The sequence below is a fragment of the Pseudophryne corroboree genome, chromosome 8 (genome assembly GCF_028390025.1).
Source record: "Pseudophryne corroboree isolate aPseCor3 chromosome 8, aPseCor3.hap2, whole genome shotgun sequence".
Lineage (NCBI taxonomy): Eukaryota > Metazoa > Chordata > Amphibia > Anura > Myobatrachidae > Pseudophryne > Pseudophryne corroboree.
In genome coordinates, this window is record NC_086451.1 from 161946290 (window position 1) to 162014622 (window position 68333).

Genomic DNA, 68333 nt, shown 5'->3' on the forward strand with positions numbered 1-68333 from the left:
GAAACACTAGACTAATTGGAGGTGCGCCCTAAAGCAAATGACAATGTTAGGATTAGGGGGTTCGGAAAGACCTCTAGTGTATACACTACTATATACATTTTAAGGTAGGAAGGTACAAATTACATATTCACATTGCATCTATGGGCTGGATTCAAATGTCCCTTTCCTCCCTCAATCGTGCCCGTCAGCAGCTATTCTAATGTTGCTGCCAACGGGTGCGACATGTTTATTTCAGCTCGCTACCCCCAGGGGAAACAAGCTGAAATGTGTGCAAAGAGACCCATTTGGGCAACCAAACGGTGTCTTTTCACGATCGCGCCCATTACTTTATTCAGGTTTAGGTGCTTTGTGCACCTAAACCAGAGTGTAATGGGCGCAATAATTGAGGGCATTTGAATTTCCCTTATATGTGTGTGTGTGATATACACACAGACACACATACTGTATTTCTTTATATAATGGACACCTCAGTTTCTATTCATTCATGTCCTGCCCCCTACTCTGTCAGACCCCTTCCCCTCTACTTTTCTGACCCCAAACGCCACTCATTCTTGTTGAGTGCTGGTGGGCCCATTCAGAATTTTGCTATGGGGCCCACAAAGGTCTAGTTACGCCACTGGGCAGGGTTATAGAGGAGGCGGTGCAAGGCATCCCGGGAACAGTCAAAGCTTTAGCCTGTTGGTGCCTTGGATCAACATCCAACTCTACACCCCGATGTTAGTGTAGTGCCTTTTGGGGTTAAGGTTTTACAGAAAGTTACAGGTTTTTTTAATTTAGTAAAATATGCCCCATTTTAAAGATAGGGCATTTAAATTTGTTGCACCTGTGCAGTACATAGCAGCCTGCAGGGCATGTACAGTGGCTTCATTTGGGTGCACATACATTGCCGGCTCCTGGTCGCAAACTGAAATTATTGTGTGTAAGTGGAATTAGCGGTGTTTATGTCATACAGGGGGGTGGGGGAGGTTTGTGGTTGGCGGGGGGCACGCTGTGCGATTATTATCCTGCATCTATACATACATGCGCTAAAACCTGGACATACACTGATGTACCCACACCTAATATCCATACATACACGCCCTGACACCTGGACATACACCAACATTCCCACACCTGCATCTATACATACACATGCTGACACCTGGACATACACCAACATTCAAGCACCTGCATCTATATATACACGCGCTGACAAATGGACATACACCGACGTACCCACACTTGCATCTATACATACATGCACTGACATCTGGACATACAAGCACCTGCATCTATACATACACGCGCTGACACCTGAACCTACACTGACGTTCCCACACCTGCATCTATACATACACATTCTGACACCTGGACATACACAGACGTACCCACACCTGCATCTATACATACACGCGTTGACACCTGGACGTACACTGACGTACACACACCTACATCTATATATGCATGGATGCAAATGTGGGTACGACTGTATACGTCCAGTTGTTAGCATGTGTATGTATAGATGTTAGGTGTGGGTACATCAGTGTATGTCCAGGTGTCAGCACATGTATGTATAGATTCACATGTGGGTACGTTGGTGTACGTTTAGGGGTCAGCGTGTTTATGTATAGATGTTGGTGTGTGTATGTCAGTGTACGTACAGATATAGGTGTGTGTATGTATGTATGTATGTATGTATGTATATGTATAGAGGAAGGTGTGATACATACATATAACACATACATGATAGATACATACATATATCACACACACGATAGATAGATAGATAGATAGATAGATAGATAGAACACATACATACAAGATAGATACATACATACATATATGATAGATACATATATACACACACATACGATAGATAGATAGATAGATAGATAGATAGATAGATAGATAGATACATATATATATATATATATATATCACAAACATATATGATTCATACATATATCACACACACATACATGATACATACATGAGAAAGACCTGGGAAGGTGATGAGGCCCGGGCCCCCTGCTGATGTTGCGTTGAGGAAGGCAGTGTTCCAGGGCGGATGCCAGTCGGGGAGAGCGCCGCGCAGCCCGGGAAAAATACTGCTGAGGAGCTACATCTGGAAGAGCCCCAGGGAGGGAGAGTGTCACATGCCCCATCCTGCGCGGCACACTCTGCAGGCCTGCACATGGGAAGGGAGGTCTCTGGCCACACATACTCACCCTGCTGCTGAAGCCCCGCTGCTGTCCCCATCAGCGCTCTCCAGCGGGGAGCGGGGCCACGATGAACCTCAACCTGTGAGAACTATCTTCATGATCAAGAGATCTCATATGCAAGATAAGTATGTGTTGGGAAAGGGCTGGGGAGGGCGGCTGCTCGGGCACACCCTCGTCAAGTTAAGGAGATTTAACTGAGGAAGCACAAGGGAACTCTCGTCTGGGGACAACAACTGCAGGGAGACCACATCTTTTCAGATGAACATGGGAGGGCGGAAGGCTGCCTAATACTGAAGCACCCTCAGACATTAAACCATATGCAACAACTATTGCAAGCATTCCTGGGGGAAGGTCTGCAGCAGACGGATTTGCATTCAGTGATGTCATCCAAGCAGTGGGCCAAAGTTGGCTGGAACCCTCATCTGTATATGAAAAGAGAAAAGGGGCATGCGGGGCATGGCGGTCTTTTGCGGCGCTTGGATAACCCCAAGTTTGCATTAAACACCCCCACCCTCCTTCGGTGTGGGGCTCATGTTGGCCATGCCCAAGCCCCTGAAGCATTCAAGCTGATTTCTTGCAGCAGCTGGGCTCTACAAGACAAGTAAAAGGGTGTGGGCCCTGCAGCACCACCGGTAGTTTGCATACACACATATATAGGACAGCATCTCTTATATGCCCCAGGGTCAATAAAATAGTATCCTTGTCTAGGCTATCCATCCCCTCAGATAAGGCATTTGTCCATGCCGCTACAGCACTACACACCCAGGTCGACGCAATTGCCGGTCTGAGTAAGGTACCTGAATGTGTATAAATGGACTTCAGGGTAATCTCCTGTTTGCGGTCAGCACACTCTTTGAGGGTAGCCGTATCCTGGGATGGGAGGGCTACCTTCTTGGATAAGCGTGTTAATGCTTTGTCCACCCTAGGGGAGGATTCCCATCGTAACCTATCCGTTGATGGGAAAGGATACGCCATAAGAATCCTTTTGGAAATCTGCAGTCTTTTATCTGGAGATTTCCAAGCTTTTTTACATAACTCGTTCAGCTCGTGTGAGGGGGGAAAGGTTACCTCAGGCTTCTTTCCCTTGTACATATGTACCCTCTTGTCAGCGACAGGGGGTTACTCTGTGATGTGCAAAACATCTTTTATTGCCATAATCATAAATCGAATGGATTTTGCCAATTTTGGCTGTAACTTTGCATCATCGTAATCGACACTGGAGTCAGAATCCGTGTCGGTATCTGTGTCAACAAACTGGGATAGTGGGCGCTTATGAGACCCTGACAGTCCCTGCAACATAGGATCAGGCATGGGTTGAGACCCTGACTGTCCCAAAGCTTCTGCCTTGTCTAATCTTTTGTGCAATGAGTTTACACTAGCATTTAAAACATTCCACATATCCATCCAATCAGCTGTCGGCAGAGAAACCACATTCATTTGCTCCCGCTCCTCTCTAATATAGCCTTCTTCCTCAGACATGTCGACACACGTGTACCGACACACCACACACACAGGGAATGCTTTTTCTGAAGACAGTTTCCCCACAAGGCCCTTTGGAGAGACAGAGAGGGAGTATGCCAGCACACACCCCAGCGCTATATAACCCAGGAATAAAACAGTAACTTAATGTTTGCCCAGTAGTGCTGCTGTATGTAATTTGCGAATTATGTGCCCCCCCCCTCTTTTCAACCCTCTTGTCTAACGTGGTATAAGCAGGGTAGAGTCCGGGGAGCTTCCTCTCAGCGGTGCTGTGGAGAAAAAAAGGCGCTGGTGAGTGCTAAGGGAGAAGCCCCGCCCCCTCGGAGGCGGGCTTCTGTCCCGCTTAAACTGTAAAATTGGTGGGGGCTCATACATTTATACAGTGCCCAGCTGTATATATGTTATATTTTTGCGAAAGAGGTTTATATTGCTGCCCAGGGCGCCCCCCCTGCGCCCTGCACCCTTACAGTGACCGGAGTATGTGAGGTGTATGGGAGCAAAGGCACACAGTGCTGTGCGTTACCTCAGTGAAGATCATGAAGTCTTCTGCAGCCTCTGAAGTCTTCTTTTCTTCTCATACTCACCCGGCTTCTATCTTCCGGCTCTGCGAGGGGGACGGCGGCGCGGCTCTGGGACGGACGGCGAGGGTGAGATCCTGCGTACCAATCCCTCTGAAGCTAATGGTGTCCAGTAGCCTAAGAAGCAGGACCTTGCAACTCAGAGAGTAGGGCTGCTTCTCTCCCCTCAGTCCCTCGATGAGGGAGTCTGTTGCCAGCAGTGCTCCCTGAAAATTAAAAACCTAACAAAATACTTTCTGTCAGAAAGCTCAGGAGAGCTCCTGAAAAGCACCCAGTCTCCACTGGGCACAGTATCAAACTGAGGTCTGGAGGAGGGGCATAGAGGGAGGAGCCAGTGCACACCCAGAACTAAAGTCTTTCTTAAAGTGCCCATGTCTCCTGCGGAGCCCGTCTATCCCCATGGTCCTTACGGAGTCCCCAGCATCCTCTAGGACGTTAGAGAAAATAGGATTTTAATACCTACTGGTAAATCCTTTTCTCTTATTCCGTAGAGGATGCTGGGCACCCGTCCCAGTGCGTACTGTGTCTGCAGTTATTAAATGGCCCTTAACTCCAGAACATTTATGTGGAGACAACTTTCCTGACTTGACCATCTTCCTTGGATGTTTTCCCCCTGTGTGACTGCTCCCCAGCCTCGGAGGGTTGCATCCGTGGTCCCTAGGATCCCGTCCTGGATCCCAAACCATCGCCCCTCTAGGTGGTGAGAACTGTGCAGCCACCAATGGAGTGAGATTCTGGTCTTGGAAGACAGGATTATCCTCCGGTGCATGTGTAGGTGGGATCCGGACCACTTGTCCAACAGGTCCCACTGGAACACTCTGGCATGGAGCCTGCCAAACTGAATGGCCTCGTAGGCCGCAACCATCTTCCCCAGCAACCGAATGCATTGATGGATTAACACTCTTGCTGGTTTCAGAATTTGTTTGACCAGACTCTGGATCTCCAGAGCCATTCCACTAGAAGAAAACCTCTTCTGTGTCCAGTATCACTCCCAAAAACAACAACCGCGTCATTAGGACCAACTGCGATTTTGGCAAGTTTAGGAGCCAACCATGTTGTTAAAGAACTGTCAGGGAGAGTAGATGTTTTGCACCAACTGGTACCGGGATCGCGTCCTTTATCAGGAGATCATCCAAGTACGGGATAATTGTGACTCCTTGCTTGCGAAGGAGAACCATCATTTCCGCCATCACCCTGGTGAAAATCCTCGGAGCCGTGGACAGACCAAACGGCAACGTCTGAAATTGGTAATGACAATCCTGAATTGCAAACCTCAGGTAGCTTGATGCAGTGGCTAAATGGGAACATGTAAGTAGGCATCCTTTATGTCTACCAAAACCATGAAATCTCCTTTATCCCCCGGACTGGAGATCACTACCCTGAGAGATTCCATCTTGAAATTGAATTTCTTTAGGTAGAAATTAAGGGATTTCAGATTTAAGATTGGTCTGACTGAGCTGTCCGGCTTCGGGACCACGAAGAGGCTTGAATAAAAACCTTCTCCCTGCTGACTAAGGCTGATTTGAACAATTGGTGAGGGGGAACTTCTTGAAACCCCAGTTTGTACCCTTGGGACACTATTTGTAAAACCCACGAGTCCAGGTCCGAATGAATCCAGAACTGACTGAAGAGTTTTAGACGTGCCCCCCAGTGGCGGAACTAGCGAGCAGTGGGCCCATGTGCGACAAAATGGCTTGGGCCCCCCCCCCCATCCCATCCCATCCAAGTCCACCCCCTCACCCCTGGAGAGGATCTGGTGAGGGGGGCCTGCTCAGGGAAGTGGATACCTAGCAACAGTGCCGTAACTAGACATTTTAGCAGTGTGTGCAAGAAACGGCATTGGAGCCCCACCCCTGCATGCAAAACAGGGGCAGTGCGCGCCGTAGGCGCGCGCAAAAAAACATAGTGGCGTGGCTTCGTGGTTAAGGGGTGTGGCCACAAAATAATACCAATTCATAAAACGGTGCACAGTAGTCTCCATTATTCAAATTACGCCGCACAGTAGCACCACTACACCAGGTAGAGACCCTTTTACACCTTACGGCGGACAGATTCCTCTTTTTACACATTACAGCAGACAGCGTCCTCTTTTTACACATTACAGCAGACAGCGTCCCCTTTTTACACATTACGGCAGACAGCATCCCCCTTTTTTACACAACGGCAGACAGCGTGCCCTTGTTACACATAGCGGCAGACAGCGTACATTTTTTTCACATAACGGCAGACAGCCTGCCCTTGTTAAACATAGCGGCAGACAGCGTACACTTTTTACACATAACGGCAGACAGCCTGCCCTTGTTAAACATAGCTGCAGACAGCGTACACTTTTTTCACATAACAGCAGTCAGCCTGCCCTTGTTATACATAATGGCAGACATCGTACACTTTTTACACATTACAGCAGACAGCTTGCCCTTGTTACACATTACAGCAGACAGCTTGCCCTTGTTACACATTATGGCAGACAGCGTGCCCTTGTTACACATTACAGCAGACAGCATCCCCCTTGTTACACATTACGGCAGGCAGATTCCCCCTTGTTACACATTGCGGCAAGCAGATTCCCCCTTTTTACACATTGCGGCAAGCAGCTTCCTCCTTTTTACACATTGCGGCAGGCAGATTCCCCCTTTTTACACATTGCGGCAGGCAGTCCCCCTTTTTACACATAGCTGCAGGCAGATTCCCCCTTTTTACACATAGCGGCAGGCAGATTCCCCCTTTTTACACATTGCGGCAGGCAGTCCCCCTTTTTACACATAGCTGCAGGCAGATTCCCCCTTTTAACACATAGCTGCAGGCAGATTCCCCCCTTTTACACATAGCTGCAGGCAGATTCCCCCTTTTTACACAAAAAGCGGCAGGCAGATTCCCCCTTTTTACACATAGCGGCAGGCAGATTCCCCCTTTTTACACATAGCGGCAGGCAGATTCCCCCTTTTTACACATAGCGGCAGGCAGTCCCAACAAAGAAAGAAAGAGACGAAAGAAAGAAAGAAAGAAAGAAAGAAAGAAAGAAAGAAAGAAAGAAAGAAAGAAAGAAAGAAGAATTATACTTACCCTCTCCGCTGGCTCAGGCTCCTCGTGCAGCTTGACGATTCCCGGGCAGTAGAGAAGGAGGAGAAGGGAGGTGGAGGAGGGAGCCGCAGCAGCGCTGTGTTATTGGTGGAGGCGCTGCTGCTGCTGCCCCTCTGCTTCACTATAGGCTGTTCTCGGAAGACAGCCTATAGTGAAGCAGAGGGGCAGCAGCAGCAGCGCCTCCACCAGTAACAAAGCGCTGCTGCGGCTCCTTCCTTCACCTCCCTCCTCCTCCTCCTCCCCCCCGTGCCGCTGCTCCTCTCATCTCCAAGCGACCCTCCTCCCTCTTCGTGTGTTACAGAGGCGGCAGCGTGTCTGGTGCTGCGGCTGCTGCCCGTAGTGCCCTGGCCTGATCTGTTCGTTACGACGGGCGGGCGGCGGGAGTCGCAGGACGCAGACCCGACGGGAGCGCTGGTGTGCGGCTGCGGCATGATACAATGAGTCATTGTGACTCATTGTAATGCCGGCGGCTGTGGGCCCTTGAGTGCGGCGGGGCCCCAGTGCAATGCACTGCCTGCCCTGCCAGTAGTTCCGCCCCTGGTGCCCCCCACTGGTGTGGGCTCCTGCAAGAGAGCCCCAGCGTCATGCAGTGGATTTGGCAGAAGCAGAGGACTCTGCTCCTGCGATCTTGAAGAGGCTTCTTGGAGTCAGCATCAGCATTCCCTTGGTGAATCCACAATGCCCTCCTCTCCGAGACTGCCATGAAATTGGCCCGTGAGCACTTGTGCCCGGTGTAGGATTTTTAAATATGTGTAGTTTACTGTATGCAAGGGTTTAAAACCTTTTAGGAACTGAGATCTAAGGTGTATTACATGTAGTTTAAAAAAAACAAAAAAGGTTTATTTTATGGCAGTAGTTTCCAAACTGGGGTTCTTGCACTGGTAGCATAGTTTGGTGGTCCAGGACCAATTAAAATTATTTATACTTTATTAAATTGGCAAAACCATTCCCTCACAACATAACTGAACCTGAGAATGACATGCTATAAACACAATTTACTTAATTTTATATTTTTTTCTGAATTTCTCAATAAAAAAAACTTTGGCCTAGGGGTGCCGTGAAACAAATTTTGATACTATTTATTTATATAGTGCTCTTTCTCCAACAGGACTCAAGGCGCTTGAGATATGGCTTCTGGAACTGAACACAGGATTCTAAATGTGGCTGTACCAAGGACCTATACAGTGGCATTACAGGTTGAGTATCCCTTATCCAAAATGCTTGGGACCAGAGGAATTTTGGATATCGGATTTTTCTGTATTTTGGAATAATTGCATACCATAACGAGATATTATGGTGATGGGACCTAAATCTAAGCACAGAATGCATTTATGTTTCATATATACCATATACACACAGCCTGAAGGTCATTTTAGCCAATATTTTTTATAACTTTGTGCATTAAACAAAGTGTGTGTACATTCACAGAATTCATTTATGTGTCATATACACCTTATACACACAGTCTGAAGTTCATTTAATACAATATTTTTAATAACTTTGAGTATTAAACAAAGTTTGTGTACACTGAGCCATCAAAAAACAAAGGTTTCACTATCTCAGTCTCACTCAAAAAAGTCCGTATTTCGGAATATTCCGTATTTCGGAATATTTGGATATGGGATACTCAACCTGTATTACTTTTTTCTGCTACTGGTTCTTTACCTATGCAAACAAGCATCTGACTTGCCTTTCCTATTGCTTTGTTACATTGCTCACCTGAAATAGTAATACTTAGATAGCTTTCCTCTTGCCATTATAATGCCCTTAATATTATAGTTAGCCTTTGTATTTTTGAGACGTGTATGATTTTGCATTTTTTGGCATTAAATGTTGCCATGTTCTTGACCATTCCTCTAGTGCAGGGGCGGAACTGCCAGAGACAACGGAGTCAGTTGCCGCCGGGCTCCAGCCCTAAAGGGGCTTCCTCCATTGCCCTCCGGCTGTTACGTGCCCTTCCTACTAAATAGACAAAGGCGCTACCAGCAGGGTCTCGCAGTTTGTACATTCCATGCCGTAACACCCTTCTTTCCACCTTTTTAAAGACCCAGCCCAGCAGCCTCGCCGCTGCCACCACCGCTAGCTGCAGCACTGCCAGCGGTGGGGTGCCCCTGCTTCTTCTCACACCACAGATAGCTGGGCAGCACTGCAACTGCCTGCCTGATTGCTCCGCCCCCTTCCGGCTCCCAAGCACCTCTGCTGCCCAGTGATCCAGGAGCCTGCTGCTAGGAAGAAGTGGCCGAGCTTCAGCAAGCGAGTCTGGACACTGGCGGAGGAAGCCATGATAACCAGATAATGGGGAGTGGAGAGCCAGTTCCAAGGTAATACTTTATACAGCTGGTTGAGATCCTGGTCGGTGGATATGGATTCCAAGAAAACCCTGGAGGTGCTTCCTTTCAAGGGAGACACTCTCTTTGGAGAAGACCTCAATAAGATTGTAGCTGATCTGGCTACTGCTAAAACAGCTTGCCTACCTAGTATGACTCCTACCACGCAGAAGGCTAAAAGTACTTTCCCTTGGCCCTTTCATCCTCAAGGTAAAGCGTACCCAAGGTCAGGCATACCCAAAGCAAGCTCATGCTTCCAGACCTGACAAGCCCAGACTGAAGCAAGCCTGGGCTGCCCATCAGCCTGCTTCCAAAACGGACAAGCCTGCCGCATGACGGTGCAGGCCTCCCTCTGGGGGATCCCAGGGTGGGGGGCCCGACTTCTAGGTTTGGCATAATTCTAAGCTAGAGAATTCTGTTTGGAGCTCACCTTGTACTTTGTGAAGAAATAATCAGCATTGTGGCTGAGCAGATACATGTAGTGTGTGGCTGCAAACTGCATGGATCTGCTGCGTTGTAATGCTGATACTTTTTTTTTCAAAGTACCAATAGCTTCATATAATGTTCACAATTTTTATGCAGGATCAAATAGCTCAATAGGTAGGGTGTTTGATTAGAATTCAACAGGTTATAGGTTTGAATCCTGGGTATGGTAGTTATAGGTTTGAATCCTGGGTATGGTATAGTTGTTCTGACTGCCGGCATCCTATCACCTGGGATATCATACTAAATAAATGGAGTTGATCAATTTTTTTTTATTTTTTTTTTAAACTAGGGACAATTTCCAGATACTTTTCTTTATAACTGAGATTGCCCCCTGGAACTTCACATCAGTTGACAACTATGCATGAGTGGGCAGTGCTTGCTCTGGATGTGCCGTCATAAAAGAAAGCACAACTGACAGTTATCCTGGGCGTACACTACACAATTATCTGTCAGGCTATCTATCCAGTCTGGATGGATGGAATGAAAATCTGGTAATGTATAGAAGCAAATGTCAATTAACCATTTGCTCCCAAACACTAGAAAAGTGGTCAAAAATGGTCATTACACAAATTGGTTAAACCCAAAATTTAACCAATTTGTTTGAGGGACCATTTTTGTCCATTTTCTAGTGTTTGAGAGTAAATCGTTGATGGTCATTTGCTCACATAGATAACCGGATTTCTATTCCAACCAGCCAGTGTTGGAGATATGGTCTGCCAGATTACATAATGCATACCAGAGCCATAACTAGACTTTTTGGTGCCCTGTGACAGATAATTATATGCCCCCCCCCCTCCCCATTTTTGCAATATGGACAAAAGGCGCATGCCTTGTGGGGAAGGGGCATAACAAGATTGGTCTCAGAGAAAGCACATGAGATATGAAGATATATCTAGTATACTTGACACTCAATGGTTTGTGGTATTGCCGGGGTGCCCTCCTTAAATGCATATACAGTCACACATGGCGTGTTTGTGCAAATGGCATATCAGCAGTCAGCACTAACTGGTGACATGCCATTTGTACAAGTAAGCCATGTGTGACTAATATATAAACATACTTTATTAAATAACACCTCAAACTATCATACCCAGGATTCAAACCTATAACCTGTTGAATTCTAATCAAATACCCTACCCATTGAGCTACTTGATCCTGCATCTATTCTAACCTCCAAAAACAGATTCAGTTGCATTTTCCAGCGTGTTTTGTTTGCGCCTTTGCAAATGTCTTACATCGACAAACTTATTTAGTACTATTTTGCAAATAGGGTTACATTGTCGCAACATTGTGTTCCCTAATTGCTTGATTTTTTTAAATGCAACAATTGATAAAGACACCTGATAATTGCTCTGTGGAGTCTTATTTTGTGTCTACTTCTTATCTACATTTAATTCCCTACCTCTAATCAAGGCATTTTTAAATGCTGGGGGCTGCCAGGACGTGCGGCCTACCTAGACTTTAGATCTGAATTTGAAAGTACTTGTGAACTAACTTAATTTCCTACTTCTAAATTCATTCCTAAATTCACTACTTACATTAATCCTGTAGTTGGGCATTTTGAGCCTTCAATTGTGGGCATTGTTTTGTGTCCAGACCAGCAGCTGGTGGTGTGCATTTGCTGGAAAGGCATCGAAGACCTCCGATATGCTGCATCTCCTGATGTGTGTCTCCCTCAAGTGGCTGTCAGCAAATGCATGCTAGACACCCCATTCCAAGCTGATTGTGACATCACGGAACATGCATCATAGAACAGGCATGCTAGAATATGGGTCTTCAACCTGCGACCCTCCAGCTGCTGTGGAACTACATATACCAGCATGCCCTGCCTCAGTTTTAGCATACCTTAATAGCAAAACTGTGGCAGGGCATGCTGGGATGTGTAGTTTCACAGCAGCTGGAGGGCCACAGGATGAAGACCCATGTGCTAGAGCCAAGCCGCAGGTACATTGAATGCTAGCAAGCTGAATGTTTAAATCATTTTTGTTCCGCAGCATTCCAATGCGGAAGATTCCATGGAACCAGAGATTATTCCATTGAGATGGACATGCTGCCTGGATGACTGCACTGTGCAAATTAAATCACGGAGCCAGTTGGCTTGTGGGTGGCTCTGGTGACTGGGGGGTTGGGTGGGCGGTGTGTCGGAGGTGGAGCACATGCAAATGAATGTGTATCATCCAGCTAGTGAGAGTGAAAACTCATGCAGGAGTGTGCCTGCTTGTCAGTGGGTTATGCACCTTGCCAGGCGTCAAATCTACATGGAGCAGCTGGAGGGGACAAGAGCAGGTTTGCAAAATATAGATAGAAGAGCATATATGCTGGCGCATTCTCCATGATTGTGTCAGCTTATGTTTTGGTGCACTGCACTTTCCTTCACTAAGTTTTAGCCATTTTGGTTAAACGCAAGTGTAGTTGCTTCTCGCACTTTTGGCTGTGATCTTGTATCGTGGTTGAAGAGTCTGCTGGAGGGATTGTTTTCTTCATTGGCGAGAGACTGAAGATATTCCAGGATGGAAGGCTTGGGAACACTATCCGTTTTTCAGTTGTGGAAGAGTTGAAAGACCGGATTGGACTACATTCTATAGTAAAGGATATCTTTGTATTTATTAATCCTCCCTTTATATGTGTCTGTCTTTCAATAAAGCTTCGGGCTTGTGATTCCCTCACCCTCTTACACTCCACACACATAGCCTTATTAACTGTTGTATTATTGTATAGTTTAAATGTATAGTGCAGTTCATGATTTATAGTGTAGGCTGGCCTGTGCTGTAGTTCTTGAACTGTACTATACCGACAGCATTTGTATTGTGTTTTATCTGTGCTGCAACACAGTACTTATGTGTGTAATGTTTATGTATGTTTTTTTGCTTCTTTATGTCAATAAAGACTGCTTTTTCAATCCAATATCTGAAAACAATCAATGTTTATCTTTGATGGCAATAGAAGTGGTATGATATTTGCTGCTTTTGAAAGGCAATATCTGATATGTCCCCTATCTGGGAACCATATATTAAATGGCTTTTCAGAAAAGGAAGATGGTAGAAGAGCTTTCAGTTCTTGTTGGACCGATGCACATTTCCTATTCTAGCCTCCAAAAACAGATTCAGTTGCATTTTCCAGCGTGTTTTAAATGTGCCTTTGCAAATGTCTTACATCGACAAACTTATTTAGTACTATTTTGCAAATAGGGTTACATTGTTGCAACATTGTGTTCCCTAATTGCTTGATTTTTTAAATGCAACAATTGATAAAGACACCTGATAACTGCTCTGTGGAGTCTTATTTTGCGTCTACTTCTTATCTCCATTTAATTCCCTACCTCTAATCAAGGCATTTTTAAATGCTGGGGGCTGCCAGGACGTGAGGCCTACCTAGACTTTAGATCTGAATTTGAATGTACTTGTGAACTAACTTAATTTCCTACTTCTAAATTCATTCCTAAATTCACTACTTACATGAATCCTGTAGTTGGGCATTTTGGGACTTCGATTGTGGGCATTGTTTTGTGTCCAGACCAGCAGCAGGTGGTGTGCATTTGCTGGAAAGGCATCGAAGACCTCCGATATGCTGCATCTCCTGATGTGTGTCTCTCTCAAGTGGCTGTCAGCAAATGCCTGCTAGATACCCCATTCCAAGCTGATTGTGACATCACGGAACATGCATCATAGAACAGGCATGCTAGAACATGGGTCTTCAACCTGCGACCCTCCAGCTACTGTGGAACTACACATCCCAGCATGCCCTGCCTCAGTTTTAGCATACCTTAATAGCAAAACTGTGGCAGGGCATGCTGGGATGTGTAGTTTCACAGCAGCTGGAGGGCCACAGGATGAAGACCCATGTGCTAGAGCCAAGCCGCAGGTACATTGAATGCTAGCAAGCTGAATGTTTAAATCCTTTTTGTTCCGCAGCATTCCAATGCAGAAGATTCCATGGAACCAGAGATTATTCCATTGAGAAGGACATGCTGCCTGGATGACTGCACTGTGCAAATTAAGTCACGGAGCCAGTTGGCTTGTGGGTGGCTCTGGTCACTGGGTGGTTGGGTGGGTCGTGTGTCGGAGGTGGAGCACATGCAAATGATTGTGTATCATCCAGCTAGTGAGAGAGAAAACTCATGCAGGAGTGTGCCTGCTTGTCAGTAGGTTATGCACCTTTCCAGACGTCAAATCTACATGGAGCAGCTGGAGAGGACAAGAGCAGGTTTGCAAAATATAGACAGAAGAGCTCTCCAGCCTAGTTTGCTGTCTATTTCCACTTCTCTTTTCTTGAGCCGCTCCCTTCTATGCCCTTGCGCACTATCCTGACTTCTCCCGTCTGCTTACTTTGTGCCTTCCAATGCACAATGCAAACTACAGGTAGTGCTGCAGGGCCCACACCCTTTTACTTGCCTTACAGAGCAGCTCTGGAGCTGTTACAGTGCCCAGCTGCTGCAAGAAATCAGCTTGAATGCTTCAGGGGCTGGGGCATAGCCAACATGAGCCCCACACCGAAGGAGGGTGGAGGTGTTTAATGCGAACTAGAGGTCATCCAAGCGCCGCAAAAGGCCGCCATGCCCTGCACGCCCCTTTTCTCTTTTCATATGCAGACGAGGGTTAAAGCCAACTTTGACCCACTGCTTGGATGGCATTACCATATGCAAATCAATCTGCTGCAGGCCTTCCCCCAGGAATGCTTGCACTAGTTGTTGCATTTGGTTTGTTGTTTGGGGGTGCTTCAGTATTAGGCAGCCTTCTGCCCTCCCATGTTCATCTGAAAATATGTGTTCTCCCTGCAGTTGTTGTCCCCAGATGAGAGTTCCCTTGTGCTGCCTCAGTTGAATCTCCTTTACTTGACAGAGATGTGCCTGAGCAGCGGCCCTCTCCAGCCCTATCCCAAATCATACTTATCGTGCATAGGAGATACCATGGTCATGAAGATTGTTATCCCAGGGTGAGGTTCATTCATTGCATTCTGGGTATGCTGACCCCTGTGATTTCCCCAAATGTGGGAAACTTGACTGCATTATTTGTAGTAGTGGGGGACTGTGTTTGTGCTTTCCTCTGGTCAGCTCTGGTAGAAGTCAGATTTCTTTGTCTCATTTCTTCCTCTAGCCTTGTTCTTCTTTCGAGAGTTCCCTTGTGCTGCCTCAGTTGGATCTCCTTCACTTGACAGGGGGGTGCCCGAGCAGCGACCCTCCCCAGCTCTAGCCCAACTCCTACTTACCTGCCAGGTGAGATACTATGATCATGTAGGTGCTTCTCCCAGGGCAAGGCTCACCCATTGCACTCTGGGTGTGCTGCTCCTGCGATTTCCCCAAATGTGGGACACTTGACTGCATAATTTGTGTTTCCCCTGGTCGGCTCTCGTATAATTCAGATCTCTTTGTCTCAGGTCTCTCTCCAGCCTAGTTTGCTGTCTGTTTCCACTTCTCTTTTCTTGAGCCGCTCCCTTCTATGCCCTTGCGCACTATTCTGACCTCTCCTGTCTGCTTACTTTGTGCCTTCCAACGCACAATGCAAACTACAGGTAGTGCTGCAGGGCCCACACCCTTTTACATGCTTTACAGAGCAGCTCTGGAGCTGTTACAGTGCCCAGCTGCTGCAAGAAATCAGCTTGAATGCTTCAGGGGCTGGGGCATAGCCAACATGAGCCCCACACCGAAGGAGGGTGGAGATGTTTAATGCGAATTAGGGGTCATCCAAGCGCCGCAAAAGGCCGCCATGCCCTGCACATCCCTTTTTTCTTTTCATATGCAGACGAGGGTTGAAGCCAACTTTGACCCACTGCTTGGATGACATCACCATATGCAAATCCATCTGCTGCAGGCCTTCCCCAGGAATGCTTGCACTAGTTGTTGCATTTGGTTTGTTGTTTGGGGGTGCTTCAGTATTAGGCAGCCTTCTGCCCTCCCATGTTCATCTGAAAATATGTGTTCTCCCTGCAGTTGTTGTCCCCAGATGAGAGTTCCCTTGTGCTGCCTCAGTTGAATCGCCTTTACTTGACAGAGATGTGCCTGAGCAGCGGCCCTCCCCAGCCCTATCCCAAATCATACTTATTTTGCATAGGAGATACCATGGTCATGAAGATTGTTCTCCCAGGGTGAGGTTCATTCATTGCATTCTGGGTATGCTGACCCCTGTGATTTCCCCAAATGTTGGAAACTCGACTGCATTATTTGTGGTAGTGGGGGACTGTGTTTGTGCTTTCCTCTGGTCAGCTCTGGTAAAAGACAGATTTCTTTGTCTCAGATCTTCCTCTAGCCTTGTTCTTCTTTCGAGAGTTCCCTTGTGCTGCCTCAGTTGGATCTCCTTCACTTGACAGGGGGGTGCCCGAGCAGCGACCCTCCCCAGCTCTAGCCCAACTCCTACTTACCTGCCAGGTGAGATACTATGATCATGTAGGTGCTTCTCCCAGGGCAAGGCTCACCCATCGCACTCTGGGTGTGCTGCCCCTGTGATTTCCCCAAATGCGGGAAACTTGACTGCATAATTTGTGTTTCCCCTGGTCGGCTCTCGTATAATTCAGATGTCTTTGTCTCAGGTCTCTCTCCAGCCTAGTTTGCTGTCTGTTTCCACTTCTCTTTTCTTGAGCCGCTCCCTTCTATGCCCTTGCGCACTATCCTGACTTCTCCCGTCTGCTTACTTTTTGCCTTCCAACGCACAATGCGAACTACAGGTAGTGCTGCAGGGCCCACACCCTTTTACTTGCCTTACAGAGCAGCTCTGGAGCTGTTACAGTGCCCAGCTGCTGCAAGAAATCAGCTTGAATGCTTCAGGGGCTGGGGCATAGCCAACATGAGCCCCACACCGAAGGAGGGTGGAGGTGTTTAATGCGAACTAGGGGTCATCCAAGCGCCGCAAAAGGCCGCCATGCCCTGCATGCCAATTTTCTCTTTTCATATGCAGACGAGGGTTGAAGCCAACTTTGACCCACTGCTTGGATGACATCACCATATGCAAATCCATCTGCTGCAGGCCTTCCCCCAGGAATGCTTGCACTAGTTGTTGCATTTGGTTTGTTGTTTGGGGGTGCTTCAGTATTAGGCAGCCGTCTGCCCTCCCATGTTCATCTGAAAATATGTGTACCTCCTGCAGTTGTTGTCCCCAGATGAGAGTTCCCTTGTGCTGCCTCAGTTGAATCTCCTTTACTTGACAGAGATGTGCCTGAGCAGCGGCCCTCCCCAGCCCTATCCCAAATCATACTTATTTTGCATAGGAGATACCATGGTCATGAAGATTGTTCTCCCAGGGTGAGGTTCATTCATTGCATTCTGGGTATGCTGACCCCTGTTATTTCCCCAAATGTGGTAAACTTGACTGCATTATTTGTGGTAGTGGGGGACTGTGTTTGTGCTTTCCTCTGGTCAGCTCTGGTAAAAGTCAGATTTCTTTGTCTCAGATCTTCCTCTAGCCTTGTTCTTCTTTCGAGAGTTCCCTTGTGCTGCCTCAGTTGGATCTCCTTCACTTGACAGGGGGGTGCCCGAGCAGCGACCCTCCCCAGCTCTAGCCCAACTCCTTCTTACCTGCTAGGTAAGATACTATGATCATGAAGGTGCTTCTCCCAGGGCAAGGCTCACCAATTGCACTCTGGGTGTGCTGCTCCTGCGATTTCCCCAAATGTGGGAAACTTGACTGCATAATTTGTGTTTCCCCTGGTCGGCTCTCGTATAATTCAGATCTCTTTGTCTCATGTCTCTCTCCAGCCTAGTTTGCTGTCTGTTTACACTTCTCTTTTCTTGAGCCACTCCCTTCTATGCCCTTGCGCACTATCTTGACTTCTCCCGTCTGCTTACTTTGTGCCTTCCAACGCACAATGCGAACTACAGGTAGTGCTGCAGGGCCCACACCCTTTTAGTTTCCTTACAGAGCAGCTCTGGAGCTATTACAGTGCCCAGCTGCTGCAAGTAATCAGCTTGAATGCTTCAGGGGCTGGGGCATAGCCAACATGAGCCCCACACCGAAGTAGGGTGGAGGTGTTTAATGCGAACTAGGGGTCATCCAAGCGCCGCAAAAGGCCGCCATGCCCTGCACGCCCCTTTTCTCTTTTCATATGCAGACGAGGGTTGAAGCCAACTTTGACCCACTGCTTGGATGACATCACCATATGCAAATCCATCTGCTGCAGGCCTTCCCCCAGGAATGCTTGTACTAGTTGTTGCATTTGGTTTGTTGTTTGGGGGTGCTTCAGTATTAGGCAGCCTTCTGCCCTCCCATGTTCATCTGAAAATATGTGTTCTCCCTGCAGTTGTTGTCCCCAGATGAGAGTTCCCTTGTGCTGCCTCAGTTGAATCTCCTTTACTTGACAAGGGAGGCATTTTGGATTTTTTCTTTGGGTACCCTTACACCTGATGGTCTGAATGAGAGCATCGAACTGAACAACATTGGCAGTCTCTGAAGATTTTATCTATTGATTTACCTAATATATTATTTATTGAATATCCATTTATTGTATGTTTAATAAATAAACAAAATTATTAGAAGTAGCTATTTTGGAAACAGCTTTCCTCTTAGGATGAAACTGTATAATCCTGTTGTGTGTATACCTTTAAAGTTCCTTAGTAAAATCCACTAGTAATGATGAACATCAGATTTCTTCCTCCATCCTCTTTTTACACTTTCTCTTGGTTCTATATATATATTTTTTTTTCTATTTTTATTTTTTTCCCCTCCTTCTCCCAAAAGGCCACCCTCCCTCCCCCCCCCTCCCTGTTTTAAATTTTAAAATCTTTAAATATTTAAATCTTCGAATCCTTAAATTGTCTGTTTAATATTTATTTTTTCTTCAATTCTTTTTGTTGTTTAAACAGCAATGTAATTATTCCAGGGGTTAAAATAATGAAATATAGAAATAATATTAACAAAAATTAAAGGTAAAAATGAATTGATAGAATGATCCCATTAAAAGTAAATAAATAATATGGATGTTAAGCTGAGCAGGTTGGATTCGAACATGGGACTAGTTGCATAGAGTGCAGGTGATGTTTCCCCTGCGCCACAAGAACTGCTTTAGTAGTGGCATGGATTTATGTTACCCTAAAAGGTTTTATATAAGTAAATGGGGATCCTTAGTGCTGAGTCTCTGAATTATGTATATGTGATTATAGATATGAGGTATTGATTGAAAGATTATAGGTTAATCTGTATATAGATTATATATTTTCTGTTATTTTTTAAACCACCTTGTTGCTTATTTTATTATTATTTTTAATCACCATGTTGCTTATTTTTATATTATGAAATGCCTTTATATGTGCAATTGCAATTAGAAAGTTGTTCCATATGTGAGTCATTACATGTATGCATCCAATTAGTACATGTATGTATCCTATCAACTAATTAGTAATACTATTGGTCCGGTGCATTTTAAAAAGAGCCTGCTAGGCTGCTGATGTATCCTCTGACGAAACCGCTCTTGGATAACAGCGGAGAAACGCGTAAGGAAGGTGATTACCGGACACTCTGATTGCTGAGATATAAGCCCGTTCATGAACGAGCTACATCACGGCGGACGTCTGATGTAAAGACAGCGGTGAAGGGGAAAAAGCAATTTGAGACCGAGCAAAAGGAGGTCTCTACCCCACGGCAGGGAGAAATATCCCGACCGCGAGTGCCAATAAGATCCAGCCACGGTTAACGGGGGTCGTAGCATACCGCTGTGTTTCACCAACCATCACAGCGCTCTCCCCCTGTTTTCTTTCATTACTCACGTGAGTTACATATGAACTTTAACTGCAGTAAATAAGAGGCGTTGGTTACAACTGTTGCTGTTCATCCACAAGAAGGAATTTAATGTATCAATTACAATTGGAAAGTAACGATTAAATTACAACAGCTGTATCCAGGAGGATTTTTTGGACACTTTAATAAACATTCCGTTGTCATCAAGGGCAATATGAAATAGATCCTGATTACATTTAGATATGGATAGTGGTGCCTATATATGTTGACTCCATTGTAATTTATTGAATGTGTGTTTCTTCTGTCTATATATATTTTTTAAAAATAAAGAGCTTGTATATTTTATTTTTTGCGCTCCCTTGATAACAAGTGTGATTATCTTTAAAATTTGGTTTATTATTGGTAGAACAGTACTACCTATGGGAGCAGCATTTTATAATATATGGTGAAAATTAATAGATGTATAAAGATTAAATAAGCAACAAATTGGTGAAATAGATAAGTTTTGATAGGAGCGCTGGGTTCTATATATATATATTGACATTTGGTTATATATATGTATAGACTTTATAAATTCTTGACAGAGATGTGCCTGAGCCCTCCCCAGCCCTATCCCAAATCATACTTATTTTGCATAGGAGATACCATGGTCATGAAGATTGTTCTCCCAGGGTGAGGTTCATTCATTGCATTCTGGGTATGCTGACCCCTGTTATTTCCCCAAATGTGGTAAACTTGACAGCATTATTTGTGGTAGTGGGGGACTGTGTTTGTGCTTTCCTCTGGTCAGCTCTGGTAAAAGTCAGATTTCTTTGTCTCAGATCTTCCTCTAGCCTTGTTCTTCTTTCGAGAGTTCCCTTGTGCTGCCTCAGTTGGATCTCCTTCACTTGACAGGGGGGTGCCCGAGCAGCGACCCTCCCCAGCTCTAGCCCAACTCCTACTTACCTGCCAGGTGAGATATTATGATCATGAAGGTGCTTCTCCCAGGGCAAGGCTCACCCATTGCACTCTGGGTGTGCTGCTTCTGCGGTTTCCCCAAATGTTGGACACTTGACTGCATAATTTGTGTTTCCCCTGGTCGGCTCTCGTATAATTCAGATCTCTTTGTCTCAGGTCTCTCTCCAGCCTAGTTTGCTGTCTGTTTCCACTTCTCTTTTCTTGAGTTGCTCCCTTCTATGCCCTTGCTCACTATCCTGACTTCTCCCGTCTGCTTACTTTGTGCCTTCCAACGCATAATGCAAACTACAGGTAGTGCTGCAGGGCCCACACCCTTTTACTTGCCTTACAGAGCAGCTCTGGAGCTGTTACAGTGCCCAGCTGCTGCAAGAAATCAGCTTGAATGCTTCAGGGGCTGGGGCATAGCCCCACACCGAAGGTGGGTGGAGGTGTTTAATGCGAACTAGGGGTCATCCAAGTGCCGCAAAAGGCCGCCATGCCCTGCACGCCCCTTTTCTCTTTTCATATGTAGACGAGGGTTGAAGCCAACTTTGACCCACTGCTTGGATGACATCACCATATGCAAATCCATCTGCTGCAGGCCTTCCCCCAGGAATGCTTGCACTAGTTGTTGCATTTGGTTTGTTGTTTGGGGGTGCTTCAGTATTAGGCAGCCTTCTGCCCTACCATGTTCATCTGAAAATATGTGTTCTCCCTGCAGTTGTTGTCCCCAGATGAGAGTTCCCTTGTGCTGCCTCAGTTGAATCTCCTTTACATGACAGAGATGTGCCTGAGCAGCGGCCCTCCCCAGCCCTATCCCAAGTCATACTTATTTTGCATAGGAGATACCATGGTCATGAAGATTGTTCTCCCAGGGTGAGGTTCATTCATTGCATTCTGGGTATGCTGACCCCTGTGATTTCCACAAATGTGGGGAACTCGACTGCATTATTTGTGGTAGTGGGGGACTGTGTTTGTTCTTTCCTCTGGTCAGCTCTGGTAAAAGTCAGATTTCTTTGTCTCAGATCTTCCTCTAGCCTTGTTCTTCTATCGAGAGTTTCCTTGTGCTGCCTCAGTTGGATCTACTTCACTTGACAGGGGGGTGCCCGAGCAGCGACCCTCCCCAGCTCTAGCCCAACTCCTACTTACCTGCCAGGTGAGATACTATGATCATGAAGGTGCTTCTCCCAGGGCAAGGCTCACCCATTGCACTCTGGGTGTGCTACTCCTGCGGTTTCCCCAAATGTTGGACACTTGACTGCATAATTTGTGTTTCACCTGGTCGGCTCTCGTATAATTCAGATCTCTTTGTCTCAGGTCACTCTCCAGCCTAATTTGCAGTCTGTTTCCACTTCTCTTTTCTTGAGTTGCTCCCTTCTATGCCCTTGCGCACTATCCTGACTTCTCCCGTCTGCTTACTTTGTGCCTTCCAACGCACAATGCAAACTACAGGTAGTGCTGCAGGGCCCACACCCTTTTACTTGCCTTACAGAGCAGCTCTGGAGCTGTTACAGTGCCCAGCTGCTGCAAGAAATCAGCTTAAATGCTTCAGGGGCTGAGGCATAGCCATCATGAGCCCCACACCGAAGGAGGGTGGAGGTGTTTAATGCGAACTAGGGGTCATCCAAGCACCGCAAAAGGCCGCCATGCCCTGCATGCCAATTTTCTCTTTTCATATGCAGACGAGGGTTGAAGCCAACTTTGACCCACTGCTTGGATGACATCACCATATGCAAATCCATCTGCTGCAGGCCTTCCCCCAGGAATGCTTGCACTAGTTGTTGCATTTGGTTTGTTGTTTGGGGGTGCTTTAGTATTAGGCAGCCTTCTGCCCTCCCATGTTCATCTGAAAATATGTGTACCTCCTGCAGTTGTTGTCCCCAGATGAGAGTTCCCTTGTGCTGCCTCAGTTGAATCTCCTTTACTTGACAGAGATGTGCCTGAGCAGCGGCCCTCCCCAGCCCTATCCCAAATCATACTTATTTTGCATAGGAGATACCATGGTCATGAAGATTGTTCTCCCAGGGTGAGGTTCATTCATTGCATTCTGGGTATGCTGACCCCTGTTATTTCCCCAAATGTGGTAAACTTGACAGCATTATTTGTGGTAGTGGGGGACTGTGTTTGTGCTTTCCTCTGGTCAGCTCTGGTAAAAGTCAGATTTCTTTGTCTCAGATCTTCCTCTAGCCTTGTTCTTCTTTCGAGAGTTCCCTTGTGCTGCCTCAGTTGGATCTCCTTCACTTGACAGGGGGGTGCCCGAGCAGCGACCCTCCCCAGCTCTAGCCCAACTCCTTCTTACCTGCTAGGTAAGATACTATGATCATGAAGGTGCTTCTCCCAGGGCAAGGCTCACCAATTGCACTCTGGGTGTGCTGCTCCTGCGATTTCCCCAAATGTGGGAAACTTGACTGCATAATTTGTGTTTCCCCTGGTCGGCTCTCGTATAATTCAGATCTCTTTGTCTCATGTCTCTCTCCAGCCTAGTTTGCTGTCTGTTTACACTTCTTTTTTCTTGAGCCGCTCCCTTCTATGCCCTTGCGCACTATCCTGACTTCTCCCGTCTGCTTAATTTGTGCCTTCCAACGCACAATGCGAACTACAGGTAGTGCTGCAGGGCCCACGCCCTTTTACTTGCCTTACAGAGCAGCTCTGGAGCTGTTACAGTGCCTAGCTGCTGCAAGAAATCAGCTTGAATGCTTCAGGGGCTGGGGCATAGCCAACATGAGCCCCACACCGAAGGAGGGTGGAGGTGTTTAATGCGAACTAGGGGTCATCCAATTGCCGCAAAAGGCCGCCATGCCCTGCACGCCCCTTTTCTCTTTTCATATGCAGACGAGGGTTGAAGCCAACTTTGACCCACTGCTTGGATGACATCACCATATGCAAATCCATCTGCTGCAGCCTTCCCCCAGGAATGCTTGCACTAGTTGTTGCATTTGGTTTGTTGTTTGGGGGTGCTTCAGTATTAGGCAGCCTTCTGCCCTCCCATGTTCATCTGAAAATATGTGTTCTCCCTGCAGTTGTTGTCCCCAGATGAGAGTTCCCTTGTGCTGCCTCAGTTGAATCTCCTTTACTTGACAGAGATGTGCCTGAGCAGCGGCCCTCCCCAGCCCTATCCCAAATCATACTTATTTTGCATAGGCGATATCATGGTCATGAAGATTGTTCTCTCAGGGTGAGGTTCATTCATTGCATTCTGGGTATGCTGACCCCTGTGATTTCCCTAAATGTGGGAAACTCGACTGCATTATTTGTGGTAGTGGGGGACTGTGTTTGTTCTTTCCTCTGGTCAGCTCTGGTAAAAGTCAGATTTCTTTGTTTCAGATTTTCCTCTAGCCTTGTTCTTCTTTCGAGAGTTCCCTTGTGCTGCCTCAGTTGGATCTCCTTCACTTGACAGGGGGGTGCCCGAGCAGCGACCCTCCCCAGCTCTAGCCCAACTCCTACTTACCTGCCAGGTGAGATACTATGATCATGAAGTTGCTTCTCCCTGGGCAAGGATCACCCATTGCACTCTGGGTGTGCTGCCCCTGTGATTTCCCCAAATGTGGGAAACTTGACTGTGTAATTTGTGTTTCCCCTGGTCGGCTCTCATATAATTCAGATCTCTTTGTCTCAGGTCTCTCTCCAGCCTAGTTTGCTGTCTGTTTCCACTTCTTTTTTCTTGAGCCCCTCCCTTCTATACCCTTGTGCACTATCCTGACTTCTCCTCCCGTCTGCTTACTTTGTGCCTTACAATGCACAATGCAAACTACAGGTAGTGCTGCAGGGCCCACACCCTTTTACTTGCCTTACAGAGCAGCTCTGGAGCTGTTACAGTGCCCAGCTGCTGCAAGAAATCAGCTTGAATGCTTCAGGGGCTGGGGCATGGCCAACATGAGCCCCACACAGAAGGAGGGTGGAGGTATTTAATGCGAACTAGGGGTCATCCAAGCGCTGCAAAAGGCCGCCATGCCCTGCATACCCCTTTTCTCTTTTCATATGCAGATGAGGGTTCCAGCCAACGTTGGCCCACTGCTTGGATGACATCACCGTATGCAAATCCGTCTTCTGCAGACCTTCCCCCAGGAATGCTTGTACTAGTTGTTGCATTTGGTTTGTTGTTTGGGGGTGCTTCAGTATTAGGCAGCCTTCTGCCCTCCCATGTTCATCTGAAAATATGTGTTCTCCCTGCAGTTGTTGTCCCCAGATGAGAGTTCCCTTGTGCTGCCTCAGTTGAATCTCCTTTACTTGACAGAGATGTGCCTGAGCAGCGGCCCTCCCCAGCCCTATCCCAAATCATACTTATTTTGCATAGGAGATACTATGGTCATGAAGATTGTTCTCCCAGGGTGAGGTTCATTCATTGCATTCTGGGTATGCTGACCCCTGTGATTTCTCCAAATGTGGGAAACTTGACTGCATTATTTGTGGTAGTGAGTTGACTGTGTTTGTGCTTTCCTCTGGTCAGCTCTGGTAAAAGTCAGATTTCTTTGTCTCAGATCTTCCTCTAGCCTTGTTCTTCTTTCGAGAGTTTCCTTGTGCTGCCTCAGTTGGATCTCCTTCACTTGACAGGGGGGTGCCCGAGCAGCGACCCTCCCCAGCTCTAGCCCAACTCCTACTTACCTGCCAGGTGAGATACTATGATCATGAAGGTGCTTCTCCCAGGGCAAGGCTCACCCATTGCACTCTGGGTGTGCTGCTCCTGCGATTTCCCCAAATGTGGGAAACTTGACTGCATAATTTGTGTTTCCCCTGGTCGGCTCTCGTATAATTCAGATCTCTTTGTCTCAGGTCTCTCTCCAGCCTAGTTTGCTGTCTGTTTCCACTTCTCTTTTCTTGAGCCGCTCCCTTCTATGCCCTTGCGCACTATCCTGTCTTCTCCCGTCTGCTTACTTTTTGCCTTCCAACGCACAATGCGAACTACAGGTAGTGCTGCAGGTCCCACACCCTTTTATTTGCCTTACAGAGCAGCTCTGGAGCTGTTACAGTGCCAACTGCTGCAAGAAATCAGCTTGAATGCTTCAGGGGCTGGGGCATAGCCAACATGAGCCCCACACCGAAGGAGGGTGGAGGTGTTTAATGCGAGCTAGAGGTCATCCAAGCGCAGCAAAAGGCTGCCATGCCCTGCACGCCCCTTTTCTCTTTTCATATGCAGACGAGGGTTGAAGCCAACTTTGACCCACTGCTTGGATGACATCACCATATGCAAATCCATCTGCTGCAGGCCTTCCCCCAGGAATGCTTGCACTAGTTGTTGCATTTTGTTTGTTGTTTGGGGGTGCTTCAGTATTAGGTAGCCTTCTGCCCTCCCATGTTCATCTGAAAATATGTGTTCTCCCTGCAGTTGTTGTCCCCAGATGAGAGTTCCCTTGTGCTGCCTCAGTTGAATCTCCTTTACTTGACAGAGATGTGCCTGAGCAGCGGCCCTCCCCAGCCCTATCCCAAATCATACTTATTTTGCATAGGAGATACCATGGTCATGAAGATTGTTCTCCCAGGGTGAGGTTCATTCATTGCATTCTGGGTATGCTGACCCCTGTGATTTCCACAAATGTGGGAAACTCGACTGCATTATTTGTGGTAGTGGGGGACTGTGTTTGTGCTTTCCTCTGGTCAGCTCTGGTAAAAGTCAGATTTCTTTGTCTCAGATTTTCCTCTAGCCTTGTTCTTCTTTCGAGAGTTCCCTTGTGCTGCCTCAGTTGGATCTCCTTCACTTGACAGGGGGCTGCCCGAGCAGCGACCCTCCCCAGCTCTAGCACATGTAAGTTTGTTTTTATTTTACTACATTGTGGTTTGTGGCTCTATACCATGTAATGCATGTCTTTTAACAGTAGTCAAGTCTTCCAATGTGCTTGTTAGTGAAACCCAATACATAGCTTTATTTTATTTTGTTTCTTCAAATATTGAATGCATATGTCTTATAACTTTTTTTTTCAATATATAAACATTTTTATTATAAGATTTTCAATGACACAAGTACATCCAAGTTGCAGATTATGGGTTGTGAAGGACAAATCAACCATATAAACAATTTAAGCAATTTAAATTGCATGCAGGTAGTAGAATATCAAACTCCTTGGATGAGAGTTGGTCGTAATAAACTAGGATAGAAAAGAATAAAGTAGAAAATAAGATTTTAAACCTACCGGTAAATCTTTTTCTCGTAGTCCGTAGAGGGTGCTGGGGACTCCGTAAGGACCATGGGGATAGACGGGCTCCGCAGGAGACATGGGCACTTTAAGAAAGACTTTAGTTCTGGGTGTGCACTGGCTCCTCCCTCTATGCGCCTCTATGCCACAGTTAGAGAAACTGTGCCCAGAGGAGACTGACAGTATGAGGAAAGGATTTTGTTAATCCAGGGCAAGATTCATACCAGCCACACCAATCACACCGTATAACTTGTGATAAACTACCCAGTTATGAGTACGAAAAAACAACATACTGTAGCATCAGTGCAGGACCGATGCAACTCTAACATAACCCTTATTGAAGCAATAACTATATACAAGTATTGCAGAAGTAGTCCGCACTTGGGACGGGCGCCCAGCATCCTCTACGGACTACGAGAAAAAGATTTACCGGTAGGTTTAAAATCTTATTTTCTCTAACGTCCTAGAGGATGCTGGGGACTCCGTAAGGACCATGGGGATTATACCAAAGCTCCAAAATGGGCGGGAGAGTGCGGATGACTCTGCAGCACCGATTGAGCAAACATGAGTTCCTCCTCAGCCAGGGTATCAAACTTATAGTATTTTGAAAAGGTGTTTGAACCTGACCAAGTAGCAGCTTGACACAGCTGTAGTGCCGAGACCCCTCGGGCAGCCGCCCAAGAAGAGCCCACTTTCCTCGTGGAATGGGCCTAGACCGATTTCGGTAACTGCAATCCAGCCATAGAATGCGCTTGCTGAATCGTGTTACAAATCCAGCGAGCAATAGCCTGCTTTGAAGCAGGGGCACCAATCTTGTTGGTTGCATACAGGACAAACAGCGCTTCAGTTTTCCTGACTCTAGCCGTCCTGGCCACGTAAATTTTCAAAGCCCTGACCACATCAAGTAACTCGGAATCCTCCAAGTCACGCGTAGCCAAAGGCACCACAATAGATTGGTTCATATGAAAAGATGAGACCACTTTTGGTAGGAATTGAGGATGGGTCCGCAATTCCGCTCTATCCACATGGAACACCAAATATGGGCTTTTATGTGACAAAGCCGCTAATTCCGACACTCGCCTAGCCGAAGCCAAGGCTAATAACATGACCACCTTCCACGTGAGATATGTTAACTCCACCGTTTTAAGGCTGCTAAAAACTGCTAGCGAGCAATCAACTCAGAATGACCCCCATAGTGTATTGCAAGAAAATATCTGTAAATCCAATGGTACCTAAGTGCGGTATATACTCGCACTTCTTTGCGGGGCGAGAACATCTCCCCTAAGTGAAGTCAGCCCTATGAATAGAGTTTGTGTGATCCCTGTGCAGCAGTCACAGAAAGGGTTCATCTCTGCAGTTTGTCACTCAAATTACATTGTTGCATTTTTTCTAGAAGTGGATCTGAGAGCTGTTACCCGCAGACCAGCTACAATAATTATCCTGGGATAGTGCGCAAGGGCATAGAAGGGAGCGGCTCAAGAAAAGAGAAGTGGAAACAGACAGCAAACTAGGCTGGAGAGAGACCTGAGACAAAGAGATCTGAATTATACGAGAGCCGACCAGGGGAAACACAAATTATGCAGTCAAGTTTCCCACATTTGGGGAAATCGCAGGAGCAGCACACCCAGAGTGCAATGGGTGAGCCTTGCCCTGGGAGAAGCACCTTCATGATCATAGTATCTCACCTGGCAGGTAAGTAGGAGTTGGGCTAGAGCTGGGGAGGGTCGCTGCTCGGGCACCCCCCTGTCAAGTGAAGGAGATCCAACTGAGGCAGCACAAGGAAACTCTCGAAAGAAGAACAAGGCTAGAGGAAGATCTGAGACAAAGAAATCTGACTTTTACCAGAGCTGACCAGAGGAAAGCACAAACACAGTCACTCACTACCACAAATAATGCAGTCAAGTTTCCCACGTTTGGGGAAATCACAGGGGTCAGCATACCCAGAATGCAATGAATGAACCTCACCCTGGGAGAACAATCTTCATGACCATGGTATCTCCTATGCAAAATAAGTATGATTTGGGATAGGGCTGGGGAGGGCCGCTGCTCAGGCACATCTCTGTCAAGTAAAGGAGATTCAACTGAGGCAGCACAAGGGAACTCTCATCTGGGGACAACAACTGCAGGGAGAACACATATTTTCAGATGAACATGGGAGGGCAGAAGGCTGCCTAATACTGAAGCACCCCCAAACAACAAACCAAATGCAACAACTAGTACAAGCATTCCTGGGGGAAGGTCTGCAGAAGACGGATTTGCATACGGTGATGTCATCCAAGCAGTGGGCCAAAGTTGGCTGGAACCCTCATCTGCATATGAAAAGAGAAAAGGGGTATGCAGGGCATGGCGGCCTTTTGCGGCGCTTGGATGACCCCTAGTTCGCATTAAATACCCCCACCCTCCTTCTGTGTGGGGCTCATGTTGGCCATGCCCCAGCCCCTGAAGCATTCAAGCTGATTTCTTGCAGCAGCTGGGCACTGTAACAGCTCCAGAGCTGCTCTGTAAGGCAAGTAAAAGGGTGTGGGCCCTGCAGCACTACCTGTAGTTTGCATTGTGCATTGTAAGGCACAAAGTAAGCAGACGGGAGGAGAAGTCAGGATAGTGCACAAGGGTATAGAAGGGAGGGGCTCAAGAAAAAAGAAGTGGAAACAGACAGCAAACTAGGCTGGAGAGAGACCTGAGACAAAGAGATCTGAATTATATGAGAGCCGACCAGGGGAAACACAAATTACGCAGTCAAGTTTCCCACATTTGGGGAAATCACAGGGGCAGCACACCCAGAGTGCAATGGGTGATCCTTGCCCAGGGAGAAGCAACTTCATGATCATACTATCTCACCTGGCAGGTAAGTAGGAGTTGGGCTAGAGCTGGGGAGGGTCGCTGCTCGGGCAGCCCCCTGTCAAGTGAAGGAGATCCAACTGAGGCAGCACAAGGGAACTCTCGAAAGAAGAACAAGGTTAGAGGAAAATCTGAGACAAAGAAATCTGACTTTTACCAGAGCTGACCAGAGGAAAGCACAAACACAGTCCCCCACTATCACAAATAATGCAGTCGAGTTTCCCACATTTGTGGAAATCACAGGGGTCAGCATACCCAGAATGCAATGAATGAACCTCACCCTGGGAGAACAATCTTCATGACCATGGTATCTCCTATGCAAAATAAGTATGATTTGGGATAGGGCTGGGGAGGGCCGCTGCTCAGGCACATCTCTGTCAAGTAAAGGAGATTCAACTGAGGCAGCACAAGGGAACTCTCATCTGGGGACAACAACTGCAGGGAGAACACATATTTTCAGATGAACATGGGAGGGCAGAAGGCTACCTAATACTGAAGCACCCCAAAACAACAAACAAAATGCAACAACTAGTGCAGGCATTCCTGGGGGAAGGCCTGCAGCAGATGGATTTGCATATGGTGATGTCATCCAAGCAGTGGGTCAAAGTTGGCTTCAACCCTCGTCTGCATATGAAAAGAGAAAAGGGGCGTGCAGGGCATGGCAGCCTTTTGCGGCGCTTGGATGACCCCTAGCTCGCATTAAACACCTCCACCCTCCTTCAGTGTGGGGCTCATGTTGGCTATGCCCCAGCCCCTGAAGCATTCAAGCTGATTTCTTGCAGCAGCTGGGCACTGTAACAGCTCCAGAGCTGCTCTGTAAGGCAAATAAAAGGGTGTGGGACCTGCAGCACTACCTGTAGTTCGCATTGTGCGTTGGAAGGCAAAAAGTAAGCAGACGGGAGAAGTCAGGATAGTGCGCAAGGACATAGAAGGGAGCGGCTCAAGAAAAGAGAAGTGGAAACAGACAGCAAACTAGGCTGGAGAGAGACCTGAGACAAAGAGATCTGAATTATACGAGAGCCGACCAGGGGAAACACAAATTATGCAGTCAAGTTTCCCACATTTGGGGAAATCGCAGGAGCAGCACACCCAGAGTGCAATGGGTGAGCCTTGCCCTGGGAGAAGCACCTTCATGATCATAGTATCTTACCTGGCAGGTAAGTAAGAGTTGGGCTAGAGCTGGGGAGGGTCGCTGCTCGGGCACCCCCCTGTCAAGTGAAGGAGATCCAACTGAGGCAGCACAAGGAAACTCTCGAAAGAAGAACAAGGCTAGAGGAAGATCTGAGACAAAGAAATCTGACTTTTACCAGAGCTGACCAGAGGAAAGCACAAACACAGTCACTCACTACCACAAATAATGCAGTCAAGTTTCCCACATTTGGGGAAATCAGAGCCGACCAGGGGAAACACAAATTATGCAGTCAAGTTTCCCACATTTGGGGAAATCGCACGAGCAGCACACCCAGAGTGCAATGGGTGAGACTTGCCCTGGGAGAAGCACCTTCATGATCATAGTATCTCACCTGGCAGGTAAGTAGGATTTGGGATAGAGCTGGGGAGGGTCGCTGCTCGGGCACCCCCCTGTCAAGTGAAGTAGATCCAACTGAGGCAGCACAAGGAAACTCTCGATAGAAGAACAAGGCTAGAGGAAGATCTGAGACAAATAAATCTGACTTTTACCAGAGTTGACCAGAGGAAAGAACAAACACAGTCCCCCACTACCACAAATAATGCAGTCGAGTTTCCCACATTTGGGGAAATCATAGGGGTCAGCATACCCAGAATGCAATGAATGAACCTCACCCTGGGAGAACAATCTTCATGACCATGGTATCTCCTATGCAAAATAAGTATGACTTGGGATAGGGCTGGGGAGGGCCGCTGCTCAGGCACATCTCTGTCAAGTAAAGGAGATTCAACTGAGGCAGCACAAGGGAACTCTCATCTTGGGACAACAACTGCAGGGAGAACACATATTTTCAGATGAACATGGGAGGGCAGAAGGCTGCCTAATACTGAAGCACCCCCAAACAACAAACCAAATGCAACAACTAGTGCAAGCATTCCTGGGGGAAGGCCTGCAGCAGATGGATTTGCATATGGTGATGTCATCCAAGCAGTGGGTCAAAGTTGGCTTCAACCCTCGTCTGCATATGAAAAGAGAAAAGGGGCATGCAGGGCATGGCGGCCTTTTGCGGCGCTTGGATGACCCCTAGTTCGCATTAAACACCTCCACCCTCCTTCGGTGTGGGGCTATGCCCCAGCCCCTGAAGCATTCAAGCTGATTTCTTGCAGCAGCTGGGCACTGTAACAGCTCCAGAGCTGCTCTGTAAGGCAAGTAAAAGGGTGTGGGCCCTGCAGCACTACCTGTAGTTTGCATTGTGCGTTGGAAGGCACAAAGTAAGCAGACAGGAGAAGTCAGGATAGTGCGCAAGGGCATAGAAGGGAGCAACTCAAGAAAAGAGAAGTGGAAACAGACAGCAAACTAGGCTGGAGAGAGACCTGAGACAAAGAGATCTGAATTATACGAGAGCCGACCAGGGGAAACACAAATTATGCAGTCAAGTGTCCAACATTTGGGGAAACCGCAGGAGCAGCACACCCAGAGTGCAATGGGTGAGCCTTGCCCTGGGAGAAGCACCTTCATGATCATAGTATCTCACCTGGCAGGTAAGTAGGAGTTGGGCTAGAGCTGGGGAGGGTCGCTGCTCGGGCACCCCCCTGTCAAGTGAAGGAGATCCAACTGAGGCAGCACATGGAAACTCTCGAAAGAAGAACAAGGCTAGAGGAAGATCTGAGACAAATAAATCTGACTTTTACCAGAGCTGACCAGAGGAAAGCACAAACACAGTCCCCCACTACCACAAATAATGCAGTCGAGTTTCCCACATTTGGGGAAATCACAGGGGTCAGCATACCCAGAATGCAATGAATGAACCTCACCCTGGGAGAACAATCTTCATGACCATGGTATCTCCTATGCAAAATAAGTATGATTTGGGATAGGGCTGGGGAGGGCCGCTGCTCAGGCACATCTCTGTCAAGAATTTATAAAGTCTATACATATATATAACCAAATGTCAATATATATATATAGAACCCAGCGCTCCTATCAAAACGTATCTATTTCACCAATTTGTTGCTTATTTAATCTTTATACATCTATTAATTTTCACCATATATTATAAAATGCTGCTCCCATAGGTAGTACTGTTCTACCAATAATAAACCAAATTTTAAAGATAATCACACTTGTTATCAAGGGAGCGCAAAAAATAAAATATACAAGCTCTTTATTTTTAAAAAATATATATAGACAGAAGAAACCCACATTCAATAAAATACAATGGAGTCAACATATATAGGCACCACTATCCATATCTAAATGTAATCAGGATCTATTTCATATTGCCCTTGATGACAACGGAATGTTTATTAAAGTGTCCAAAAAATCCTCCTGGATACAGCTGTTGTAATTTAATCGTTACTTTCCAATTGTAATTGATACATTAAATTCCTTCTTGTGGATGAACAGCAACAGTTGTAACCAACGCCTCTTATTTACTGCAGTTAAAGTTCATATGTAACTCACGTGAGTAATGAAAGAAAACAGGGGGAGAGCGCTGTGATGGTTGGTGAAACACAGCGGTATGCTACGACCCCCGTTAACCGTGGCTGGATCTTATTGGCACTCGCGGTCGGGATATTTCTCCCTGCCGTGGGGTAGAGACCTCCTTTTGCTCGGTCTCAAATTGCTTTTTCCCCTTCACCGCTGTCTTTACATCAGACGTCCGCCGTGATGTAGCTCGTTCATGAACGGGCTTATATCTCAGCAATCAGAGTGTCCGGTAATCACCTTACTTACGCGTTTCTCCGCTGTTATCCAAGAGCGGTTTCGTCAGAGGATACATCAGCAGCCTAGCAGGCTCTTTTTAAAATGCACCGGACCAATAGCATTACTAATTAGTTGATTGGATACATACATGTACTAATTGGATGCATACATGTAATGACTCACATATGGAACAACTTTCTAATTGCAATTGCACATATAAAGGCATTTCATAATATAAAAATAAGCAACATGGTGATTAAAAATAATAATAAAATAAGCAACAAGGTGGTTTAAAAAATAACAGAACATATATAATCTATATACAGATTAACCTATAATCTTTCAATCAATACCTCATATCTATAATCACATATACATAATTCAGAGACTCAGCACTAAGGATCCCCATTTACTTATATAAAACCTTTTAGGGTAACATAAATCCATGCCACTACTAAAGCAGTTCTGGTGGCGCAGGGGAAACATCACCTGCACTCTATGCAGCTAGTCCCATGTTCGAATCCAACCTGCTCAGCTTAACTTCCATATTATTTATTTACTTTTAATGGGATCATTCTATCAATTCATTTTTACCTTTAATTTTTGTTAATATTATTTCTATATTTCATTATTTTAACCCCTGGAATTACTACATTGCTGTTTAAACAACAAAAAGAATTGAAGAAAAAATAAATATTAAACAGACAATTTAAGGATTCGAAGATTTAAATATTTAAAGATTTTAAAATTTAAAACAGGGAGGGGGGGGGAGGGAGGGGGGCCTTTTGGGAGAAGGAGGGGAAAAAAATAAAAATAGAAAAATATATATATATAGAACCAAGAGAAAGTGTAAAAAGAGGATGGAGGAAGAAATCTGATGTTCATCATTACTAGTGGATTTTACTAAAGAACTTTAAAGGAACACACACAACAGGATTATACAGTTTCATCCTAAGAGGAAAGCTGTTTCCAAAATAGCTACTTCTAATAATTTTGTTTATTTATTAAACATACAATAAATGGATATTCAATAAATAATATATTAGGTAAATCAATAGATAAAATCTTCAGAGACTGCCAATGTTGTTCAGTTCGATGCTCTCATTCAGACCATCAGGTGTAAGGGTACCCAAAGAAAAAATCCAAAATGCCTCCCTTGTCAAGTAAAGGAGATTCAACTGAGGCAGCACAAGGGAACTCTCATCTGGGGACAACAACTGCAGGGAGAACACATATTTTCAGATGAACATGGGAGGGCAGAAGGCTGCCTAATACTGAAGCACCCACAAACAACAAACCAAATGCAACAACTAGTACAAGCATTCCTGGGGGAAGGCCTGCAGCAGATGGATTTGCATATGGTGATGTCATCCAAGCAGTGGGTCAAAGTTGGCTTCAACCCTCGTCTGCATATGAAAAGAGAAAAGGGGCGTGCAGGGCATGGCGGCCTTTTGCGGCGCTTGTATGACCCCTAGTTCGCATTAAACACCTCCACCCTACTTCGGTGTGGGGCTCATGTTGGCTATGCCCCAGCCCCTGAAGCATTCAAGCTGATTACTTGCAGCAGCTGGGCACTGTAATAGCTCCAGAGCTGCTCTGTAAGGCAACTAAAAGGGTGTGGGCCCTGCAGCACTACCTGTAGTTCGCATTGTGCGTTGGAAGGCACAAAGTAAGCAGACGGGAGAAGTCAAGATAGTGCGCAAGGGCATAGAAGGGCGTGGCTCAAGAAAAGAGAAGTGTAAACAGACAGCAAACTAGGCTGGAGAGAGACATGAGACAAAGAGATCTGAATTATACGAGAGCCGACCAGGGGAAACACAAATTATGCAGTCAAGTTTCCCACATTTGGGGATATCGCAGGAGCAGCACACCCAGAGTGCAATTTATGAGCCTTGCCCTGGGAGAAGCACCTTCATGATCATAGTATCTCACCTAGCAGGTAAGTAGGAGTTGGGCTAGAGCTGGGGAGGGTCGCTGCTCGGGCACCCCCCTGTCAAGTGAAGGAGATCCAACTGAGGCAGCACAAGGGAACTCTCGAAAGAAGAACAAGGCTAGAGGAAGATCTGAGACAAAGAAATCTGACTTTTACCAGAGCTGACCAGAGGAAAGCACAAACACAGTCCCCCACTACCACAAATAATGCTGTCAAGTTTACCACATTTGGGGAAATAACAGGGGTCAGCATACCCAGAATGCAATGAATGAACCTCACCCTGGGAGAACAATCTTCATGACCATGGTATCTCCTATGCAAAATAAGTATGATTTGGGATAGGGCTGGAGAGGGCCGCTGCTCAGGCACATCTCTGTCAAGTATAGGAGATTCAACTGAGGCAGCACAAGGGAACTCTCATCTGGGGACAACAACTGCAGGAGGTACACATATTTTCAGATGAACATGGGAGGGCAGAAGGCTGCCTAATACTGAAGCACCCCCAAACAACAAACCAAATGCAACAACTAGTGCAAGCATTCCTGGGGAAAGGCCTGCAGCAGATGGATTTGCATATGGTGATGTCATCCAAGCAGTGGGTCAAAGTTGGCTTCAACCCTCGTCTGCATATGAAAAGATAAAATTGGCATGCAGGGCATGGCGGCCTTTTGCGGTGCTTGGATGACCCCTAGTTCGCATTAAACACCTCCACCCTCCTTCGGTGTGGGGCTCATGATGGCTATGCCCCAGCCCCTGAAGCATTCAAGCTGATTTCTTGCAGCAGCTGGGCACTGTAACAGCTCCAGAGCTGCTCTGTAAGGCAAGTAAAAGGGTGTGGGCCCTGCAGCACTACCTGTAGTTTGCATTGTGCGTTGGAAGGCACAAAGTAAGCAGACGGGAGAAGTCAGGATAGTGCGCAAGGGCATAGAAGGGAGCAACTCAAGAAAAGAGAAGTGGAAACAGACTGCAAATTAGGCTGGAGAGAGACCTGAGACAAAGAGATCTGAATTATACGAGAGCCGACCAGGTGAAACACAAATTATGCAGTCAAGTGTCCAACATTTGGGGAAACCGCAGGAGTAGCACACCCAGAGTGCAATGGGTGAGCCTTGCCCTGGGAGAAGCACCTTCATGATCATAGTATCTCACCTGGCAGGTAAGTAGGAGCTGGGCTAGAGCTGGGGAGGGTCGCTGCTCGGGCACCCCCCTGTCAAGTGAAGGAGATCCAACTGAGGCAGCACAAGGGAACTCTCGAAAGAAGAACAAGGCTAGAGGAAGATCTGAGACAAAGAAATCTGACTTTTACCAGAGCTGACCAGAGGAAAGCACAAACACAGTCCCTCACTACCACAAATAATGCAGTCCAGTTTCCCACATTTGGGGAAATCACAGGGGTCAGCATACCCAGAATGCAATAAATGAACCTCACCCTGGGAAAACAATCTTCATGACCATGGTATCTCCTATGCAAAATAAGTATGATTTGGGATAGAGCTGGGGAGGGCCGCTGCTCAGGCACATCTCTGTCAAGTAAAGGAGATTCAACTGAGGCAGCACAAGGGAACTCTCATCGGGGGACAACAAATGCAGGGAGAACACAAATTTTCAGATGAACATGGGAGGGCAGAAGGCTGCCTAATACTGAAGCACCCCCAAACAACAAACCAAATGCAACAACTAGTGCAAGCATTCCTGGGGGAAGGCCTGCAGCAGATGGATTTGCATATGGTGATGTCATCCAAGCAGTGGGTCAAAGTTGGCTTCAACACTCATCTGCATATGAATAGAGAAGAGGGGCGTGCAGGGCATGGCGGCCTTTTGCGGCGCTTGGATGACCCCTAGTTCGCATTAAACACCTCCACCCTCCTTCGGTGTGGGGCTCATGTTGGCTATGCCCCAGCCCCTGAAGCATTCAAGCTGATTTCTTGCAGCAGCTGGGCACTGTAACAGCTCCAGAGCTGCTCTGTAAGGCAAGTCAAAGGGTGTGGGCCCTGCAGCACTACCTGTAGTTCGCATTGTGCGTTGGAAGGCACAAAGTAAGCAGACGGGAGAAGTCAGGATAGTGCGCAAGGGCATAGAAGGGAGCAGCTCAAGAAAAGAGAAGTGGAAACAGACAGCAAACTAGGCTGGAGAGAGACCTGAGACAAAGACATCTGAATTATACGAGAGCCGACCAGGGGAAACACAAATTATGCAGTCAAGTTTCCCACATTTGGGGAAATCACAGGGGCAGCACACCAAGAGTGCGATGGGTGAGCCTTGCCCTGGGAGAAGCACCTACATGATCATAGTATCTCACCTGGCAGGTAAGTAGGAGTTAGGCTAGAGCTGGGGAGGGTCGCTGCTCGGGCACCCCCCTGTCAAGTGAAGGAGATCCAACTGAGGCAGCACAAGGGAACTCTCGAAAGAAGAACAAGGCTAGAGGAAGATCTGAGACAAAGAAATCTGACTTTTACCAGAGCTGACCAGAGGAAAGCACAAATAATGCAGTCGAGTTTCCAACATTTGGGGAAATCACAGGGGTCAGCATACCCAGAATGCAATGAATGAACCTCACCCTGGGAGAACAATCTTCATGACCATGGTATCTCCTATGCAAAATAAGTATGATTTGGGACAGGGCTGGGGAGGGCCGCTGCTCAGGCACATCTCTGTCAAGTAAAGGCGATTCAACTGAGGCAGCACAAGGGAACTCTCATCTTGGGACAACAACTGCAGGGAGAACACATATTTTCAGATGAACATGGGAGGGCAGAAGGCTGCCTAATACTGAAGCACCCCCAAACAACAAACCAAATGCAACAACTAGTGCAAGCATTCCTGGGGAAGGCCTGCAGCAGATGGATTTGCATATGGTGATGTCATCCAAGCAGTGGGTCAAAGTTGGCTTCAACCCTCGTCTGCATATGAAAAGAAAAAAGGGATGTGCAGGGAATGGCGGCCTTTTGCGGCGCTTGGATGACCCCTAATTCGCATTAAACATCTCCACCCTCCTTCGGTGTGGGGCTCATGTTGGCTATGCCCCAGCCCCTGAAGCATTCAAGCTGATTTCTTGCAGCAGCTGGGCACTGTAACAGCTCCAGAGCTGCTCTGTAAAGCATGTAAAAGGGTGTGGGCCCTGCAGCACTACCTGTAGTTTGCATTGTGCGTTGGAAGGCACAAAGTAAGCAGACAGGAGAGGTCAGAATAGTGCGCAAGGGCATAGAAGGGAGCGGCTCAAGAAAAGAGAAGTGGAAACAGACAGCAAACTAGGCTGGAGAGAGACCTGAGACAAAGAGATCTGAATTATACGAGAGCCGACCAGGGGAAACACAAATTATGCAGTCAAGTTTCCCACATTTGGGGAAATCACAGGGGCAGCACACCCAGAGTGCAATGGGTGAGCCTTGCCCTGGGAGAAGCACCTACATGATCATAGTATCTCACCTGGCAGGTAAGTAGGAGTTGGGCTAGAGCTGGGGAGGGTCGCAGCTCGGGCACCCCCCTGTCAAGTGAAGGAGATCCAACTGAGGCAGCACAAGGGAACTCTCAAAAGAAGAACAAGAAGATCTGAGACAAATAAATCTGACTTTTACCAGAGCTGACCAGAGGAAAGCACAAACACAGTCCCCCACTACCACAAATAATGCAGTCAAGTTTCCCACATTTGGGGAAATCACAGGGGTCAGCATACCCAGAATGCAATGAATGAACCTCACCCTGGGATAACAGTCTTCATTACCATGATATCTCCTATGCAAAATAAGTATGATTTGGGATAGGGCTGGGGAGGGCCGCTGCTCAGGCACATCTCTGTCAAGTAAAGGAGATTCAACTGAGGCAGCACAAGGGAACTCTCATCTGGGGACAACAACTGCAGGGAGAACACATATTTTCAGATGAACATGGGAGGGCAGAAGGCTGCCTAATACTGAAGCACCCCCAAACAACAAACCAAATGCAACAACTAGTACAAGCATTCCTGGGGGAAGGTCTGCAGAAGACGGATTTGCATACAGTGATGTCATCCAAGCAGTGGGCCAAAGTTGGCTGGAACCCTCATCTGCATATGAAAAGAGAAAAGGGGTATGCAGGGAATGGCGGCCTTTTGCGGCGCTTGGATGACCCTTAGTTCGCATTAAACACCCCCACCCTCCTTCGGTGTGGGGCTCATGTTGGCAATGCCCCAGCCCCTGAAGCATTCAAGCTGATTTCTTGCAGCAGCTTGGCACTGTAACAGCTCCAGAGCTGCTCTGTAATGCAAGTAAAAGTTTGTGGGCCCTGCAGCACTACCTGTAGTTTGCATTGTGCATTGGAAGGCACAAAGTAAGCAGACAGGAGGAGAAGTCAGGATAGTGCACAAGGGTATAGAAGGGAGGGGCTCAAAAAAAAAGAAGTGGAAACAGACTGCAAACTAGGCTGGAGAGAGACCTGAGACAAAGAGATCTGAATTATATGAAAGCCGACCAGTGGAAACACAAATTATGCAGTCAAGTTTCCCACATTTGGGGAAATCACAGGGGCAGCACACCCAGAGTGCAATGGGTGAGCCTTGCCCTGGGAGAAGCACCTTCATGATCATAGTATCTCACCTGGCAGGTAAGTAGGAGTTGGGCTAGAGCTGGGGAGGGTCGCTGCTTGGGCACCCCCCTGTCAAGTAAAGGAGATCCAACTGAGGCAGCACAAGGGAACTCTCGAAAGAAGAACAAGGCTAGAGGAAGATCTGAGACAAAGAAATCTGACTTTTACCAGAGCTGACCAGAGGAAAGCACAAACACAGTCCCCCACTACCACAAATAATGCAGTCAAGTTTCCCACATTTGGGGAAATCACAGGGGTCAGCATACCCAGAATGCAATGAATGAACCTCACCCTGGGAGAACAATCTTCATGACCATGGTATCTCCTATGCAAAATAAGTATGATTTGGGATAGGGCTGGGGAGGGCCGCTGCTCAGGCACATCTCTGTCAAGTAAAGAAGATTCAACTGAGGCAGCACAAGGGAACTCTCATCTGGGGACAACAACTGCAGGGAGAACACATATTTTCAGATGAACATGGGAGGGCAGAAGGCTGCCTAATACTGAAGCACCCCCAAACAACAAACCAAATGCAACAACTAGTGCAAGCATTCCTGGGGGAAGGCCTGCAGCAGATGGATTTGCATATGGTGATGTCATCCAAGCAGTGGGTCAAAGTTGGCTTCAACCCTCGTCTGCATATGTAAAGAGAAAAGGGGCGTGCAGGGCATGTCGGCCTTTTGCAGCGCTTGGAAGACCCCTAGTTCGCATTAAACACCTCCACGCTCCTTCGGTGTGGGGCTCATGTTGGCTATGCCCCAGCCCCTGAAGCATTCAAGCTGATTTCTTGCAGAAGCTGGGCACTGTAACAGCTCCAGAGCTGCTCTGTATGGCAAGTAAAAGGGTGTGGGCCCTGCAGCACTACCTGTAGTTCGCATTGTGCGCTGGAAGGCACAAAGTAAGCAGATGGGAGAAGTCAGGATAGTGCGCAAGGGCATAGAAGGGAGCGGCTCAAGAAAAGAGAAGTGGAAACAGACAGCAAACTAGGCTGGAGAGCTCTTCTGTCGATATTTTGCAAACCTGCTCTTGTCCTCTCCAGCTGCTCCATGTAGATTTGACGTCTGGCAAGGTGCATAACCCACTGACAAGCAGGCACACTCCTGCATGAGTTTTCTCTCTCACTAGCTGGATGATACACAATCATTTGCATGTGCTCCACCTCCGACACACCACCCACCCAACCACCCAGTGACCAGAGCCACCCACAAGCCAACTGGCTCCGTGATTTAATTTGCACAGTGTAGTCATCCAGGCAGCATGTCCTTCGCAATGGAAGGATCTCTGGTTCCATGGAATCTTCCACATTGGAATGCTGCGGAATAAAAAGGATTTAAATATTCAGCTTGCTAGCATTCAATGTACCTGCGGCTTGGCTTTAGCACATGGGTCTTCATCCTGTGGCCTTCCAGCTGCTGTGAAACTACACATCCCAGCATGCCCTGCCACAGTTTTGCTATTAAGGTATGCTAAAACTGAGGCAGGGTATGCTGGGATGTGTAGTTCCACAGCATCTGGAGGGTCGCAGGTTGAAGACCCATGTTCTAGCATGCCTGTTCTATGATGCATGTACCGTGATGTCACAATCAGCTTGGAATGGGGTGTCTAGCAGGCATTTGCTGACAGCCACTTGAGGGAGACACACATCAGGAGATGCAGCATATCGGAGGTCTTCGATGCCTTTCCAGCAAATGCACACCACCTGCTGCTGGTCTGGACACAAAACAATGCCCACAATCGAAGTCCCAAAATGCCCAACTACAGGATTCATGTAAGTAGTGAATTTAGGAATGAATTTAGAAGTAGGAAATTAAGTTAGTTCACAAGTACATTCAAATTCAGATCTAAAGTCTAGGTAGGCCTCACGTCCTGGCAGCCCCCAGCACTTAAAAATGCCTTGATTAGAGGTAGAGAATTAACTGTAGATAAAAAGTAGACACAAAATAAGACTCCACAGAGCAGTTATCAGGTGTCTTTATCAATTGTTGCATTTAAAAAATCAAGCAATTAGGGAACACAATGTTGCAACAATGTAACCCTATTTGCAAAATAGTACTAAATAAGTTTGTCGATGTAAGACATTTGCAAAGGCGCATCCAAAACACGCTGGAAAATGCAACTGAATCTGTTTTTGGAGGCTAGAATAGGAAATGTGCATCGGTCCTACCAGTACTGAAAGCTCTTCTACCATCTCCCTTTTCTGAAAAGCCATTTAATATATGGTTCCCAGATAGGGGACATATCAGATATTGCCTTTCAAAAGCAGCAAATATCATACCACTTCTATTGCCATCAAAGATAAACATTGATTGTTTTCAGATATTGGATTGAAAAAGCAGTCTTTATTGACATAAAGAAGCAAAAAAACATACATAAACATTACACACATAAGTACTGTGTTGCAGCACAGATAAAACACAATACAAATGCTGTCGGTATAGTACAGTTCAAGAACTACAGCACAGGCCAGCCTACACTATAAATCATGAACTGCACTATACATTTAAACAATACAATAATACAACAGTTAATAAGGCTATGGGTGTGGAGTGTAAGAGGGTGAGGGAATCACAAGCCCGAAGCTTTATTGAAAGACAGACACATATAAAGGGAGGATTAATAAATACAAAGATATCCTTTACTATAGAATGTAGTCCAATCCGGTCTTTCAACTCTTCCACAACTTAAAAACGGATAGTGTTCCCAAGCCTTCCATCCTGGAATATCTTCAGTCTCTCGCCAATGAAGAAAACAATCCCTCCAGCAGACTCTTTAACCACGATACAAGATCACAGCCAAAAGGGCGAGAAGCAACTACACTTGCGTTTAACCAAAATAGCTAAAACTTAGTGGAGGAAAGTGCAGTGCACCAAAACATAAGCTGACACAATCATGGAGAATGCGCCAGCATATATGCTCTTCTATCTATATTTTGCAAACCTGCTCTTGTCCCCTCCAGCTGCTCCATGTAGATTTAACGTCTGGCAAGGTGCATAACCCACTGACAAGCAGGCACACTCCTGCATGAGTTTTCACTCTCACTAGCTGGATGATACACATTCATTTGCATGTGCTCCACCTCCGACACACCGCCCACCCAACCACCCAGTCACCAGAGCCACCCACAAGCCAACTGGCTCCGTGACTTAATTTGCACAGTGCAGTCATCCAGGCAGCATGTCCTTCTCAATGGAATAATCTCTGGTTCCATGGAATCTTCCGCATTGGAATGCTGCGGAACAAAAAGGATTTAAACATTCAGCTTGCTAGCATTCAATGTACCTGCGGCTTGGCTCTAGCACATGGGTCTTCATCCTGTGGCCCTCCAGCTGCTGTGAAACTACACATCCCAGCATGCCCTGCCACAGTTTTGCTATTAAGGTATGCTAAAACTGAGGCAGGGCATGCTGGGATGTGTAGTTCCACAGCAGCTGGAGGGTCGCAGGTTGAAGACCCATGTTCTAGCATGCCTGTTCTATGATGCATGTTCCGTGATGTCACAATCAGCTTGGAATGGGGTATCTAGCAGGCATTTACTGACAGCCACTTGAGGTAGACACACATCAGGAGATGCAGCATATCGGAGGTCTTCGATGCCTTTCCAGCAAATGCACACCACCTGCTGCTAGTCTAGACACAAAACAATGCCCACAATCGAAGTCCCAAAATGCCCAACTACAGGATTCATGTAAGTAGTGAATTTAGGAATGAATTTAGAAGTAGGAAATTAAGTTAGTTCACAAGTACATTCAAATTCAGATCTAAAGTCTAGATAGGCCTCACGTCCTGGCAGCCCCCAGCATTTAAAAATGCCTTGATTAGAGGTAGGGAATTAAATGTAGATAAGAAGTAGACGCAAAATAAGACTCCACAGAGCAGTTATCAGGTGTCTTTATCAATTGTTGCATTTAAAAAATCAAGCAATTAGGGAACACAATGTTGCAACAATGTAACCCTATTTGCAAAATAGTACTAAATAAGTTTGTCGATGTAAGACATTTGCAAAGGCGCATTTAAAACACACTGGAAAATGCAACTGAATCTGTTTTTGGAGGCTAGAATAGGAAATGTGCATCGGTCCAACAAGCACTGAAAGCTCTTCTACCATCTTCCTTTTCTGAAAAGCCATTTAATATATGGTTCCCAGATAGGGGACATATCAGATATTGCCTTTCAAAAGCAGCAAATATCATACCACTTCTATTGCCATCAAAGATAAACATTGATTGTTTTCAGATATTGGATTGAAAAAGCAGTCTTTATTGACATAAAGAAGCAAAAAAACATACATAAACATTACACACATAAGTACTGTGTTGCAGCACAGCCAAAACACAATAAAAATGCTGTCGGTATAGTACAGTTCAAGAACTACAGCACAGGCCAGCCTACACTATAAATCATGAACTGCACTATACATTTAAACTATACAATAATACAACAGTTAATAAGGCTATGTGTGTGGAGTGTAAGAGGGTGAGGGAATCACAAGACCGAAGCTTTATTGTAACACAGACACATATAAGGGGAGGGGCAATAAATAGAAAGGTATCCTTTACTATAGAATGTAGTCCAATCCGACCTCTGTGCTCTTCCACAACTGAAAAACGGATAGTGTTCCCAAGCCTTCCATCCTGGAATATCTTTGGTCTTTCGCCAATGAAGAAATCAATCCCTCCCTCCAGCAGACCCTTCAACCACGATACAAGATCACAGCCAAAAGGCCGAGAAGCAACTACACTTGAACTTAACAAAAATGGCTAAAACTTAGTGGAGGAAAGTGCAGTGCACCAAAACATAAGCTGACACAATCATGGAGAATGTGCCAGCATATATGCTCTTCTATCTATATTTTGCAAACCTGCTCTTGTCCCCTCCAGCTGCTCTATGTAGATTTGACGTCTGGCAAGGTGCATAACCCACTGACAAGCAGGCACACTCCTGCATGAGTTTTCTCTCTCACTAGCTGGATGATACACAATCATTTGCATGTGCTCCACCTCCGACACACCACCCACCCAACCACCCAGTCACCAGAGCCACCCACAAACCAACTAGCTCCGTGATTTAATTTGCACAGTGTAGTCATCCAGGCAGCATGTCCTTCTCAATGGAAGGATCTCTGGTTCCATGGAATCTTCCACATTGGAATGCTGCGGAACAAAAAGGATTTGAATATTCAGCTTGCTAGCATTCAATGTACCTGCGGCTTGGCTCTAGCACATGGGTCTTCATACTGTGGCCCTCCAGCTGCTGTGAAACTACACATCCCAGCATGCCCTGCCACAGTTTTGCTATTAAGGTATGCTAAAACTGAGGCAGGGCATGCTGGGATGTGTAGTTCCACAGCAGCTGGAGGGTCGCAGGTTGAAGACCCATGTTCTAGCATGCCTGTTCTATGATGCATGTACCGTGATGTCACAATCAGCTTGGAATGGGGTGTCTAGCAGGCATTTGCTGACAGACACTTGAGGGAGACACACATCAGGAGATGCAGCATATCGGAGGTCTTCGATGCCTTTCCAGCAAATGCACACCACCTGCTGCTGGTCTGGACACAAAACAATGCCCACAATCGAAGTCCCAAAATGCCCAACTACAGGATTCATGTAAGTAGTGAATTTAGGAATGAATTTAGAAGTAGGAAATTAAGTTAGTTCACAAGTACATTCAAATTCAGATCTAAAGTCTAGGTAGGCCTCACGTCCTGGCAGCCCCCAGCATTTAAAAATGCCTTGATTAGAGGTAGAGAATTAAATGTAGATAAGAAGTAGACACAAAATAAGACTCCACAGAGCAGTTATCAGGTGTCTTTATCAATTGTTGCATTTAAAAAAGCAAGCAATTAGGGAACACAATGTTGCAACAATGTAACCCTATTTGCAAAATAGTACTAAATAAGTTTGTCGATGTAAGACATTTGCAAAGGCGCATCCAAAACACGCTGGAAAATGCAACTGAATCTGTTTTTGGAGGCTAGAATAGGAAATGAGCATCGGTCCTACAAGTACTGAAAGCTCTTCTCCCATCTCCCTTTTCTGAAAAGCCATTTAATATATGGTTCCCAGATAGGGGACATATCAGATATTGCCTTTCAAAAGCAGCAAATATCATACCACTTCTATTGCCATCAAAGATAAACATTGATTGTTTTCAGATATTGGATTGAAAAAGCAGTCTTTATTGACATAAAGAAGCAAAAAAACATACATAAACATTACACACATAAGTACCGTTTTGCAGCACAGCCAAAACACAATACAAATGCTGTCGGTATAGTACAGTTCAAGAACTACAGCACAGGCCAGCCTACACTATAAATCATGAACTGCACTATACATTTAAACAATACAATAATACAACAGTTAATAAGGCTATGTGTGTGGAGTGTAAGAGGGTGAGGGAATCACAAGCCCGAAGCTTTATTGAAAGACAGACACATATAAAGGGAGGATTAATAAATACAAAGATATCCTTTACTATAGAATGTAGTCCAATCCGGTCTTTCAACTCTTCCACAACTGAAAAACGGATAGTGTTCCCAAGCCTTCCATCCTGGAATATCTTCAGTCTCTCGCCAATGAAGAAAACAATCCCTCCAGCAGACTCTTCAACCACGATACAAGATCACAGCCAAAAGGGCGAGAAGCAACTACACTTGCATTTAACCAAAATGGCTAAAACTTAGTGAAGGAAAGTGCAGTGCACCAAAACATAAGCTGACACAATCATGGAGAATGCGCCAGCATATATGCTCTTCTATCTATATTTTGCAAACCTGCTCTTGTCCCCTCCAGCTGCTCCATGTAGATTTGACGCCTGGCAAGGTGCATAACCCACTGACAAGCAGGCACACTCCTGCATGAGTTTTCACTCTCACTAGCTGGATGATACACATTCATTTGCATGTGCTCCACCTCCGACACACCGCCCACCCAACCACCCAGTCACCAGAGCCACCCACAAGCCAACTGGCTCCGTGATTTAATTTGCACAGTGCAGTCATCCAGGCAGCATGTCCTTCTCAATGGAATAATCTCTGGTTCCATGGAATCTTCCGCATTGGAATGCTGCGGAACAAAAATGATTTAAACATTCAGCTTGCTAGCATTCAATGTACCTGCGGCTTGGCTCTAGCACATGGGTCTTCATCCTGTGGCCCTCCAGCTGCTGTGAAACTACACATCCCAGCATGCCCTGCCACAGTTTTGCTATTAAGGTATGCTAAAACTGAGGCAGGGCATGCTGGTATATGTAGTTCCACAGCAGCTGGAGGGTCGCAGGTTGAAGACCCATATTCTAGCATGCCTGTTCTATGATGCATGTTCCGTGATGTCACAATCAGCTTGGAATGGGGTGTCTAGCATGCATTTGCTGACAGCCACTTGAGGGAGACACACATCAGGAGATGCAGCATATCGGAGGTCTTCGATGCCTTTCCAGCAAATGCACACCACCAGCTGCTGATTTGGACACAAAACAATGCCCACAATTGAAGGCTCAAAATGCCCAACTACAGGATTAATGTAAGTAGTGAATTTAGGAATGAATTTAGAAGTAGGAAATTAAGTTAGTTCACAAGTACATTCAAATTCAGATCTAAAGTCTAGGTAGGCCTCACGTCCTGGCAGCCCCCAGCATTTAAAAATGCCTTGATTAGAGGTAGGGAATTAAATGTAGATAAGAAGTAGACACAAAATAAGACTCCACAGAGCAATTATCAGGTGTCTTTATCAATTGTTGCATTTAAAAAAATCAAGCAATTAGGGAACACAATGTTGCGACAATGTAACCCTATTTGCAAAATAGTACTAAATAAGTTTGTCGATGTAAGACATTTGCAAAGGCGCAAACAAAACACGCTGGAAAATGCAACTGAATCTGTTTTTGGAGGTTAGAATAGATGCAGGATCAAGTAGCTCAATGGGTAGGGTATTTGATTAGAATTCAACAGGTTATAGGTTTGAATCCTGGGTATGATAGTTTGAGGTGTTATTTAATAAAGTATGTTTATATACTAGTCACACATGGCTTACTTGTACAAATGGCATGTCACCAGTTAGTGCTGACTGCTGATATGCCATTTGCACAAACACGCCATGTGTGACTGTATATGCATTTAAGGAGGGCACCCCGGCAATACCACAAACCATTGAGTGTCAAGTATACTAGATATATCTTCATATCTCATGTGCTTTCTCTGAGACCAATCTTGTTATGCCCCTTCCCCACAAGGCATGCGCCTTTTGTCCATATTGCAAAAATGGGGAGGGGGGGGGGCATATAATTATCTGTCACAGGGCACCAAAAAGTCTAGTTATGGCTCTGGTATGCATTATGTAATCTGGCAGACCATATCTCCAACACTGGCTGGTTGGAATAGAAATCCGGTTATCTATGTGAGCAAATGACCATCAACGATTTACTCTCAAACACTAGAAAATGGACAAAAATGGTCCCCTAAACAAATTGGTTAAATTTTGGGTTTAACCAATTTGTGTAATGACCATTTTTGACCACTTTTCTAGTGTTTGGGAGCAAATGGTTAATTGACATTTGCTCCTATACATTACCAGATTTTCATTCCATCCATCCAGACTGGATAGATAGCCTGACAGATAATTGTGTAGTGTACGCCCAGGATAACTGTCAGTTGTGCTTTCTTTTATGACGGCACATAAATGGGTGGGCAGATCCAGAGCAAGCACTGCCCACTCATGCATAGTTGTCAACTGATGTGAAGTTCCAGGGGGCAATCTCAGTTATAAAGAAAAGTATCTGGAAATTGTCCCTAGTTTAAAAAAAAAAATTAAAAAAATTGATCAACTCCATTTATTTAGTATGATATCCCAGGTGATAGGATGCCGGCAGTCAGAACAACATACTTTATTAAATAACACATCTCAAACTACCATACCCAGGATTCAAACCTATAACCTGTTGAATTCTAATCAAACACCCTACCTATTGAGCTATTTGATCCTGCATAAAAATTGTGAACATTATATGAAGCTATTGGTACTTTGAAAAAAAAAGTATCAGCATTACAACGCAGCAGATCCATGCAGTTTGCAGCCACACACTACATGTATCTGCTCAGCCACAATGCTGATTATTTCTTCACAAAGTACAAGGTGAGCTCCAAACAGAATTCTCTAGCTTAGAATTATGCCAAACCTAGAAGTCGGGCCCCCCACCCTGGGATCCCCCAGAGGGAGGCCTGCACCGTCATGCGGCAGGCTTGTCCGTTTTGGAAGCAGGCTGATGGGCAGCCCAGGCTTGCTTCAGTCTGGGCTTGGCAGGTCTGGAAGCATGAGCTTGCTTTGGGTATGCCTGACCTTGGGTACGCTTTACCTTGAGGATGAAAGGGCCAAGGGAAAGTACTTTTAGCCTTCTGCGTGGTAGGAGTCATACTAGGTAGGCAAGCTGTTTTAGCAGTAGCCAGATCAGCTACAATCTTATTGAGGTCTTCTCCAAAGAGAGTGTCTCCCTTGAAAGGAAGCACCTCCAGGGTTTTCTTGGAATCCATATCCACCGACCAGGATCTCAACCAGCTGTATAAAGTATTACCTTGGAACTGGCTCTCCACTCCCCATTATCTGGTTATCATGGCTTCCTCCGCCAGTGTCCAGACTCGCTTGCTGAAGCTCGGCCACTTCTTCCTAGCAGCAGGCTCCTGGATCACTGGGCAGCAGAGGTGCTTGGGAGCCGGAAGGGGGCGGAGCAATCAGGCAGGCAGTTGCAGTGCTGCCCAGCTATCTGTGGTGTGAGAAGAAGCAGGGGCACCCCACCGCTGGCAGTGCTGCAGCTAGCGGTGGTGGCAGCGGCGAGGCTGCTGGGCTGGGTCTTTAAAAAGGTGGAAAGAAGGGTGTTACGGCATGGAATGTACAAACTGCGAGACCCTGCTGGTAGCGCCTTTGTCTATTTAGTAGGAAGGGCACGTAACAGCCGGAGGGCAATGGAGGAAGCCCCTTTAGGGCTGGAGCCCGGCGGCAACTGACTCCGTTGTCTCTGGCAGTTCCGCCCCTGGACTAGAGGAATGGTCAAGAACATGGCAACATTTAATGCCAAAAAATGCAAAATCATACACGTCTCAAAAATACAAAGGCTAACTATAATATTAAGGGCATTATAATGGCAAGAGGAAAGCTATCTAAGTATTACTATTTCAGGTGAGCAATGTAACAAAGCAATAGGAAAGGCAAGTCAGATGCTTGTTTGCATAGGTAAAGAACCAGTAGCAGAAAAAAGTAATACAGGTTGAGTATCCCATATCCAAATATTCCGAAATACGGAATATTCCGAAATACGGACTTTTTTGAGTGAGACTGAGATAGTGAAACCTTTGTTTTTTGATGGCTCAGTGTACACAAACTTTGTTTAATACTCAAAGTTATTAAAAATATTGTATTAAATGAACTTCAGACTGTGTGTATAAGGTGTATATGACACATAAATGAATTCTGTGAATGTACACACACTTTGTTTAATGCACAAAGTTATAAAAAATATTGGCTAAAATGACCTTCAGGCTGTGTGTATATGGTATATATGAAACATAAATGCATTCTGTGCTTAGATTTAGGTCCCATCACCATAATATCTCGTTATGGTATGCAATTATTCCAAAATACAGAAAAATCCGATATCCAAAATTCCTCTGGTCCCAAGCATTTTGGATAAGGGATACTCAACCTGTAATGCCACTGTATAGGTCCTTGGTACAGCCACATTTAGAATCCTGTGTTCAGTTCCAGAAGCCATATCTCAAGCGCCTTGAGTCCTGTTGGAGAAAGAGCACTATATAAATAAATAGTATCAAAATTTGTTTCACGGCACCCCTAGGCCAAAGTTTTTTTTATTGAGAAATTCAGAAAAAAATATAAAATTAAGTAAATTGTGTTTATAGCATGTCATCCTCAGGTTCAGTTATGTTGTGAGGGAATGGTTTTGCCAATTTAATAAAGTATAAATAATTTTAATTGGTCCTGGACCACCAAACTATGCTACCAGTGCAAGAACCCCAGTTTGGAAACTACTGCCATAAAATAAACCTTTTTTGTTTTTTTTAAACTACATGTAATACACCTTAGATATCAGTTCCTAAAAGGTTTTAAACCCTTGCATACAGTAAACTACACATATTTAAAAATCCTACACCGGGCACAAGTGCTCACGGGCCAATTTCATGGCAGTCTCGGATAGGAGGGCATTGTGGATTCACCAAGGGAATGCTGATGCTGACTCCAAGAAGCCTCTTCAAGATCGCAGGAGCAGAGTCCTCTGCTTCTGACAAATCCACTGCATGACGCTGGGGCTCTCTTGCAGGAGCCCACACCAGTGGGGGGCACCAGGGGCGGAACTACTGGCAGGGCAGGCAGTGCATTGCACTGGGGCCCCGCCGCACTCAAGGGCCCACAGCCGCCGGCATTACAATGAGTCACAATGACTCATTGTATCATGCCGCAGCCGCACACCAGCGCTCCCGTCGGGTCTGCGTCCTGCGACTCCCGCCGCCCGCCCGTCGTAACGAACAGATCAGGCCAGGGCACTACGGGCAGCAGCCGCAGCACCAGACACGCTGCCACCTCTGTAACACACGAAGAGGGAGGAGGGTCGCTTGGAGATGAGAGGAGCAGCGGCACGGGGGGGAGGAGGAGGAGGAGGGAGGTGAAGGAAGGAGCCGCAGCAGCGCTTTGTTACTGGTGGAGGCGCTGCTGCTGCCCCTCTGCTTCACTATAGGCTGTCTTCCGAGAACAGCCTATAGTGAAGCAGAGGGGCAGCAGCAGCAGCGCCTCCACCAATAACACAGCGCTGCTGCGGCTCCCTCCTCCACCTCCCTCCTCCTCCTTCTCTACTGCCCGGGAATCGTCAAGCTGCACGAGGAGCCTGAGCCAGCGGAGAGGGTAAGTATAATTCTTCTTTCTTTCTTTCTTTCTTTCTTTCTTTCTTTCTTTCTTTCTTTCTTTCTTTCTTTCTTTCTTTCTTTCTTTCTTTCTTTCGTCTCTTTCTTTCTTTGTTGGGACTGCCTGCCGCTATGTGTAAAAAGGGGGAATCTGCCTGCCGCTATGTGTAAAAAGGGGGAATCTGCCTGCCGCTATGTGTAAAAAGGGGGAATCTGCCTGCCGCTATGTGTAAAAAGGGGGAATCTGCCTGCAGCTATGTGTAAAAGGGGGGAATCTGCCTGCAGCTATGTGTTAAAAGGGGGAATCTGCCTGCAGCTATGTGTAAAAAGGGGGACTGCCTGCCGCAATGTGTAAAAAGGGGGAATCTGCCTGCCGCTATGTGTAAAAAGGGGGAATCTGCCTGCAGCTATGTGTAAAAAGGGGGACTGCCTGCCGCAATGTGTAAAAAGGGGGAATCTGCCTGCCGCAATGTGTAAAAAGGGGGAAGCTGCTTGCCGCAATGTGTAAAAAGGGGGAATCTGCTTGCCGCAATGTGTAACAAGGGGGAATCTGCCTGCCGTAATGTGTAACAAGGGGGATGCTGTCTGCCGTAATGTGTAACAAGGGCACGCTGTCTGCCATAATGTGTAACAAGGGCAAGCTGTCTGCTGTAATGTGTAACAAGGGCAAGCTGTCTGCTGTAATGTGTAAAAAGTGTACGATGTCTGCCATTATGTGTAACAAGGGCAGGCTGACTGCTGTTATGTGAAAAAAGTGTACGCTGTCTGCCGCTATGTTTAACAAGGGCAGGCTGTCTGCCGTTATGTGTAAAAAGTGTACGCTGTCTGCCACTATGTTTAACAAGGGCAGGCTGTCTGCCGTTATGTGAAAAAAATGTACGCTGTCTGCCGCTATGTGTAACAAGGGCACACTGTCTGCCGTTGTGTAAAAAAGGGGGATGCTGTCTGCCGTAATGTGTAAAAAGGGGACGCTGTCTGCTGTAATGTGTAAAAAGAGGACGCTGTCTGCTGTAATGTGTAAAAAGAGGAATCTGTCCGCCGTAAGGTGTAAAAGGGTCTCTACCTGGTGTAGTGGTGCTACTGTGCGGCGTAATTTGAATAATGGAGACTACTGTGCACCGTTTTATGAATTGGTATTATTTTGTGGCCACACCCCTTAACCACGAAGCCACGCCACTATGTTTTTTTGCGCGCGCCTACGGCGCGCACTGCCCCTGTTTTGCATGCAGGGGTGGGGCTCCAATGCCGTTTCTTGCACACACTGCTAAAATGTCTAGTTACGGCACTGTTGCTAGGTATCCACTTCCCTGAGCAGGCCCCCCTCACCAGATCCTCTCCAGGGGTGAGGGGGTGGACTTGGATGGGATGGGATGGGGGGGGGGCCCAAGCCATTTTGTCGCACATGGGCCCACTGCTCGCTAGTTCCGCCACTGGGGGGCACGTCTAAAACTCTTCAGTCAGTTCTGGATTCATTCGGACCTGGACTCGTGGGTTTTACAAATAGTGTCCCAAGGGTACAAACTGGGGTTTCAAGAAGTTCCCCCTCACCGATTGTTCAAATCAGCCTTAGTCAGCAGGGAGAAGGTTTTTATTCAAGCCTCTTCGTGGTCCCGAAGCCGGACGGCTCAGTCAGACCAATCTTAAATCTGAAATCCCTTAATTTCTACCTAAAGAAATTCAATTTCAAGATGGAATCTCTCAGGGTAGTGATCTCCAGTCCGGGGGATAAAGGAGATTTCATGGTTTTGGTAGACATAAAGGATGCCTACTTACATGTTCCCATTTAGCCACTGCATCAAGCTACCTGAGGTTTGCAATTCAGGATTGTCATTACCAATTTCAGACGTTGCCGTTTGGTCTGTCCACGGCTCCGAGGATTTTCACCAGGGTGATGGCGGAAATGATGGTTCTCCTTCGCAAGCAAGGAGTCACAATTATCCCGTACTTGGATGATCTCCTGATAAAGGCGAGATCCCGGTACCAGTTGGTGCAAAACATCTACTCTCCCTGACAGTTCTTTAACAACATGGTTGGCTCCTAAACTTGCCAAAATCGCAGTTGGTCCTAATGACGCGGTTGTTGTTTTTGGGAGTGATACTGGACACAGAAGAGGTTTTTTTCTAGTGGAATGGCTCTGGAGATCCAGAGTCTGGTCAAACAAATTCTGAAACCAGCAAGAGTGTTAATCCATCAATGCATTCGGTTGCTGGGGAAGATGGTTGCGGCCTACGAGGCCATTCAGTTTGGCAGGCTCCATGCCAGAGTGTTCCAGTGGGACCTGTTGGACAAGTGGTCCGGATCCCACCTACACATGCACCGGAGGATAATCCTGTCTTCCAAGACCAGAATCTCACTCCATTGGTGGCTGCACAGTTCTCACCACCTAGAGGGGCGATGGTTTGGGATCCAGGACGGGATCCTAGGGACCACGGATGCAACCCTCCGAGGCTGGGGAGCAGTCACACAGGGGGAAAACATCCAAGGAAGATGGTCAAGTCAGGAAAGTTGTCTCCACATAAATGTTCTGGAGTTAAGGGCCATTTAATAACTGCAGACACAGTACGCACTGGGACGGGTGCCCAGCATCCTCTACGGACTAAGAGAAAAGGATTTACCAGTAGGTATTAAAATCCTATTTTCTCTAAAGTCCTAGAGGATGCTGGGGACTCCGTAAGGACCATGGGGATAGACGGGCTCCGCAGGAGACATGGGCACTTTAAGAAAGACTTTAGTTCTGGGTGTGCACTGGCTCCTCCCTCTATGCCCCTCCTCCAGACCTCAGTTTGATACTGTGCCCAGTGGAGACTGGGTGCTTTTCAGGAGCTCTCCTGAGCTTTCTGACAGAAAGTATTTTGTTAGGTTTTTAATTTTCAGGGAGCACTGCTGGCAACAGACTCCCTCATCGAGGGACTGAGGGGAGAGAAGCAGCCCTACACTCTGAGTTGCAAGGTCCTGCTTCTTAGGCTACTGGACACCATTAGCTCCAGAGGGATTGGTACGCAGGATCTCACCCTCGCCGTCCGTCCCAGAGCCGCGCCTCCGTCCCCCTCGCAGAGCCGGAAGATAGAAGCCGGGTGAGTATGAGAAGAAAAGAAGACTTCAGAGGCGGCAGAAGACTTCATGATCTTCACTGAGGTAACGCACAGCACTGCAGCTGTGTGCCTTTGCTCCCATACACCTCACATACTCCGGTCACTGTAAGGGTGCAGGGCGCAGGGGGGGCGCCCTGGGCAGCAATATAAACCTCTTTCGCAAAAATATAACATATATACAGCTGGGCACTGTATAAATGTATGAGCCCCCACCAATTTTACAGTTTAAGCGGGACAGAAGCCCGCCTCCAAGGGGGCGGGGCTTCTCCCTCAGCACTCACCAGCGCCATTTTTTCTCCACAGCACCGCTGAGAGGAAGCTCCCCGGACTCTACCCTGCTTATACCACGTTAGACAAGAGGGTTGAAAAGAGGGGGGGGGGGGCACATAATTCGCAAATTACATACAGCAGCACTACTGGGCAAACATTAAGTTACTGTTTTATTCCTGGGTTATATAGCGCTGGGGTGTGTGCTGGCATACTCCCTCTCTGTCTCTCCAAAGGGCCTTGTGGGGAAACTGTCTTCAGAAAAAGCATTCCCTGTGTGTGTGGTGTGTCGGTACACGTGTGTCGACATGTCTGAGGAAGAAGGCTATATTAGAGAGGAGCGGGAGCAAATGAATGTGGTGTCTCCGCTGACAGCTGATTGGATGGATATGTGGAATGTTTTAAATGCTAGTGTAAACTCATTGCACAAAAGATTAGACAAGGCAGAAGCTTTGGGACAGTCAGGGTCTCAACCCATGCCTGATCCTATGTTGCAGGGACTGTCAGGGTCTTATAAGCGCCCACTATCCCAGTTTGTTGACACAGATACCGACACGGATTCTGACTCCAGTGTCGATTACGATGATGCAAAGTTACAGCCAAAATTGGCAAAATCCATTCGATTTATGATTATGGCAATAAAAGATGTTTTGCACATCACAGAGTAACCCCCTGTCGCTGACAAGAGGGTACATATGTACAAGGGAAAGAAGCCTGAGGTAACCTTTCCCCCCTCACACGAGCTGAACGAGTTATGTGAAAAAGCTTGGAAATCTCCAGATAAAAGACTGCAGATTTCCAAAAGGATTCTTATGGCGTATCCTTTCCCATCAACGGATAGGTTACGATGGGAATCCTCCCCTAGGGTGGACAAAGCATTAACACGCTTATCCAAGAAGGTAGCCCTCCCGTCCCAGGATACGGCTACCCTCAAAGAGTGTGCTGACCGCAAACAGGAGATTACCCTAAAGTCCATTTATACACATTCAGGTACCTTACTCAGACCGGCAATTGCGTCGACCTGGGTGTGTAGTGCTGTAGCGGCATGGACAAATGCCTTATCTGAGGGGATGGATAGCCTAGACAAGGATACTATTTTATTGACCCTGGGGCATATAAGAGATGCTGTCCTATATATGTGTGTATGCAAACTACCGGTGGGGCTGCAGGGCCCACACCCTTTTACTTGTCTTGTAGAGCAGCTCTGAAGCTGTTACAGTGCCCAGCTGCTGCAAGAAATCAGCTTGAATGCTTCAGGGGCTTGGGCATGGCCAACATGAGCCCCACACCGAAGGAGGGTGGGGGTGTTTAATGCAAACTTTGGGTTATCCAAGCGCCGCAAAAGACCGCCATGCCCCGCATGCCCCTTTTCTCTTTTCATATACAGATGAGGGTTCCAGCCAACTTTGGCCCACTGCTTGGATGACATCACCGAATGCAAATCCGTCTGCTGCAGACCTTCCCCCAGGAATGCTTGCAATAGTTGTTGCATATGGTTTTAATGTCTGAGGGTGCTTCAGTATTAGGCAGCCTTCCGCCCTCCCATGTTCATCTGAAAAGATGTGGTCTCCCTGCAGTTGTTGTCCTCAGACGAGAGTTCCCTTGTGCTTCCTCAGTTAAATCTCCTTAACTTGACGAGGGTGTGCCCGAGCAGCCGCCCTCCCCAGCCCTTTCCCAACACATACTTATCTTGCATATGAGATCTCTTGATCATGAAGATAGTTCTCACAGGTTGAGGTTCATCCTGGCCCCGCTCCCCGCTGGAGAGCGCTGATGGGGACAGCAGCGGGGCTTCAGCAGCAGGGTGAGTATGTGTGGCCAGAGACCTCCCTTCCCATGTGCAGGCCTGCAGAGTGTGCCGCGCAGGATGGGGCATGTGACACTCTCCCTCCCTGGGGCTCTTCCAGATGTAGCTCCTCAGCAGTATTTTTCCCGGGCTGCGCGGCGCTCTCCCCGACTGGCATCCGCCCTGGAACACTGCCTTCCTCAACGCAACATCAGCAGGGGGCCCGGGCCTCATCACCATCCCAGGTCTTTCTCATGTATGTATCATGTATGTGTGTGTGATATATGTATGAATCATATATGTTTGTGATATCTATCTATCTATCTATCTATCTATCTATCGTATGTGTGTGTATATATGTATCTATCATGTATGTATGTATCTATCTTGTATGTATGTGTTCTATCTATCTATCTATCTATCTATCTATCTATCTATCGTGTGTGTGATATATGTATGTATCTATCATGTATGTGTTATATGTATGTATCACACCTTCCTCTATACATATACATACTGTGACAAGAACACTGGGATAGTGTTTGAGGGCAGGTATATTTGTCCCAGGTTCTTGTCTTACATGTTTTAGAAAATGTTAACTTCTAGGAAAAATGCTTTTTGTTTTGTCTGAACCTTTTCAGTTTGCTGTAAAAGCTGGGTAAAGGCTCTGAGAGAGAGATAAGGCGAGTTCTAGACATTGGGCCCAGTTCGGGTCTTTGGCCTCACAGAGGGCTAATCAGGGTTTCAGCTGTGTAAGAGTGATATAGTGCTTCTAACCTGAGTAGTATGGGCAGACTGCCTGGGAAGGCTGCAGGATCTGTGTGTGAGAGACACGCTTTCTGATGCAAGTAAGCTATACAGTATGTACTGAAGAACTCTGTGTTTTGTTTAGTGACAGTTAGGAACGTCTTATGTTTAGTTAGTGCCGGACAGGCAAGGTATTTTTATTTTGGGGTTTGTTTTATTTTCTGTTTCAATAAAACTGGCCGGGGTCAGTTGTACCAGAAACTGGACTTGTGTTGTTCCTCAGCTGCTGCGTGCTGCCATATTCCCCAGGAAAAGGCACCTTGCACCCCTACAGTGTTACAACTTGGTGGAGAATGCGAGCAGGCCGTTCTGCGCATAAGTGAAAGCAGCAGCTTTGTGAGGCCTGCAGAAAACGGTGGTTTATGCAGATACAGCCCAGTGTGAAGTTACTGAGACTCACCCCTGAGGGTTTGATATATGTCCTGGGTGAAAGCAGCTGCAAAGCCGCCTGAAAAATCTGTTGACATGGAGGATCTGCTTAAAGCCTTGCTGCAAGCTACAGCGGCTCAGCAGGAGGCCAACCGACAGCAGCAGGTGGCAATGGAGGAAAATTGGAGACTACAGCAGGAGGCCAACAGACAGCAGCAGGTGGCAATGGAGGAAAATAAGAGACAACAGCAGGCAGTTGTTGATGAACTTTACAGGCAACAGCGTCAGGATAGAGAGGCCTTAGCAGAAGTGGTGCAGAGACTTGCAGCTCGGGTTGGAGATGTGGCCGTCAGTGCTCCAACCAGCTCTAGTTCTATACGAGCCAGTCACTTCCTGCAGAAAATGACAGAGGCTGATGATGTGGAGGCCTATCTGACCACGTTTGAAAGGACTGCCGAGCGTGAGAACTGGCCGAAAGCACAGTGGGCCAGTCTGCTGGCACCTTTCCTGTCAGGTGAGCCCCAAAAAGCTTACTTTGATTTAAGCCCTGCTGAGGCTCGGGACTATGATAAACTAAAGACTGAGATCCTGACCCGCCTGGGAGTCACGCTGTCAGTACGAGCACAACGGGTGCACCGTTGGCTGTACGCCATGGAGAAGCCTCCGCGCTCCCAGATGCACGACCTTATTCAGCTAACAAAAAAATGGCTACAGCCAGAGACATTAACTGGTCCCCAGATGGTGGAAAGAGTCGTCATGGACCGCTACTTGAGATCTTTGCCCATGGTCCTGCGCAAGTGGGTGAGCCATGGAAACCCGGGTACTGCTGACCAATTAGTGGACATGGTAGAGAGGTATTTGGCAGCAGAGGAACTACTGATGACCACCCAGCAACCCATAGATCCTCGACAGCGCCCTTCAGTAAAGACTGGTAAGACTGTTCCGTGGGAAAACGTTGCTGGGCGGTTAAGAGAACGCAAGGCTGGAGAGACTGTAAACACTGGCCCTGGAAACAGGCCAATGGGGCTAGAACGGTCTATGCTGCCCAAATGGGTTGATAATCGTGTGGTTAAATGTTTTAGGTGTGGTATGCCAGGTCATGTTATTGCCAATTGCCCAGTCACGCAAGAACCCATGCAATGTGATGCTGCCTTTGAATGTCGCAGAATGTCTTTCTTTACTAGGTTAGCCTGTACTGTGGTACCTTCACCTGAGCTGGAAAAACAAATGTGTGATGTGTTCTTAGAAGGTAACCGGGTAGAGGCCTTGCTAGATTCAGGAAGTTTAGTTACCCTCGTGAAAGCTGGGTTAGTGAACCCCTTAAAGGTCCAGCAAATACCTATTGGGGTAACTTGCATACATGGGGATACCCAACATTATGCCACTGCTGAGGTGAATATAGAAACTTGTTGTGGGTCAGCAATGGTTAAAGTGGGACTGGTCCCTACCTTGGTGCATGAGGCCATAATAGGGAGGGATTTTCCTCATTTTTGGAAACTGTGGGAATCACGGTTATCAACAGATGTGAGAAGTAAAAAGCCAGTTGATAATACCGGTGATTTTATGGATGTACGTGGGTCTTCGGAACTTTCTGGCCCTTTGCCTTTTGCTAGTTTGGCTGGGGAAGTGACAGATGGGGAGTCCAGTGAGGACCCTCTTGCCGGGAACAGAGACATAGTAGTTAGAACTGAAAGCGTGCCTGACCTGGAGGTAAAGAAGGATCTGTTTGCGTCTGAACAGTTAAAGGATCCTACCTTAATAAAGGCTAGAGAGAATGTTAAGATTGTTAATGGGGAACCTGTGGTACCAGGTGACAGGGTTACGTATCCCCACATGGCCATCTGTAATGAGCTCTTGTACCACATTGTCAAAAGGGGTGAGGATGTGGTGGAACAGCTGGTAGTTCCCCAGCCTTATCGGAGAACGGTACTAGATTTAGCTCATAGTCACGTTACCGCAGGACATTTAGGGGCAGAAAAAACCACTGAAAGAGTTTTACAAAGGTTCTTTTGGTCAGGGGTTTATAAAGAAGTGTCTGAATATTGTTCTTCCTGTCCTGAATGCCAGTATCATGCCCCTAGACCCCATTTCAGGAGCCCACTAGTTCCCATGCCTATTATAGAGGTCCCGTTTGACAGAATAGCCATGGATCTCGTGGGGCCCTTGTTAAAGTCTGCTCGGGGCCATCAGTATATCCTGGTAATTATGGACTATGCCACTCGATATCCTGAGGCAGTCCCTTTACGCACTATCACAACCAAGGCGATAGCTAGGGAGCTGGTGCAGGTATTTAGTAGAGTGGGAATACCAAAAGAAATTTTGACTGACCAAGGTACTCCATTTATGTCAAGGATCATGAAAGAATTGTGCAAGTTATTTAAGGTCACTCACCTCAGGACGTCCATCTACCATCCCCAAACTGACGGGTTGGTGGAAAGGTTTAATAAAACATTAAAAAGTATGTTAAAAAAGGTTGTTGAGAGAGATGGGAAAAACTGGGATTGTTTGTTGCCCTACTTGTTAATGGCCATCAGAGAAGTTCCTCAGTCCTCTACGGGGTTTTCTCCATTTGATTTGTTGTATGGTAGACACCCCAGAGGGCTGTTGGATGTTGCCAAAGAGACGTGGGAAGGACAGCCCACTCCTTATAGAAGCGTTATTGAGCATGTAACACAAATGCAGGATAGGATTGCAGCCGTGGTACCTGTTGTCAGAGAGCACATGGAACAGGCCCAAAGTGCTCAACAGAGGGTCTATAACCGGAGTGCCAAGATACGGGAATTTGCTCCTGGAGATAGAGTTCTTGTTTTGGTACCCACTGTGGAAAGCAAATTCCTAGCTAAATGGCAGGGTCCATTTGAGATTAGGGAAAAAATGAATGAGGTTAATTACAAAGTATACCAGCCGGGAAAGAGAAAACCCGAACAGATCTACCATGTTAACTTAATCAAACCCTGGAAAGATAGGTTGTCTCTGTCAGCGGAGCCTTGCCCTTCGGTGTCTTCACCCCGGTTGCTTCCCGCAGTGAAGGTGTCAGAGACATTATCAGCTGATCAGAACAATCAGGTTAAAGAATTTCTCATCCAAAATAGGGAGGTATTTTCAGAGCTGCCTGGCCGAACGACCATAATAAAACATGACATTGTCACAGAACCAGGGGTCAGGGTTCATTTAAAGCCATATAGGATTCCTGAAGCTCAGCGAGAAGCTATTTCTAAGGAAGTTAAAACCATGTTAGAACTTGGAGTCATAGAGGAGTCTAACAGTGAGTGGTCCAGTCCCATAGTGCTCATCCCGAAGCCCGACGGTAGCATACGCTTCTGTAATGACTTTCGTAAGTTAAATGAGGTGTCCAAGTTTGACGCATACCCCATGCCCCGTGTGGATGAGCTTGTAGAAAGGCTGGGAACAGCCAGGTTTCTCACCACATTGGACCTGACCAAAGGTTACTGGCAAATACCTTTATCTGATAGCGCCAAAGAAAAAACAGCCTTTTCGGTTCCGGAGGGGCTGTACCAGTATAAGATGTTACCCTTTGGGTTGCATGGGGCTCCAGCAACCTTTCAACGGGCGATGGATAAAATTTTGAGGCCCCATAGAAAATATGCAGCTGCCTATTTGGATGATGTGGTAATTCACAGTACAGACTGGGGGTCACATTTGGTTAAAGTACAAGCAGTACTGGACTCAATCAGAGAGGCAGGGTTAACTGCTAACCCAAAGAAGTGCTGCCTCGCAATGGAGGAGGTCAAATACTTGGGCTTCACCATAGGCAGAGGTCTGATTAGGCCCCAATTGAATAAAGTTGATGCTATTCAAAACTGGCCTCGTCCAGTGAATAAAAAACAGGTAAGGGCTTTTTTGGGAATTACTGGGTACTATAGACGGTTTATTCCTAATTTTGCGACCACAGCGGTGCCGTTGTCAGACCTTACCAAAGGGAAGCAGTCAAATGTGGTGAAATGGAACCCTGATGCAGAAAAGGCGTTCCAAGCGTTAAAAGTGGCTTTGTGTTCACAACCGGTGTTGATAACACCAGATTTTTCAAAAGAATTTGTGGTACAGACAGATGCCTCAGAGGTAGGGATAGGTGCTGTGCTGTCCCAAACCAGAGATGGGGACGAACACCCTATCATTTATTTGAGTAGGAAACTCAATGAGCATGAAAAAAGGTATGCCATTGTGGAAAAGGAGGCTTTGGCCATTAAGTGGGCACTAGATACCTTGAGATATTACCTCTTGGGTAGACAATTCAGACTAGTGACAGACCATGCCCCTTTAAAATGGATGTATGTAAATAGAGGCAAGAATGCTCGTGTAACTAGATGGTTTCTAGCGTTGCAGGACTTTAAGTTTACTGTCGAACATAGACCGGGAACACAATTGGCCAACGCAGATGCATTGTCTCGCATCTTCTGTTTGGGGGCTACAAGTGTTCCGGCCACTAGGTCGAAACAGGGGAGGGGGATATGTGACAAGAACACTGGGATAGTGTTTGAGGGCAGGTATATTTGTCCCAGGTTCTTGTCTTACATGTTTTAGAAAATGTTAACTTCTAGGAAAAATGCTTTTTGTTTTGTCTGAACCTTTTCAGTTTGCTGTAAAAGCTGGGTAAAGGCTCTGAGAGAGAGATAAGGCGAGTTCTAGACATTGGGCCCAGTTCGGGTCTTTGGCCTCACAGAGGGCTAATCAGGGTTTCAGCTGTGTAAGAGTGATATAGTGCTTCTAACCTGATTAGTATGGGCAGACTGCCTGGGAAGGCTGCAGGATCTGTGTGTGAGAGACACGCTTTCTGATGCAAGTAAGCTATACAGTATGTACTGAAGAACTCTGTGTTTTGTTTAGTGACAGTTAGGAACGTCTTATGTTTAGTTAGTGCCGGACAGGCAAGGTATTTTTATTTTGGGGTTTGTTTTATTTTCTGTTTCAATAAAACTGGCCGGGGTCAGTTGTACCAGAAACTGGACTTGTGTTGTTCCTCAGCTGCTGCGTGCTGCCATATTCCCCAGGAAAAGGCACCTTGCACCCCTACAGTGTTACAATACATACATACATACATACATACACACACCTATATCTGTACGTACACTGACATACACACACCAACATCTATACATAAACACGCTGACCCCTAAACGTACACCAATGTACCCACATGTGAATCTATACATACATGTGCTGACACCTGGACATACACTGATGTACCCACACCTAACATCTATACATACACATGCTAACAACTGGACGTATACAGACGTAACCACATTTGCATCCATGCATATATAGATGTAGGTGTGTGTACGTCAGTGTACGTCCAGGTGTCAACGCGTGTATGTATAGATGCAGGTGTGGGTACGTCTGTGTATGTCCAGGTGTCAGAATGTGTATGTATAGATGCAGGTGTGGGAACGTCAGTGTAGGTTCAGGTGTCAGCGCGTGTATGTATAGATGCAGGTGCTTGTATGTCCAGATGTCAGTGCATGTATGTATAGATGCAAGTGTGGGTACGTCGGTGTATGTCCATTTGTCAGCGCGTGTATATATAGATGCAGGTGCTTGTATGTTGGTGTATGTCCAGGTGTCAGCATGTGTATGTATAGATGCAGGTGTGGGAATGTTGGTGTATGTCCAGGTGTCAGGGCGTGTATGTATGGATATTAGGTGTGGGTACATCAGTGTATGTCCAGGTGTTAGCGCATGTATGTATAGATGCAGGATAATAATCGCACAGCGTGCCCCCCGCCAACCACAAACCTCCCCCACCCCCCTGTATGACATAAACACCGCTAATTCCACTTACACACAATAATTTCAGTTTGCGACCAGGAGCCGGCAATGTATGTGCACCCAAATGAAGCCACTGTACATGCCCTGCAGGCTGCTATGTACTGCACAGGTGCAACAAATTTAAATGCCCTATCTTTAAAATGGGGCATATTTTACTAAATTAAAAAAACCTGTAACTTTCTGTAAAACCTTAACCCCAAAAGGCACTACACTAACATCGGGGTGTAGAGTTGGATGTTGATCCAAGGCACCAACAGGCTAAAGCTTTGACTGTTCCCAGGATGCCTTGCACCGCCTCCTCTATAACCCTGCCCAGTGGCGTAACTAGACCTTTGTGGGCCCCATAGCAAAATTCTGAATGGGCCCACCAGCACTCAACAAGAATGAGTGGCGTTTGGGGTCAGAAAAGTAGAGGGGAAGGGGTCTGACAGAGTAGGGGGCAGGACATGAATGAATAGAAACTGAGGTGTCCATTATATAAAGAAATACAGTATGTGTGTCTGTGTGTATATCACACACACACATATAAGGGAAATTCAAATGCCCTCAATTATTGTGCCCATTACACTCTGGTTTAGGTGCACAAAGCACCTAAACCTGAATAAAGTAATGGGCGCGATCGTGAAAAGACACCGTTTGGTTGCCCAAATGGGTCTCTTTGCTCACATTTCAGCTTGTTTCCCCTGGGGGTAGCGAGCTGAAATAAACATGTCGCACCCGTTGGCAGCAACATTAGAATAGCTGCTGACGGGCACGATTGAGGGAGGAAAGGGACATTTGAATCCAGCCCATAGATGCAATGTGAATATGTAATTTGTACCTTCCTATCTTAAAATGTATATAGTAGTGTATACACTAGAGGTCTTTCCGAACCCCCTAATCCTAACATTGTAATTTGCTTTAGGGCGCACCTCCAATTAGTCTAGTGTTTCGTATTTTCACATTAAATACTTTCTTGCATTGGTTGGTTAAAGATTAGATCGTATATTTTTCTAGATATAGCTGTGCATAGTCTACAAGGCTACATGCTTCTCCCCTAACTAGAGATGTGCAGCGGGCATTTTTCGTGTTTCATGTTTTGGTTTCGGATCCGCAGTTGTGTTTTGGATACGGACGCGTTTTGGCAAAACCACCCTTTCGTGTTTTGGATTTGGGTGATTTTTTTTTAAAACCTCAAACAGCTAAAATCATAGAATTTGGGGGTCATTTTGATCCTATAGTATTAAGCTCAATAACCATAATTTCTACTCCTTTCCAATCTATTCTGAACACCTCACACCTCCCAATATTATTTTTAGTCCTAAAATTTGCACCAAGGTCCCTGGATGACTAAGCTAAGCGACCCAAGTGGGCAGCACAAACACCTGGCCCATCTAGGAGTGGCACTGCAGTGTCAGACAGGATGGCACTTAAAAAAATAGCCCCAAACAGCACATGATGCAAAGATAAATAAAAAAAGAGGCGCAAGATGAAATTGTAGTGTGTCTCTCCTGCTCAGTGTCAGTTCTCAGTAGTATCCTCATCAGTGCTCAGTATCACTGCTCATTGTCTTGTGCTGCATTGTGGTGCTCAGTATACTAGAGTACATTACTAATAGTCCAGTGCTGCATCTTGCTGCTCAGTGTCAGTTCTAGTATCCTCATCAGTGCTCAGTATCACTGCTCATTGTTTTGTGCTGCATTGTGGTGCTCAGTATACTACAGAACATTACTAATAGTCCAGTGCTGCATCTGGCTGCTCAGTGTCAGTTCTAGTAATCTCATCAGTGCTCCGTATCACTGCTCATTGTCTTGTGGTGCTCAGTATACTACAGTACATTACTAATACTCCAGTGTCTTGTGCCGCATATGGCTGCTGTAGGGTGCTGTGGTAGTGTCCTGTCACTGTGCATATGTCATCATTCCAGTCACAGTGACATACCCACCAACTGTACCTTTTTAATAGGTACAGTACCTTTTTTTCATGGTCTGTACCTATTTTTGGCTCTCCAAACTTCCATTGAAAGTATAGGAAAAGGGGCGTGACCACGCCCCCTTTACCCGTGACCACGCCCCTTTTCCTAATTTGTACCAATTTTTGTGTGTAAAATGTTGGAGGGTATGCAGTGATATCTGGTATCTATCTAGTGGTATCTAATTCCAGACATTACCACCATCTAATTCCAGATATATTACTGGCATATAATTCCACACATTAAAAAATGGAGAACAAAAAGGTGGAGGGTAAAATAGGGAAAGATCAAGATCCACTTCCACCTAGTGCTGAAGCTGCTGCCACTAGTCAAGGCAGAGACAATTCAATGCCATCAACATTATGTAATGATTATACGATACATTATATATCATATCATTGTATGGTTGTAAAATACAACTTAAAAACTTTAATGAATAAATACATAAAGTAGCTTTTATGTAACCTTTTTAAACCTATTAGCATAGACCGAATCTCATCGTGTGTATAGGCCTTTAGTTCAACAACAGCATGGGACCAGTTAGTGTGTTTTGACCACTGCACAGCACCTGGTGTTATATAGTAAGCACCACTATGGCATAGTATACAGCATTATGGGCCTGATATGAGTGTGACCAGCGGTGATGTGGAATGCAGTAGGAGGTGCTGTTTAGTAAGCACCACTTCTATATTCACCATGCAGTATATTGTGTGAATATAGAAGTGTTGGCTGTGTTATGTATTAGAGTAATTATTGCAGCTCCCAGCTAAAATTGCAACAATGTAATTTAGTGACAAGCTGCAGAGATTAACCCTTTCTGTGGCTGCTGCACAACCTCTATTCATATCGCTGAATTCAATTAGGGAGATGTTCTCACCCCGCGAGCAAGCGCAGGTATATGCCACACTTATGGTAACATTGGATTTGCAGATATTTTCTAGCAGGGGTGTTTCTAAACAATTTGGCTTCAAATGCGTGCCCCCCGCCACCATTGGCATTAAAAATTGCGCCCCTCCCCCATATATATATATATATATATATATATATATAAAAAACTATATTTGCGTGAGCGCTCCGGACGGGATGGGGGGGCGTGACCTCGCAAAAATGGGTATGGTCTCCATAAAATGGGCGTAGCCTTGCAGGCAAAGACTACCTTACACCCCAGTTCTTGACCCTGCACCAACAGACCTCGGCCACCACAGGGAAAAAAGTACAGTAATTTCCACCATGTTAAGCCCCACACATTAATGCCCTTTGGAACATATTATGTCACTCACCACAATATCTGTGATACACTATGCCCTACAGTAAAGCTTCTAATTACTTTTACAAAAACTGCTCAATGCCAAGAGTTTCACGTGCTGGGTGTCATGCTCATTGCCAGGGGTTTCACTCTCTGGGTGTCATGCTCATTGCCAGGGGGAACGCAGTAGGAGGTGTTATATAGTAAGCACCACTATGGCATAGTATATAGCATTATATATATTGTGAGCACTGGTGATGTTGAGTGCAGTAGAGCTGCTGCTGGGTAATTACAATTGACTACAACCACCAATATATTCTGCTGCACTATATATATGCAAAGCTAATTCTGCTGGGTAATTACAACTGACTACAACCACCAATATATTCTGCTGCACTATATCTATATTTGCAAAGCTAATTCTGCTGGGTAATTACAATTGACTACAACCACCAATATATTCTGCTGCACTATATCTATATATGCAAAGCTAATTCTGCTGAGTAATTACAATTGACTACAACCACCAATATATTCTGCTGCACTATATCTATATATGCAAAGCTAATTCTGCTGGGTAATGCAAATTGAAACATTATTGCATAGTATGTGATTTTGAAGTACTTTTTTAAAGTTTTGAATGATATAGACCCTGTTTAATCTTTGTGGAATGCCTGGTTGTTGTTTTTACGGTAATTTATTGCCTGGCATTTGAGGGGATGGGGTGTGGTTACAGATTTCAATTATTGGTTTCACTTGTAATAGTCTTCTACTTAAGTCCAATGGTGTAGGCTGTGCAAAGCCGTTTGGCTGTGCATTTATTGATCTAAGCGTGCATTTTTATCAAAGCGTGATAAAATTGACACATAACAGCAGTGTTCAATTAGCGTTCAATCGAAGTGAAAAAGAGGAAAACAGAAGCACACCAATCTAACAAAACAAAAAAAACTGAAGAACTAATAACAAATGTGAGTCACTTACTCCTCAGATCACTCACCTCCTGATTGTTGCATCTGATTACATAGCACAGAACTACCTTACTTGGACATTTCATAAACCATCCATTTACATAGTAACATAGTAAC

General features: G+C 46.2%; 32 non-coding genes and 4 pseudogenes across 32 annotated transcripts; 17 read left to right on the forward strand and 19 right to left on the reverse strand.

Annotated features, from left to right (window-relative positions):
• Positions 1-15033: 15033 nt before the first annotated feature.
• LOC134951637 (U1 spliceosomal RNA) lies at positions 15034-15197 on the forward strand. Its single transcript, XR_010184340.1, has one exon. It is a non-coding gene; the product is annotated as a U1 spliceosomal RNA (small nuclear RNA).
• Positions 15198-15349: 152 nt separating this feature from the next.
• On the forward strand, positions 15350-15512 carry LOC134952581 (U1 spliceosomal RNA). The gene has a single exon (XR_010185074.1). It is a non-coding gene; the product is annotated as a U1 spliceosomal RNA (small nuclear RNA).
• Positions 15513-16182: 670 nt separating this feature from the next.
• LOC134950788 (U1 spliceosomal RNA) lies at positions 16183-16346 on the forward strand. The gene has a single exon (XR_010183646.1). It is a non-coding gene; the product is annotated as a U1 spliceosomal RNA (small nuclear RNA).
• Positions 16347-16498: 152 nt separating this feature from the next.
• LOC134952967 (U1 spliceosomal RNA) lies at positions 16499-16661 on the forward strand. Its single transcript, XR_010185324.1, has one exon. It is a non-coding gene; the product is annotated as a U1 spliceosomal RNA (small nuclear RNA).
• Positions 16662-17332: 671 nt separating this feature from the next.
• On the forward strand, positions 17333-17496 carry LOC134950842 (U1 spliceosomal RNA). The gene has a single exon (XR_010183690.1). It is a non-coding gene; the product is annotated as a U1 spliceosomal RNA (small nuclear RNA).
• Positions 17497-17648: 152 nt separating this feature from the next.
• Positions 17649-17811, forward strand: LOC134953565 (U1 spliceosomal RNA). Its single transcript, XR_010185642.1, has one exon. It is a non-coding gene; the product is annotated as a U1 spliceosomal RNA (small nuclear RNA).
• A 2621-nt stretch (positions 17812-20432) lies between these two features.
• On the forward strand, positions 20433-20596 carry LOC134951223 (U1 spliceosomal RNA). Its single transcript, XR_010184003.1, has one exon. It is a non-coding gene; the product is annotated as a U1 spliceosomal RNA (small nuclear RNA).
• A 152-nt stretch (positions 20597-20748) lies between these two features.
• LOC134953127 (U1 spliceosomal RNA) lies at positions 20749-20911 on the forward strand. The gene has a single exon (XR_010185442.1). It is a non-coding gene; the product is annotated as a U1 spliceosomal RNA (small nuclear RNA).
• Positions 20912-21572: 661 nt separating this feature from the next.
• On the forward strand, positions 21573-21736 carry LOC134951060 (U1 spliceosomal RNA). Its single transcript, XR_010183869.1, has one exon. It is a non-coding gene; the product is annotated as a U1 spliceosomal RNA (small nuclear RNA).
• Positions 21737-21888: 152 nt separating this feature from the next.
• Positions 21889-22051, forward strand: LOC134952998 (U1 spliceosomal RNA). Its single transcript, XR_010185349.1, has one exon. It is a non-coding gene; the product is annotated as a U1 spliceosomal RNA (small nuclear RNA).
• Positions 22052-22722: 671 nt separating this feature from the next.
• Positions 22723-22886, forward strand: LOC134951224 (U1 spliceosomal RNA). Its single transcript, XR_010184004.1, has one exon. It is a non-coding gene; the product is annotated as a U1 spliceosomal RNA (small nuclear RNA).
• Positions 22887-23038: 152 nt separating this feature from the next.
• LOC134953566 (U1 spliceosomal RNA) lies at positions 23039-23201 on the forward strand. Its single transcript, XR_010185643.1, has one exon. It is a non-coding gene; the product is annotated as a U1 spliceosomal RNA (small nuclear RNA).
• Positions 23202-23871: 670 nt separating this feature from the next.
• Positions 23872-24035, forward strand: LOC134951692 (U1 spliceosomal RNA). Its single transcript, XR_010184386.1, has one exon. It is a non-coding gene; the product is annotated as a U1 spliceosomal RNA (small nuclear RNA).
• A 152-nt stretch (positions 24036-24187) lies between these two features.
• LOC134953269 (U1 spliceosomal RNA) lies at positions 24188-24329 on the forward strand (annotated as a pseudogene).
• Positions 24330-25024: 695 nt separating this feature from the next.
• On the forward strand, positions 25025-25188 carry LOC134951808 (U1 spliceosomal RNA). The gene has a single exon (XR_010184479.1). It is a non-coding gene; the product is annotated as a U1 spliceosomal RNA (small nuclear RNA).
• Positions 25189-25341: 153 nt separating this feature from the next.
• Positions 25342-25504, forward strand: LOC134951996 (U1 spliceosomal RNA). The gene has a single exon (XR_010184624.1). It is a non-coding gene; the product is annotated as a U1 spliceosomal RNA (small nuclear RNA).
• Positions 25505-26174: 670 nt separating this feature from the next.
• Positions 26175-26338, forward strand: LOC134950728 (U1 spliceosomal RNA). Its single transcript, XR_010183596.1, has one exon. It is a non-coding gene; the product is annotated as a U1 spliceosomal RNA (small nuclear RNA).
• A 2074-nt stretch (positions 26339-28412) lies between these two features.
• Positions 28413-28575, reverse strand: LOC134951997 (U1 spliceosomal RNA). The gene has a single exon (XR_010184625.1). It is a non-coding gene; the product is annotated as a U1 spliceosomal RNA (small nuclear RNA).
• Positions 28576-28727: 152 nt separating this feature from the next.
• On the reverse strand, positions 28728-28891 carry LOC134951329 (U1 spliceosomal RNA). The gene has a single exon (XR_010184090.1). It is a non-coding gene; the product is annotated as a U1 spliceosomal RNA (small nuclear RNA).
• Positions 28892-29586: 695 nt separating this feature from the next.
• LOC134952840 (U1 spliceosomal RNA) lies at positions 29587-29728 on the reverse strand (annotated as a pseudogene).
• A 152-nt stretch (positions 29729-29880) lies between these two features.
• LOC134950860 (U1 spliceosomal RNA) lies at positions 29881-30044 on the reverse strand. The gene has a single exon (XR_010183704.1). It is a non-coding gene; the product is annotated as a U1 spliceosomal RNA (small nuclear RNA).
• A 671-nt stretch (positions 30045-30715) lies between these two features.
• Positions 30716-30878, reverse strand: LOC134952398 (U1 spliceosomal RNA). The gene has a single exon (XR_010184930.1). It is a non-coding gene; the product is annotated as a U1 spliceosomal RNA (small nuclear RNA).
• Positions 30879-31030: 152 nt separating this feature from the next.
• Positions 31031-31251, reverse strand: LOC134952762 (U1 spliceosomal RNA; annotated as a pseudogene).
• A 152-nt stretch (positions 31252-31403) lies between these two features.
• LOC134950627 (U1 spliceosomal RNA) lies at positions 31404-31567 on the reverse strand. Its single transcript, XR_010183513.1, has one exon. It is a non-coding gene; the product is annotated as a U1 spliceosomal RNA (small nuclear RNA).
• Positions 31568-32228: 661 nt separating this feature from the next.
• On the reverse strand, positions 32229-32391 carry LOC134952866 (U1 spliceosomal RNA). Its single transcript, XR_010185250.1, has one exon. It is a non-coding gene; the product is annotated as a U1 spliceosomal RNA (small nuclear RNA).
• A 152-nt stretch (positions 32392-32543) lies between these two features.
• Positions 32544-32707, reverse strand: LOC134950316 (U1 spliceosomal RNA). The gene has a single exon (XR_010183255.1). It is a non-coding gene; the product is annotated as a U1 spliceosomal RNA (small nuclear RNA).
• Positions 32708-35332: 2625 nt separating this feature from the next.
• LOC134953499 (U1 spliceosomal RNA) lies at positions 35333-35495 on the reverse strand. The gene has a single exon (XR_010185602.1). It is a non-coding gene; the product is annotated as a U1 spliceosomal RNA (small nuclear RNA).
• A 152-nt stretch (positions 35496-35647) lies between these two features.
• LOC134951225 (U1 spliceosomal RNA) lies at positions 35648-35811 on the reverse strand. Its single transcript, XR_010184005.1, has one exon. It is a non-coding gene; the product is annotated as a U1 spliceosomal RNA (small nuclear RNA).
• A 671-nt stretch (positions 35812-36482) lies between these two features.
• On the reverse strand, positions 36483-36645 carry LOC134952999 (U1 spliceosomal RNA). Its single transcript, XR_010185350.1, has one exon. It is a non-coding gene; the product is annotated as a U1 spliceosomal RNA (small nuclear RNA).
• Positions 36646-36797: 152 nt separating this feature from the next.
• On the reverse strand, positions 36798-36961 carry LOC134951746 (U1 spliceosomal RNA). Its single transcript, XR_010184429.1, has one exon. It is a non-coding gene; the product is annotated as a U1 spliceosomal RNA (small nuclear RNA).
• Positions 36962-37632: 671 nt separating this feature from the next.
• Positions 37633-37795, reverse strand: LOC134953438 (U1 spliceosomal RNA). Its single transcript, XR_010185577.1, has one exon. It is a non-coding gene; the product is annotated as a U1 spliceosomal RNA (small nuclear RNA).
• A 140-nt stretch (positions 37796-37935) lies between these two features.
• On the reverse strand, positions 37936-38089 carry LOC134952962 (U1 spliceosomal RNA; annotated as a pseudogene).
• Positions 38090-38759: 670 nt separating this feature from the next.
• Positions 38760-38922, reverse strand: LOC134952510 (U1 spliceosomal RNA). The gene has a single exon (XR_010185017.1). It is a non-coding gene; the product is annotated as a U1 spliceosomal RNA (small nuclear RNA).
• A 144-nt stretch (positions 38923-39066) lies between these two features.
• LOC134951799 (U1 spliceosomal RNA) lies at positions 39067-39230 on the reverse strand. The gene has a single exon (XR_010184472.1). It is a non-coding gene; the product is annotated as a U1 spliceosomal RNA (small nuclear RNA).
• A 674-nt stretch (positions 39231-39904) lies between these two features.
• On the reverse strand, positions 39905-40067 carry LOC134952190 (U1 spliceosomal RNA). The gene has a single exon (XR_010184767.1). It is a non-coding gene; the product is annotated as a U1 spliceosomal RNA (small nuclear RNA).
• A 152-nt stretch (positions 40068-40219) lies between these two features.
• On the reverse strand, positions 40220-40383 carry LOC134950478 (U1 spliceosomal RNA). Its single transcript, XR_010183390.1, has one exon. It is a non-coding gene; the product is annotated as a U1 spliceosomal RNA (small nuclear RNA).
• Between the last annotated feature and the right edge of the window lie 27950 nt (positions 40384-68333).